The sequence below is a fragment of the Delphinapterus leucas genome, chromosome 3 (assembly GCF_059928025.1).
Source record: "Delphinapterus leucas isolate spDelLeu-1000000601 "Yukka" chromosome 3, BTC_Dleu_Yukka2, whole genome shotgun sequence".
Lineage (NCBI taxonomy): Eukaryota > Metazoa > Chordata > Mammalia > Artiodactyla > Monodontidae > Delphinapterus > Delphinapterus leucas.
In genome coordinates, this window is record NC_143131.1 from 45,650,481 (window position 1) to 45,722,569 (window position 72,089).

At 39.6% G+C, this 72,089-nt stretch overlaps 4 pseudogenes; 2 read left to right on the plus strand and 2 right to left on the minus strand.

Moving 5' to 3' along the window:
• Positions 1 to 20,815: 20,815 nt before the first annotated feature.
• Positions 20,816 to 24,409, plus strand: LOC149749555 (ferritin light chain pseudogene; annotated as a pseudogene).
• A 1,620-nt stretch (positions 24,410 to 26,029) lies between these two features.
• LOC111162706 (large ribosomal subunit protein uL30 pseudogene) lies at positions 26,030 to 28,916 on the minus strand (annotated as a pseudogene).
• Positions 28,917 to 56,809: 27,893 nt separating this feature from the next.
• LOC149749556 (mitotic-spindle organizing protein 2 pseudogene) lies at positions 56,810 to 59,942 on the minus strand (annotated as a pseudogene).
• Positions 59,943 to 70,557: 10,615 nt separating this feature from the next.
• LOC111162696 (large ribosomal subunit protein eL33 pseudogene) lies at positions 70,558 to 71,112 on the plus strand (annotated as a pseudogene).
• The last annotated feature ends 977 nt before the right edge of the window (positions 71,113 to 72,089 follow it).

Sequence of the window (72,089 nt, forward strand, 5' to 3'; positions counted from 1 at the left end):
GATCCAGAGCAGGCTGAGCTGGGTCTGTCAGTCAACTATGCTTCTCACAGCGGTTTCTCTTGAAGGAGATCTGAGCAATGCACTTTCTGGTTACCACACATACCAATAAATTTCAACCTTGGCAGGGCATGAGAACTCTGATGGAGCTCTTTAAAAACATATGCATCTACATCCTGCCTCCTGAAAATTTTGATTTAGTTAGTCTTCATTGAGGTCAGACATCTTATTGCAAGAAGCCCCCCAGCAATTCTGATTCCTAGCCAGGTGTGGGAACAGTGATCTTTATGTTGATTACTCGAGCTGTTCTGTTCAGTCCAGATCTCCATCCGTAGGTCTAGACACATACAATCAACTGCCTACTGGGTCTTTCCATTTGGATGTCCCATATTAACATCAATAAAATCTGCCCAAATCCTGTTGCTTCTCCCCTGTTTCAGGGACTGCCAATACCTTTCACCTCTCAGTGGTCCAAATCAGAAACTATGGCATCCTCATTGACTCCCCTCTCCCTCATTCCTCACAGGCACTTAGTGACCAAGTCCTGTTGATTCTGCCTTCTTGATATTTTCTGAATCTCTCTCTCTTCCCCAGTGCCACTATGTTAGTTCAAGCTCTCACTCTTACCTCCATTCTTAACCCCTCTAACTCATTCTTCACACAACAGCTAGGTTACCCTTCCGTAACACACATCTGATAATGTCATCCTGTTGTCTCCTCGTGGCTCTCAAGACAAAGTCAAGAATCCTTTATATATTACACAAGGCTCTACACATTTGGACCCCTGCGTATCTGCCCTGTTTTATCTCTTGCTGTCATCCTCCCTCCTGCTGAGCTACTTGCAGTTCTGGGAGATCTCCAGGCCTCTGTATCAGCTGCAACCTCTTCCTGGAATACCTGTCCACTTTTTTCCTTGCTAATCTCTAGTCTCTCAACTAGTCTCTCAAGGCTCCATTTGAATTCACTTACTTTGTAAGCCTTCCTTAAGATCAATGTCTCTTTCTAACTCCTCCAAGACTGGGTTAGATGTCCTTGCACTCCCCCCGCAAAGCATCCTATCATTGCATGTTTCACAATGATGAATGTGATCCTTGAAGCTACGGATGTGCCTTCTTCACTATAATATTCCCAGCAATTAGCACAGTGCTTAGCATAATGTAGGCACTCAATAAATATTCATGTATGAATGAATGAGTGAGTGATGCTGTGGCCTCTGTACGAGACACTGAAGTTCTAAGCTATGCACCGTGAGGTCTATAAGCAGAAGAAAGAGCATGGGCTTTGAAGTCCAGCATGGCCTCCTTCTGCATAAACCTGGGCAAATACTTAACCTCTTTGACCTTCTGTCTTCTCATCTGTAAACTGAAGACTTTCCCTCTGGATTGCTGTAATGACTAAATGAATTGTTAATTAACACATGGTGCCTGTCATATGGAAGGTGCACCCCAAAATTCTAGTTTCTTGATTCTCCTCACTTTCACAATATCTCAGTTTAACTCTTTATCCAGTCGAATCCAATATGCCTTCTTCATTCTTTTCCCATTAGAGCTGTTTCCTTCCTGTATATTAGACCATCTTCCCACAACTCATCTACATAGCCAACTTCCTCTTTTCTTTGATTTCTTCCAAGAGCTGATTCCTGCACCTCATTGCTGAAGCAGACACTGCTAATGGTTTTTACAGAAACTGTGGCGTCAGGCACAGCAGCAGATCCATAAGTTACTGCACATTCATGTGAGCAAAAGATAGGGCTTGAATTCCCAGGTGGGAAATGATAAATATAATTGCTGAAGTGGATACCATTAATGGTTTCTGCAGAAATTGTACTGTCAGGTCCTTCATCATATGGACACTTGAACTCCCAAGAGCAACCAGGAAAATAAATTCTGGTGTATCAGAAGTTCTTAGCCAAATCTTGGGCATTAAAACATAATCTCATGTAAGTATTTGATGGGGACAAAGCAAAAGCTATATAACAAATCCTTCTCACCCAGATGTTCTTAAAAAAACTGACTTAGGACTCCTGTCCTACATAGATTAATTAACTAACTAATTAAATTTTCCAGTAGTTACTGAATGTCTTGTGTGCACCAGGCACTGTGACTGATCTAAGAACAAGTACAGTTTGGAACTGGAAGCAGTTTAGCACAGTAGTTAACAGCTTGGCTCCAGTTCCTGTCTGCTCCAACTCAAATATAGGCTCCATCACTCACTACTTGTGTGACCTTGATCAGTTACCTGCTCTGTGCCTCAGTTTTCTTGTCTGTAAATTGGGCATAATGGTAGTACCTTCCTGATAAGATTACAAGGAACAAATGAGTTAATACATGTTAGGTGTTACTTAGAACTGTGCTTACCACAGTATACACTTAAATATATTAACCATAATTATTGTGGGAACATAGAGGAGGGCATCCACCCCAGGCCTGGAGACCAAGACAGGCTTCCTGGAGGAAATGAAGTCTAAACTGAGACTAGAAGGATGAGTATAGGTGAAGGAAAGAGTGTTTTAGACAGCAGGAACAGAATGTACAAAGCCCCACATCCCGGTGACTCTGATCCAAGGTAGAAAACTGTTAGTTGAGAGTTGCTGGTTGTAGTGTATGTATGTGTGTGTGTGTGTGTGTGTGTGTGTGTGTGTGTGTGTAAGTAGTGATAAAATAATGATAAAAGTAAGCAGGGGTGCCACATGTCTTCCATTTGTCCCTTCACATTACAATCTTCTCCACCCTGCTCGAGGCTGACTTCTATGGACCATTTCCGTGGCTCCTTTGCTTACTGGCTTCCAGTTGTATTTGGTCAGTGAGAAGGCTGAAAGGCCATCTGATGGAGGAAGGAAAGTAAGGGTGGGATATCACTCCCCTGGCTCCCTTCCTGTAGGGTCTCAGTGAGCCACAGCTCCTTTCGATCAGCCTCATCACCCAACAACCGTCCCCAGGCATGGGGAAAGAATCCCCCAGGAAAACATCAAGGAGAAGGAGATCACCAAGTCTGATATCCTTTGGATTCCTAAACATTTCTAACACCACTGGATGTTTCCCACCCTATCCCAAGTGTCAGCCCTGAGGAGAAAGGTCTCTATCTTTCTCTTTGTACACCTCTTCTATTTCTTAAAATCTCCTAGGGTCAAAAAGTGTGAATTTCAATAAACAGAATGAAAAGACAACCTACAAACTGGGAGAAAATATTTGCAAACTGTGTGACCCGCAAGGGGTTAATTTCCAAAATATACAAACAGTTCATAAAACTCAATATCAAAAAAACAAACAACCCAGGAGTTCCCTGGTTGCCTAGTGGTTAGGATTCGGTGCTTTCACTACCATGGCCCAGGTTCAATCCCTGGTCAGGGAACTGAAATCCCACAAGCCTCGCAGCGAGGCCAAAAGAAAAAAACAACCCATTCAAAAAATGGGCAGAAGATCTAAATAGACATTTCTCCAAAGAAGATCTACAGATGGCCAAAAGGCACATGAAAAGGCATTCAACGTCGCTAATTATTAGAAAAATGCAAACCAAAACTACAATGAGGTATAACCTCACACTGGTCAGAATGACTATCAAAAAGTTTACAAGTTATAAATGTTGGAGGGACTTCCCTGGTGGCTCAGTGGTTAAGAGTCCGCCTTCCAATGCAGGGGACGGGTTTGAGCCCTGGTCCAGGAAGATCCCACATGCCGCAGAGCAGCTAAGCCCGTGCGCCACAACTACTGAGCCTGCACTCCAGAGCCCGCGAGCCACAACTATTGAAGCCTGTGCGCCTAGAGCCTGTGCTCTACAACAAGAGAAGGCACCGCAATGAGAAGCCCGCACAGCACAATGAAGACCCAGCACAGCCATAAATAAATAAATAAATAGATAGATAGATAGATTTTAATAAATAAATAAATAAATGCTGGAGAGGGTGTGGGGAAAAGGGAACCCTCCTACACTGTTGGTGGGAACGTAAATTGGTGCAGCCATTATGGAAAACGGTAGGGCAGTTCCTTACAAAACTAAAAACAGAGCTACCGTATGATTCAGCGACCCTGCTCCTGGGCATATATCTGGAAAAGATGAAAACTCTAATTGAAAAAGATACATGCACCCCAATGTTCACAGCAGCACTATTTACAACAGCCAAGACATGGAAGCAACCTAAATGTCCATCAACAAACAGATGGATAAAGAAGATGTGGTATATATATTACAATGGAATATTAGTCATAAAAAAGAATGAAATATTGGTATTTGCAGCAACATGGATGGACCTAGAGAATATCATATTAAGTGAAGTAAGTCAGCCAGAGAAAGACAAATATTATATGACATCACTTATATGTAGAATCTAAAAATTACGAATGAATTTATTTACAAAACAGAAACAGACTCAGAGATATAGAAAACAAACTTATGGTTACCAAAGGGGAAAGGAAGGGGAGGGATAACTTAAGAGTATGGGATTAACAGATACGTATTACTATATATAAAATAGATAAACAACAGGATTTACTGTATAGAACAGGGAACTATATTCAATATCTTACAATTACTTATAATGGAAAAGAATATATATATATGTATATATATGAATCACTTTGCTATACACCTGAAGCTAACACAATATTGTAAATCAGCTCTACTTCAATTAAAAAGAAAGATGTGGATTTCAACTTTTTCTTTTCTTTTTTTAAAAATTGAGGTAAAATTGGTAAACACATTAATTTGAAGTGTACAACTCAATAATTCAATATTTGTATACACTACAAAGTGAGCACCACAATAAGTCTAGTTACCATCTGTCACCATACAATTGACCTCCTTAGCTCTTTTTACCCACCACCCCCCTAACCTCCTTCTTCTCTGATAACCTCCAATCTGTTCTCTGTATCTAAGAGTCTTGTTTTTGTTGTTTTGTTTGTTCATTTGTTTTGTTTTTTAGATTCCACATATAAGTGAAATCATAAGGTATTAGTCTTACTCTGACTCACTTATTTCATTTAGCATAATACCCTCAAGGTCCATCCATGTTGTCACAAATGGCAAGATTTCTTTCTTTTTTATGGTTGAGTAGTATTCTATTATGTATGTATACCACATCTTGTTTATCTATTCATCTATCAATGGACACTTGAGTTGTTTCCATGTCTTGGCTACTGTAAACAATGCTGCAATGAACACAGGGGTGCATATATCTTTTCAAATTAGTGTTTTTATTTTCCTCAGATAAATACCCAGAAATGGAATAGCTGGATCATATGGTAGTTCTATTTTTAATTATTTGAGGAACCTCCATACTGTTCTCCACAGTGGCTGCACCCATTTACATTCCCACCAACAGTGCACGAGGGTTCCCTTTTCTCCACACCCTCACCAACACTAGTTATTTCTTGTCTTTTTGATAACAGCCATTCTGACAGGTGTGAGATAATATCTCCTTGTGGTTCAATTCTTTACTTTCTCTATGTTATGTCCTCCCTGTTTGTTGGGGCAGATGGCTACATAGTCCGACCATTTGATGGAAGTGGTGTCTACTTTATGCCATGATATCAACCTCTATATACTGAATGCCTCAAGAGTGGCTCTGGAAATGAGATCCATAAGATAACTTGGCCCCAGGGATTACCTAGGGCAAAAATACATTTGTTTAACATGCTCAAGATATTTCACCTATTATGTGAAGATTTACAATAATGTATATATAGTACATTACACAATTCTTGGACATAGTAAGCATTTATTATATAGTAGCAATTATTATTTTGTAAGTTAGAGATGATGCAGTGATGTGGTTATTATTAATTCTTAGGCAGTGACTCTGAAGGGCTCTCTCTATTGCACCCAAGTGACTACAGACCCACTTGCATAGTCTTTCTTCTTTTTTTTAATAAATTTATTTATTTTATTTATTTATTTTGGCTGTGTTGGGTCTTTGTTGTTGCGTGCGGGCTTTCTCTAGTTGCGGCGAGCAGGGGCTACTCTTCGTTGCGGTGCGTGGGCTTCTCATTGTGGTAGCTTCTCTTTGTTGTGGAGCACGGGCTCTAGGCGCTCAGCCTTCAGTATTTGCAGCAAGGGGGCTCAGTAGTTGTGGCTTGCAGGCTGTAGAACGCAGGCTCAGTAGTTGTGGCACACAGGCTTAGTTGCTCTGAGGCATGTGGGATTTTCCCGGACCAGGGCTCGAACCTGTGTCCCCTGCATTGGCAGGCAGATTCTTAACCATAGCACCACCAGAGAAGTCCCAGCCTTTCTTCTTTTGGCCGATTTTTTTTTTTCATTTTATGGTTTTTAACCCTGCATCTGGGTTCTTCTGTGTGGAACTGTGATAGAAAGAGTTGTCTCAATCCTGTTATCACTTGCCATGCAAATTTGCTGGCTTTTCTGCTTCCCAACACCACTCTGCTCTGCCTTGGGAAGCACATCTCCAAGTAGGAACGGGCAGCCACCACAGCGGTCCCTGATTCTAGGCCTGCAAATCTCTCCTCTGTACTACTTTCTCAAAGCCACTGGGAACAGAAACCTTTGCCAGGTGTGAAAGCTGCTGACACTAGTCCTGGCCGCTAGGGGCACTCTGGTCTCTCTAGTCACCAGAGGTGGAAGTGGTCAGGTAGAGATCATAGGAATGGGCTCTTCTGCAAGAAAACAAGTTCTTGACCTAATGTAAATATATAAGCCCCAGACTGGTTTTGTTTGCACAGTTCCGAGGGTTTATAGGAACCTGATCTTTCTTTTTGGTGTTATCTCACTTGGCTGGTAGACCAAGATGCATGAACTTTCACCTTAGGACAGTTTGGGGATGGCACTGAGGTAAGACAGGATGGTTTTATAAATCTTTTCTAGAATCCTCCAATCTTCTTTCTCTGTTTGGGCCCCCAGCCCATCCTGTCTAGCCTTGAGGTGCACTGCACACCTCCTATGTAGCAGCCCTGTTCTCTGGAGGAGGAGTGTATTCTACTTGGTCTCTGGCTCTTCAGTTTCATCTTCTGGACATTATGTGGGCTTCTAGACACTGGAAATCCTGCCTTAACTCATGATCTATTTCTCTTAATCCTGTTAGTTTGGTCTGACCTAAATCATTAGCTGGTTGTTAGACCTGCTTCTGTCTCTAATTCAATTCAGTGTCTCTCAAATCATGGTATGGAGACCACAGACATCAAAGCCACTTGGTATGTTTGTTAAGAATGACAATGTCCCTCACCTAACACACACACACACACACACACACACACACACACATCCTTAGACATTAGGTACAAAAATTTAGCACATCAAATCCAAGTAATACACCAAGACCAAGTGGGATTTATTCAAGGTATGCAAGGTAGGTTCAAGATTCAAAAATCAATCAGTGTAATCCACCATATCAACATGCTAAAGAAAAAATTACTATCATATCAATTGAAACAGAAAAAAAAGTTTGATGAAATTCAACACTCATTCATGATAAAAAAAAACAAACAACCTCTCAGTATATTAGGAATAAAGGGCAATTTCTCAGCCTCATGGAAAGTATTTACAAAAACACCTAGGGACTTCCCTGGTGGCACAGTAGTTAAGAATCCTCCTGCCAATGCAGGGGACACAGGTTCGATCCCTGGTCCGGGAAGATCCCACATGCCGTGGAGCAACTAAGCCCGTGAGCCACGACTACTGAGCCTGTGCTCTAGTGCCCAGGAGCCACAACTATTGAGCCCATGTGCCACAACTACTGAAGCCCGTGCGCCTAGAGCCCGAGCTCCGCAACAAGAGAAGCCCCACAATGAGAAGCCCGCGCACCATAACAAAGAGTAGCCCCCGCTCACCGCAACTAGAGAAAGCCCACACGCAGCAACGAAGACCCAACACAGCCAAAAATAATTAATTAATTAATTAATTTTTAAAAAACCTATAGCTAAAATTACATTTAATAGTGAAAGGCTGCGTGCATTCACAAGAAGACTGAAAACAAGGCAAAGATGTCTGCTCCTACTTCTCTTATTCAACATAGTATTGGAAGTTTTAGCCAATGCAGCAAGGCAAAGCAAGAAAATAAAAAGCATCCAAATTGGAAAGGAATAAATAAAACTGTCTCCATTTACATGATTGTCTACACAGAAAATCCCAAGAAATTTTCTTAAAATCTCCTAGAATTAATAAGTGAGGTCATCAAGATCTCAGGATAGAAGAAAATCATACAAAGATCAATAGTATTTCTATACACTAGCAATAAACACATGGACACAAATTAAAAATATAACACCATTTATAATTTTTCAAAAACCAATGAAATACTTAGATATAAAACTAACAAAACATGTACAGAACTCGCATGCTAAAAACTACAAAATGCTGATTAAAGAATTCAAAGAAGATCTAAATTAATGAAGAGACATACAATCAATATATTCAGGGATTGGAAGACTCAACATATTATGTCAATTGTCCCCAAATTGATATACACATTTAATGCAATTCCATTCAAAAATCTCAGCAACATATTTGTAAATATAAAAAAGATTATTCTAAAATTTATATGAAAAGGCAAAGGAACTAGTATAGCTAAAACGTTTTTTAAAAAGAATAGTGGGAGGAATCAGTCCACCCAATTTCCAGACTTATTATATGGCAACAGTAATCAAAACTGTGTGGTATTAGTGGAAGAATAGATGCATAGATCAATGTGTGACCAGAACTGAGAATCCAGAAAGAGAGCCACACAAGTATGCTCAACAAATTTTTGACAAAGGTGCAAGAGCAATTCAATGAACACAGCCTTTTCAACAAATAGTGTTGGAGCAACTGACATCCACAGACAAAGAAAATCATCTCAACTTCAACCTCACACTTAATATAAAAAATTAACTCAAATTGGATCATAGACTTAAATGTGAAATATAAAACCTTGAGGAAAAAAAGGAGACAATCTTCACAATCTAGGGCTAGGCAAAGAATTCTTAGACTTGACACCAAAAGCATGATCCATCAAAGGAAAAACTGATAAACCTCATCAAAATTAAAAACTTTTGCTCTCTGAAAGATCTTGTTAAGGTGATGAAAAGATGAGCAACAGCTCAGGAGAAAACATTTGCAGACCCGATCAATGACGAGTACCTAGAATATATAAAGAACTCTAAAAACTCAACAGTAAAAAAACCCCAAACAATCCAATTAGAAATCGGGCAAAAGACATGAAGAGACATTTCACTGAGGCAGATACACAGATGGCAAACACACACATGAAACTGTGTTCAAAATCATTAGCCATTAGAAAAAAGCAAATTTAAAACACAATGAGAATACCAGTATGCACATACCAGTATGGCTAAAATCCAAAACAGTGACAACACCAAATGTTGTCAGGGATATGGAGAAATCCAATCACTCATACATTGCTGGTGGGAATGTAAAATGATACAACCACTCTGGGAAATCGTTTGGCAGTCTCTTTAAAAATTAAACATGCAACTACCATACCACCCAGGAGTTGCACACCTAGGTATTTATCCCAGAGAAATGAAAAACTATGCTCACACAAAACCTATAAACAATTGTTTATAGTAGTTTTATTCATAATAACCCCAAACTGGAAAGAATTCAGATGTCCTATAAAGGCTGAATGATTGAACAAACTGTGGTATATCCATATCATATGATACCACTCAGCAACAAAAAGAAACAAAATTATTGATACATACAACTTGGGTAAATCGCCAGCTAATTATGCTGAGTGAAAAAAGGCAATCCGAAAAAGAATTTATGATTCCATCTACATAACATTTATGGAATGTTAGAGAACTTGAAAACAGTGGTAGCCAGGAGTTAAGGACCCGGACAGGGGTGTAGAGAGTAAGTGTGGCTACAAAAGGGCAATAGGAGGGATCTCTGTAGTCATGGAAATGTTCTGTTCTGTATCTTGTCTGTATCAATGTCTATACCCTGGTTGTGATTGTGATATTATACTATAGTTTTGCAAGATGTTACCATTAGGGGTAACTCAGTAAAAGTTACTCGGTGTGATCTCCCTGCATTATTTCTTATACTTGCATGAGAATCTATCGTTATCTCAAAATTAAAAGTTTAATTTAATAAAGAAAAATGTTAATATTGACATCATTTGCCAATATTAATCATTAGTTGTTTTGGATTTACCTGTTATGCTTTTATTAAAGTCATTTTTCTAATTTAAAAAAAATGACCAAGCCCCTTACCCCCAACACACACACATACACGCATGCACACATATGTACACAAGTTTACCTAGAATTAGGTACTAGTAGTCTACTGGTCTGGTGCGATGCCTAGAAATCTACATTACTAGCAGTCAGATAATTTCGATACAAACTAAACCACTGCTTTAGGTGAAGTTTGGTATTATTCCCCAGCATTGTACATTAATGTTCCAACGTCACGACCATGTGGTGTCAGGGGTAAGAGAGAAAAGTCCTTGAGCTTTGCTACACAAATGTCTTCCAGGGAAATCTGGCTCCCGCAGTTTCATAGAAAACGCTTCCTATTGGAACAGACCAGAGCCTCTCACTTCCTGTAACACCATCTTTGCTACCTCTCCAGGCTGTGCCTGGTGACCCATTTAGTTTTACCTGGAGGAAAAACCGTAACATTCAGAGTCTTAGGATCAAAATGAAGATCTTTTGAAAAGTACAAATGAGCTGATTTAAAAATAAAATGTATATTCTTACAGTTCCTGATCCTGCAAATGGCAAAGAATGAGAAGAAAGTCCACTTTCAAAACAAAAGCTCTATACCCCATGCACTCACAAGACACATTCTTGTCTTGGTGTGAAGGTCCACAGCTAAGCTAAGGGACACCATTTCCTCCTAAAATCTATTTAAGGAAAACAGGGATTTTAAAAAGACACAATTACCTTTGATACCAAATAGAGAGAACCAAAACCTGTAGTAGACAGCTGCTTGTTTCCCAAAATGTCTTGGCAGCCTCACAGCTGCAACTTTCCTGAAACCTGAGGAATTAAATTTAAGACAAGAAGTTGGAGGCTAAAGAATCGAGACTTTAGAATACCAAAGCATTAGAAGGTTGAGAGGAATTTTGATTGACTAGGCAAGTAATCCACACCAAATAAATCTATGTCAGGGTAGGGGAGCAATGCAGTGGGGTTCAGGAAGGGGGATGGGTATGCTTGGTGTAAATCTCACTTTCACATCCTAGCATTTGAAGACGTTTTCCAGTATATTTCATGGCCAGGAATAGACTTTACTACCAAGCAGTTAGGCTTTCTCCCAGAGGACAAAGGGATCATCTGTATTTTTTCTTCTCTGTTAGAGGGGGATGGGGGGAAATGAGCAGGGACTGAACATTCCTGAAAATTCCACTTGGTTTTTGTACTGGCCAGAGGAATTGGCTGCAAACAACAGACAAAGATTTGGGGGTAACTAAGCAGAATAGGAATTTATCATCAGGGAACCTGAAGAACCTAGCTCAAAAAAGGAGTATGAACCAAGGTGGGGCAAACAGGTGGGCTCACCGCTATGATCATGCCCTCCTGGCTGGGAGCCATTGCTGCCACCACTGCTATAAACTGAACATTGCCAATGACTCTGCTAACCACTGGACCGTGGGGGTCACCACTGTTGTCACCATCACTAGGGGAGCCGCCTACTCTGGGAACAGGATCAATCAGAATGAAAAATCAGGATTTCCAGGAGATTCTAATGAATCAGGACTTCCAAAGTGTGGCCTATAAATTTGTATTTTAAAATAAACTCTCCAAGGAACCTCTCTGGCAGCCCAGTGGTTAAGACTCGGCGCTTCCACTGCAGGGGGCTCATGTTCAATCCCTGGTTGGGAAACTAGGATCCCACATGCCAGGTGGTGAAGGAAGGAAGGAAGGAAGGAAGAAAGGGAGGAAGGGAGGGAGGGAGGGAGGGAGGAAGGAAGGAAGGAAGGAAGGAAAGAAGGAAGGAAACTCCCCAAGAAAAGAACTTAAAAAAGAATAGACAGATGTATATGTATAACTGAATCACTTTGCTGTATACCTGAAACTAACACAACATTGTTAATCAACTATACTCCAATATAAAATAAAAATAAAAACAAAAACAAAAATAAATAAAAAATAAACTCCCCAAGCTGATTTTAGAGATCCACCTGATCTGGAAAGCAATGACTTAAATGTAGAATATTAATCATGCTATTGCCCTAATCAAAGCCTTCCTGTTTGTTTTCTGTTCAGAATTATTCAACGGCTTATTATTATCAATGGGAAATTAAGTTCAGATTCATTAGACTAGCATTCAATACCCTACGTTTTCTGGCCCTATCCCATTTTTCCAGATGTACATCCTCCTTTCCCCTCTGTGTACCTATCATACCAGCCCCGGTGAACTGCCCTAATCTTTCTGAGGCTGTGCCGATGCTCCTCCTGCCTCCACTCCCATCTTTATCTGCTGAAATACTCTTCATTTTTCAGGTAACCTTAACCACAAGCTCTCCTTATTTACTTCTCAGCTTTCTCTGAACTCTCTTTAGCACTTTACCTCTCTTTTGACGCATCATACTATGACTTACGCTACAGATTTTGTGCCTATATATTATTTATAGTAATAGATAAGAATCTGTGAATCACACATTGTATATAGAATAGTACCTGACACACAGTAGATATTCAATAAATGTATGAACAAAAGCCATCTTGAGAATTTCTCCAGTCAGATTTGTAAAGTACGTTAACCAATCAATGTTCCCAATTAGGGCAGAGTTGGCCACAAATTCTGGTATTCTAAATTAGAGCCCGTTCTTCAAATTTATAGACTGTGATTCTTTAAAAGGAATGGATGGTCACACTAAATCCCCTTAAATACAAATGTTATTTACCCTATCACTGAATTGAATACCGAAAAAACTGTGTCTTACGGAGTTAGATCATACCCTTTCCCTCAAACGTTAAAATTAAGAATATCTATCAACTTAGAGCAAATATTACTTACTCAAAGATAATTTATGTCAGTGTCAGCCCAGAGAGAAGCACTTCATTGTAAATATGTAGCAGTGAATTTTAGAAAGAAAATTCCAAAACCCATATACCTCAGTACTTATTTTTTTAAGAGGTTAACCACAAAGAAAAGGTTGCCCATCTGCCACCTGGGTTAAAATTTAAAGGCCTGAAGTGATTGATTGGCACAATGGTGCGTGGTTAAAAAGTAAGAAAGAAAGAAAGTTTTGGATTTCTTTTCTGTGGTTACCTTGTGTCAGAGATAACTACTATAAAACTATAAATACAATGGTGTTTGCTTTTATTTTTCTCTGTATCTTGGATGTTTTCACTACCTTGGTTTGGAAGTTACAAAATCAAGCCAAACCAAAATGAAAATAGAAAAACAAAATGAAATGGAACAAAACAAAGAGCTTAACTCCTTTGCTTTGACTAGTACAGAGTTGAAATTGGGGGTGGGAGGTGGGGCTGAGCTTATTAATGGAACTGTCGGTGGTCAGTGAGTTTGGAGGTTCCATACAAAATTCAATCTGGATTCAGGAAAGGACTGGGGAGAAAGACCCAACATAGGTTGATTTCATGACTCCCTTCATTTATTCAACAAATATTTACTCAGTGTCTGGCATTGTAGATCTTGGGTTGAGTAAGACAGACACAGTCTGCCTCCTCATGGAATTTATTGTTATGTGAAGAAGATTATTAACAAATGACTATACAAATGATTATTCTGCTGTGGTGACAACAATTACTATGACAGAGATGTACATGGTGTAGTCTGAGATGGTATTAACAGGAGTCCCAGCCGCAACTCACCGCCTGGGTTCCAGACTTTTATTATTTACCTCTACTATTTATCCCCAATTTGTTTAGCTCTTCTCTTTAGCCATTATGTCAGTCTTGTCTATTCTAGCCCACCCTCTTCTCCAGAGTCCCAGCAAGTCATTAGACGAGCGTCACTTTCATGCATCCACAATTTGGAAAAACTAATAGCCCTTTTCTGCATAGTATCCAGGGTAGCCTGGACAGAGCTAATTAGAAGAATTATGATCGTGGATGATCCCAGACAAGATTCTTTTGACTCTTGTCATTCCATAAGTGAATCTGCATCGTACACACAATGTGGTATGAGAAGCCTCTGTTAAATGACAGCAATCCCATGACCCATCCCTCCAAGAGCCCTCTCTGCGCCCTTAAGTGCAATGGGAGAGTCATCATAGCCCCTCTGAGATGATACCTCAGTGGAATGGCAACAGCCAGAGTTTATTTCTGCTATACTTTCAAGGATTGGGAGCATTTACTACTACTTAGGCATACATACTCAGGTCAGTGTCTATAATCTTGACTGGGAAGGGCAATGCCCACAAACTGGGAAAGTTCTTGATTTTCACATTAGTTTTTCTCATTTTGTTTTAGGTCATGAACAAGGAGACCTGCTATGACCAAAGATTTTACGATTATGGATATAAATCTATGGAGAAACAAAACTAGGGGTGAGAGGGATCAACAAAGTTGTGTATGACCCATTTATTCACACATTCAACATTTGTTAATCCCTTCTACATATCTTGTCTGGGTTCCATGCTAAAGAGGACTCAAGATGAGAAAGATATAGTTCCAATTTCGAGGCAATGGGTTGTATAGAGCTGATATAATAGAATCACCCTTAAGCATTAATATTGCTGGCAAAAAAAGAAAAGTCTAACCAAAAAAGTATAATAAATGCTAAGCTTGAAAGTAAGTAAAGGAAATCCGCAGGTGCCAGAGAAACAAAACAGGAGCTGGAGCCAAACCTCTCAAGAGAAGATTAATAAATCAATATAGGCCTCAGAGGCCAACAACTGGGGCACTGGTGGTTTCATGGGGATGAGAGGTGAGGATTTGGGCTCCCCACAAAAGCCATGGCTCACAAAGCTGCTCTGCCCATGACAAGGAAATGGAAAGACACTGACCACTGTCCAGGGAAGTGTCAATGAAGCTTGTTTTCTACCAAAGGAAAGTGACATCCATCAGAAATCAGAACCCCGAATCTGTGCCACAAGTGTGGGAGGCTACAAATTCATACTACCCTGTGGAAGAGGGAATACCAAACCAAAAGATTAACCTAGAAACTTTCCAGAACCAATGAAACCTTTAGGGCTCTAGAAAAGGCATTATAAAACTATCTTGAAGAGATGTCTCCCATATCAAGGGTTCCCAAGACCATGTCAAGTTTCAGTGATTTGCTAGGAGGACTCACAGAACTTCGCACATAGTTGTCCTCATGGCTAGGATTTATTAACACTGAAAGGATACAAAGCATAATCAGCAAAGAGAAAAAGCACATGGGTGAAGTTAGGAGGAAACTAGGTAAAATTTTCCAAAAGTCCTTTCCCAGTGGAGTCACACAAGACACAATTCCCCCAGCAAGGATTTGTTACAACACATGTGATATGCTGTGTACCAGGGAAGCTCATTGGAGACTCAGTGCCCTGGATGTTAATTGGGGGCTTGGTCATGTAGGTATCCTCTGCCTAGCTCATACCCAAATCCCAGACTCCCACTAGGAAAGTATATGTTCTTCATAAGCCAAGTTGTACAACTTAAGCAGAGTGAGCTACTTGGATCAGTTCTGAGAATACTGGGACCACTCTTAAAATCTAACTGTGTGGAATGGAACCACAAAAAGACCTTAAGCATTCTCACCACACACACTAAAAAGGTAACTATGCAATGTGATGGATGTGTTAAATAACTTGATTGTGGGACTCATTTCACAATGTATACATACTATCAAAACATCATGTTGTATACGTTAAACATATTACAACTTTGTTTGTCAATTATACCTCAATAAAACTAGCAGGGAAGCAAAACCAAACAAACAAACAAGCAAAACTGAAGTCTATTTCTGTTGCTTACAACCAAGAATCTTGACTTATATAAGAACAATCTGAAAGAGACTTTAAAAAAATATATATTGGGCTCCAAAATCTTGAGGCTACAGAGCCCACATATATTTTTGGGGTGGGGGAAACAAACATGTGGGGACCTTACTACATATAATGTGAAAAGTGCTGCAACAGACACACCTACAAAGCATTCTGAGAACCCAGTGAAGGGAACCTTTTTCTTCGTGGGTGGAGTGGGGTAGGAGGCCAGGTCAGGCTTTATAAGGAAGTAACATGAACCTGAGTCTTTAAGGGTCCGTAAGATTTCATCATACAAAGAGCTGAGAAAAAAGACTTGTATTTAAAGAGGAAAGCATGATCAAATGGAAGGCAGGAGGGAAGAAACCCTGAGGATAAAGAAATTTAGGATATGAACACAATTAGATATAAGGCTGAGGAGAAAATTTAGAGAGTGTCTGAAGAAGGATATGGGAAATTCAGGTGAATAAGCAGGTAGAACCAAATTCTATAAAACCTTAAAATGACATTCCAAAATGTTTCAATATTATCCTTGTCTGATTTCTGTCAGTTTTAGAGGTAAAACATATTGGACCATCAGCTACATGACCTGGCAGGAGATGAGCAGGTCACTGAGATGAAGAATGGATTGGGGCTAGAGGGCAATAATCCAGCCCCAAGCCTAGTGGCTGAAAGCAGGACAAAAACCATGAGTTCTTTTAAAGAACAAACTTATGGTTACCGGGGGGAATGGGGGAGGGCAGGGATAAATTGGGAGACTGGGATTGATACATACACACTACTATATATAAAATAGATAACAATAAGAACCTACTGTAGAGCACAGGGAATTCTACTCAATACTCTAATGACGTATATGGGAAAAGCGTCTACAAAAGAGTGGATATATGTATATGTATAACTGACTCACTTTGCTGTACAGCAGAAACAAAACATTGTAAACCAACTATACTCCAATAAAAATTTAAAAATAAATAAAAGGAGTTGGCTGGAACTCAGAAAAAATAAAATAAAATAAAACAAAGAAGGCTTATTCAGATAAAGGAGCCTTATTCAGATAAAAGAAACCTTATTCAGATAAAACAGAGAACACATGGGAAAAATAAAAAACAAATAGCAAGATGATAAATTTAAATCTAACTATATCAATAATCACAACTGTAAATGGTTTAAACACCCTGATTAAAAGACAGAGATGGCAGAGTATCAATATTGGCTCATCAGTTTTGTAATGAACTGAATTTTGTCACCCCAAAATTCATATGCTGTGGCCCTAACCCCTAGTGTGACTATATCTGGAGATCTGGGTCTTTAGGAGGTAATTAAGGTTAAATGAGGTCATAAGGGTGGGGCTCCAACTCAACAGAACTCTAGCCTGAATAGAAAGAGGATATCTCATCATCTCTCTCACTCCTGCTTTCACCCTCTCTTGCTGCCTCTTGCTCCCTCTCTAATTGCACCCAGGAAACGCCCTGTAACCACACAGCAAAAAGGCAACATTTGCAAGCCAGGAAGGGTGCCCGTCACCAGAGACTGAACAGACCAGCACCTTGATCTTGGATTTCTCAGCTTCCAGACTGTGAGAAATAAATTTTGGTTGTTTAAGCCACCCAGTCCACGGCATTTTGTTACAGCCAGCGGAACAGAGTACAACAAATTGCAATAAATGTACTACATTAATAGTAGATGTTAGTAATAGGGAAAGCGAGGGGAGGAGAGTAAAGGGGTATATAGGAACCCTCTGTACTTTTGGCTCAATTTTTCTGTAAATTCAAAACTGCTCAAAAAAGAAACTCTATTAGTTTTTCTTTTTTAAGGCAGAAATTATCCAACTGATTATAAAAGCAAGATTCACTATATAGTGCCTATGAGAAATGCATATTAACTATAAAGACACAAAAGGTTAGAGGTAAAAGGACAGAATAAGACATACCAGGCTAACACTAATCAACATAAAGCTGGAAAGCCTATATTAATATCAGACAAAGAAGGTTTCAGAGCAAAGAATCCTGCCAGGGACATATAAATTCAATTCATAAATGATAAAGGGTCAATCTACCCACAAGGACATAACAATCTTAAACGTTTATGCAACTAAGAGCAGAGTTTCAAATAAACAGGAAGCAAAAACTGATAAAACAATACAAGGAATATAGCCAATAATATTATTGTATAATAACTTTGTATGGTGTATAATCTATAAAAATATCAAATCACTATGTTGTACACTTGAAATTAATATATTGTAAGTCAACTATACTTCAATAAAAATAAATAAGATGGGGAAAAAGACTGATAGAACTACAAGGAACGGTAGATACCCCATAATCACAGTCAGAGATTTCAACAGCCCTCTCTCAATAATTAATAGGACAAATACAGAAAAAGTCAGTAAGGCTACAGAAGACCTGAACAAGGCTGTCAACCAACATGACCTAACAGATGTTTATAGAAGCCCCCCACCTGAAAACAGTAGAAAACATAGTCTTCTCAAATGCATACACAATATTTACCAAGATACATCATATTCTGGAGCATAAAGCAAGTCTTGATAAGTTTTAAATGACTCAAGTCATAAAAAGTATATTCTGTGACCACTGGAATTAAAATAAAAATCAATAACAGAAACCTCCATGTAATTGAAAACTGAATAACACACTTTTTAATAACTAATGGAACAAAAAATCAAAATGGAAATTAGAAAATATTTTTGAACTGAGTGCAAAAAACACATCATATCAAGATGTATGGGATGCCTCAGTGGTAGGGTGAAAAATGGCCCCCAAATATATATACATCCTAATCTCCAGAACCTGTCAATGTTACCTTATATCACAGAAGAGACTTTGCAGATGTGATTAAGCTAAGAATCTTGAGATGGGCAGATTATCCTGAATTATTCCAGTAGGCCAGTGTGATCACAGTAATTCTTATAAGAGGAACCAAGGAGGAGTCACAGAACAGGGTAATATAATGACAGAAGCAGAGGTGGGGGTTGTGTACTTTGAAGACGAAGGAAGGGGTCACAAGCCAAGAAATACAGGTCACTAGAAGATGAAAAAGGCAAGGAAACAGATTCTCTCCTCAGAGATTCCAGAAGGAACCAGCTCTGCCAACACCTTGACATTAGCTCAATAAATCTGAATTTGGACTTTATTTATTTATATTTATCTATCTATGGCTGCACCGGGTCTTAGTTGCTGCATGCGGACTCTCAGTTGTGGCATGCAGACTTCTCAGTTGCAGCATGTGGAATCTCAGTTGCAGCATGCATACGGGATCTAGTTCCCTGACCAGGGATCCAACCTAGGCCCCCTGCATTGGGAGCGCAGAGTCTTAACCACTGGACCACCAGGGAAGTCCCTGAATTTGGACTTTTAACCTCCAAAATTTTAAAAGAACAATCTTCTATTGTTTTAAGTCATTAAGTTTGTGGAAATTTGTTACAAAAGCAACAGAAATCTAACAGAGCCCTTAAAATAGTATTTAGGAGGAAATTTATGCTACCAAATGCCTCACCTTTTGCCTTATGAAACTAGTGGGGAAAAAATGAATGAAATCCAAAGTAGCAAAAGAGAGGAAATGATAAAAATCAAGAAGAAATCAATGAAATAGAAAACAGGAAAACAATAGAAATCAGTAAAACTAAAAGTTGGTTCTTTAAAATCAATAAACCTCTAGCCAGATCGATCAGAAAAAGAAAAAGAAAGAAGACATAAAAAAGAAAAAGAAAGAAGACCAGTATCAAGAATGAGAGAAGTGGTATCACTAGAGAGTCTAAGGTATTGAAAGAATAATAAGAAAATATAATGAATAATTTTGTGCCAATAAATTCAACAACTTAGAAAATAAAATGGAGAAGTTCAGGGCTTCCCTGGTGGCACAGTGGTTAAGAATCTGCTTGCCAATGCAGGGGACACGGGTTCGATCCCTAGTCCGGGAAGATCCCACATGCCGCAGAGCAACTAAGCCCATGTGCCATAACTACTGAGCCTGCACTCTAGAGCCCTCGAGCCACAGCTACTGAGCTTGTGTGCCACAACTACTGAAGCCTGTGTGCCCAGAGCTTGTGCGCCGCAACAAGAGAAGCCACCGCAATGAGAAGCCTGCGCACCACAACAAAGAGAAGCTTCTGCTCGCCCCAACTAGAGAAAGCCCATGTGCAGCAATGCAGCCAAAAATAAATAAAGAAAATACAGAAAAAATAAAATAAAATGGAGAAATTCTACAAACTACCAAAGCTTACTCAAGGAGAAGTAAACAACTTGTATAGCCCTATATCTATTAAAGAAATTGAGTTTATAGTTAAATATCCTCCCCAAAGAAAAGTCCAGGGCCAGATGTCTTTACCAAATTCTACCAAATATTTAAGGAATAACACTAATTCTACACAAACTTCTCCAGAAAATAAGAGGATAGAATACTTCTTAACTCATCTATGCGGCCAGCATAAACCTGATACCAAAACCAGAGAGATATTACAAGAAAAGAAAACTACAGACCCATATCACTAAAGAACATAGATGCAAAAATTTCAAATAAATTTTAAGTGTAATTTGTATCCAACTATATATAAAAATGATAATACATCATAATTACATAGAGTTTATCCCAATGTATCTCCATTACATGGCGCTTATCCCAAGAATGCAAAATTGGTCTAACATTCAAATATCAATCAACTTAACTCACCATACAGGATTTTTTTTAAGCTAAAAACTAAAATAACAACAACCCTGTATGGTCATTTCAATAGATGCAGAAAAAGTATTTGACAAAATCCATCATCAATTCTTTAAAAAACAAAAGAAAAAACTCTCAGCAAACTGGAAAGAGAAGAGAACTTCAATCTGATAAAGTGCCTTTACAAAAAACCTACGGCTAACACTATATTTAATAGTGAATATTGAATATGTACCCCCATATGTTCAGGAATAAGACAAAGATATGCACTTTTGACATGTTTATTCAATGTTATATTGGAGGGTCTAACCAGTACAATACGGTCAAAATAAAGAAACAGCTGCCAGATTAGAAAAAAGTAAAACTGTCTTTATTTATAGAAGACGTGATTGTCTATGTAGAAAATCAGACGGAGTTTATTTAAAAGGTACTGGAACTAACAAATGAGTTTAGCACCAGCAATTCCACTCTTGGGTATATATCTGAAAAAAACAAAAACACTAACTCGAAGAGATACATGCACCCCAATGTTCATAGCAGCATTATTTACAATTGCCAAGATATGGAGGCAACCTAAGCAATACACACACACACACACACACACACACACACACATACACACACAATGGAATACTACTCAGCCATAAAAAAGAACAAAATTTTGCCATTTGCAGCAACATGGATGGGCTTGGAGGGCATTATGCTAAGTGAAGTAAGTCAGACAGAGAAAGACAAATACTGTATAATATCACGTATATGTGGAATCTAAAAAATACAACTAACTAGTGAATATAACAAAAAAGAAGCAGACTCACAGATATAGAGAACAAACTAGTGGTTACCAGTGGGGCAGGGGGGCAATATAGGGGTGGGGGAGTGGGAGGTACAAACCACTGGGTGTAAGATAGGCTCAAGGATGTATTGCACAACACAGGGAATATAGCCAATATTTTGTAATAACTATAACTGGAAAGTAAACTTTAAAAATTGTATTAATTAATTAACTAAATGAGTTTTAGCAAGTTGCAGGACTCAAGATCAATATATAAAAAACAATTGTATTTCTATACACTAGCAATTAACAATTAGAAATGAATTAAAATTTACATTTAAAATAGCATAAAAATATGAAATACTTAGGGATAAATCTGACCAAAAATATGCAAGCTATGTACAATGAAAACTATAAAACATTGCTGAGAAAAATTAAGGAAGACTTTAATAAATGGAAGAGGTACGGTGTTCATGGAAAACTCAGTATTGTTAAGATGTCAATTATCCTCAAATTGATCTATAGTTTCAACACCATCCCAATCAAAACCCAGCAAGCTTTTTTGTAGAAACAGACAAGCTGATTCTAAAATTCATATGGTAATGCAAAGAATCTCGAATAGCCAAAGTGTCTTTGAAAAAGGAAAACAAAATTGGAGGACTAATGCTACCTCATTTCAAGACATCATAAAGCTACAGTAATCGAGATAGTGTGGCATCAAGAAAGACAAACAGATCAGTAAAATAGACTGAGTCCACAAAGAGACCTACACATATATGAATAACTGCTTTTTACAAAGATACAAAAGCAATGCAGTGAAGAAAAGATAGCCTTTTCAACAAATGATGCTGGAGCTACTGGATATTCCTATACGCAAAAATGAATTCTGATCCACACCTTGTATCATTTAAAAGATTAACTCAAAATGGATCATAGTACCAATTGTAACCTAAAACCTAAAACTATAAAATGTGTCTTAAAACACGTCTATCAGAAGTTCCGCAGTTCACAAGGCCAGAGGGTCCTGTGGATCCGTCTCTTGCTTCAGTAGCGTTTGGACAGAACAGGCCCAGGGACGCCCTTTCCTCCAGCCTCGTAGCACCCTCCAACCTTTTCTCCAGTCGCAACCGTCAGAATCAACCCCTTAGCTACCCTCCGCCTCTAGGACCAGCCAACACCACGAGCTCCCAGATTCGTCAGAATTATTCTACCCAGGTGGAGACCACCGTCTACCCCCTGGTCAACATGCATCTGCGGGCACTTAGCTCTCTTTGGGCTTCTATTTCCACCGGGAGGATGTGGCTCTGGAGGGCACGGACCCCATCTTCCGCGAATTGGCGGAGCAGAAGCGCAAGGGCGCCCAGCGTCTCTTCAAAATGCAAAAACAGCAGAGCAGCCACGCCCTCTTCCGGAACCTGCAGACGCCATCTCAAGATAAGCGGCGTAAACCCCAGGACGTTATGGAAGCCGCCGTTCTCAGGTAGATGAACTTGAACCAGGCCCTTTTGGATCTGCGTGCCCCTGCCCCGGCAGACCCCACCTCTGTGACTTCCTGGAGAGCCACGTCCTAGAAGAGCAGGTGAAACTCATCAAGAAGATGGGCGACCACCTGACTAACCTCACAGGCTGGCCTGGCCCCCAGGTTGGGCTGGGTGAGTTTCTTTTCAAGGCTCACCCTCAAGCGCGACTCAGAGCCTCTGGAGCCCAGCGGCCTTTGAGGAGCCCCTCTGTTGTCAGGGCTTCTACCTGAAGCCTTTCTCTGCAGCCACTAGGCATCATTTTAACCACCCTGGAGCCTTTTCCCGAGCTTTGAACCAAGTGGGAACAATAAAGCTTTCTGCAGGGAAAAAATAAAAAAAACTAGAAGTTCCCAAGTCGTTGTGATCTCAAGTTAGGCAAAAATTTCTTAGATCTAAAGACAACAATTATAAACTGGACTAAATCAAAACTTAAAACTTCTCTTTGAAATACATTAAAAAAATTAAAAGGCACAGACTAGGAAAAAATGTTTGTGAATCGTATTTCTGATAAAGGTCTTGTATTCATAATATATAAAGAATTCTCAGAACTCAGTAATTAAAAGAAGGGACTGAAAAAGATATTTCTACATTTGTGTTCATATATAGCCCGTTATTCACAGTAAGCCAAAAAGTGAAAGCAGGGACTTCCCTGGTGGCGCAGTGGTTAAGAATCTGCCTGCCAGTGCAGGGCACACGGGTTCGAGCCCTGGTTGGGGAAGATCCCACATGCCGTGGAGCAACTAAGCCCGTGCGTGCCACAACTACTGAAGCCCGCACGCCCAGAGCCTGTGCTCCGAAACAGAGAAGCCACCACAATGAGAAGCCCACGCACCGCAACAGAAGAGTAGCCCCTGCTCGCAGCAACTAGAGAAAGCCTGGGCGCAGCAACATGCTAAGTGAAAGAAGCCAGTCACAAAAAGACAAACACCATATGATTCCACTCATACGAGATACTGAAGAGTAGTCAGACTCGTAGAGATAGGAAGAAAAATGGTGGTTTCCAGAGCTGGGGTTGGGGAGAACTGGGCAGTTATTATTTAATAAGTAGAGTTACAGTTTTTCAAGATGAAAGAGTTCTGGAGATGGATGATGGTGATAGTAGCACAACGATGTGAAAGTACTTAATGCCATTGATCTGTACACGTAAAAATGGTTACGATGGTAAATTTTATGTTACGTGTATTTTACTGCAACTTACAGAAAACTCAGTAAATAGAAAACAACTCAATTTTTTAAATTGGGCAAAGCATTTGAACAGACATTCCCCAAAGAAGATAAACAGATGGAAAATAAGCACATGAAAAGATGCTCAACATTGTCAGGCATTGGGAAAATACAAATTAAAGGATCATTACATACCTATTAGAATGGCAAAAATTAAAACTACTGACCATTACTAAGTTTTGGCAAGGATATGGAAGAACTGGAATTTTCATGTAGCGTGGATAGAAATGTAAAATGGTATAGCCACTTTGGAAAATAGTTGGGTGGTTTCTAAAAAGTGAAACATACACTTTCCATATGTGATCCAGCCTTTCGACTCCTAAGTGTTTACCCAAGAGAAATCAAAACATATGTCCATACAAAGACTTTTTAAAAAAATATTTATAGCAGTCATATATAATGGCTGAAAACCTGGAAACAGCCCAAATATCCATCAACAGGTGAATGGATAAACAAATTGTGGTATAGCCATATGATAGACTACTACCTGGCTCCTTTTTTTTTTCTCCTGTTTATTAACAAAAGGAATATGGATGAATCTCAAAATAATTATGTTGAGTGAAAGGAGTCAGACAAAACAACAGTACAGACTGATGATTCCATTTACATAACATTCTAGAAAATATGCACCAGTCTCTAATGAAGGACAGCAGATCGGTTGCCTGGGTATATGGGGAGGAAGCAGGAGGATGAGATTACAAGGGGCAGGAGCAAACCTTTGTGGGTGTTGGATATGTTCATTACCTTGATGGTGGTGATGGTTTCATGGCTGTATGCGCATGTCAAAACTTATCAAATTGTATTCTTTAAATATGTACAGCTTATTGTATGTCAATTTTACTTCAATAAAGCTGTTAACAAAATAAACAAAGGAGCTTTGCAAGCTCAGACTTGATCTGCCTCAGTAAATTCCATCTGTTGGTAGAAACAGAGATTGAGAATAATAACAATTTGGAATTTTCATTTTGGGAAATAACCAAGGAAGACAACCTGGGATGAGAAAAAAAAACTGCTGAGCCACATGGAGAGTTTTAAAGAGGTCAAAAACTGTTCATTTTCTCTGCATTTAATCAACATAGAAAGCCTCAGAGTCACATGATATTGGAGCCAGGAGGAATCTTTGAGAGATGAAATAGTCCAATTTTTTTATTTTACAGATGAGGAAATGAATCCAAGTGAAATAAAGGGACTTGCCTTAGGTCACACAGCTTGCAGAGCTAAGAATAAAATGTGTGTCCTCTGAAGCTTACTCTAATGCTATTTATTTTTCTTCATCTAGCTAACCTAAACCCTTGGGTAATTGTTAATCTAGGCTAGTCTATGAAAATATGGAATAACACAATACCTATGAGATGCTGAGTTCCTTCATGGCCATGTGGATGGCCATGAAGATAGAAGGGAACACCACTACCTTTACCTTCATATTTTCCAGTCCCCAAACCCTCTTAAACAATACTCCTTGTAGGGCAGTAATGCTCTCCTGGCTACCCTCAGAATCTAGGCAACTTAAAACCATTACTTCTGATGTGAACTCCTCACAGGTACAGTCAGGTCTGCTATAATGCTTGTCTTGAAAACACAAATTTGTTCCAATGTGATTGATATATTAGGAAACAACATATGAGTATAATGGAAATTTGCCTTGGCCTATGTGAGATCTTATGAGCAAGAAACACGAGGTGAAAGCAGAAAATCATCCAGCCAGCTGAACTGAGGCGCCTGGGAATACACAAAATGCACACACACACTCTCCTCAGATATCTACCAGCTACCTCAGTTTACTGTGTATGTTGAGTTGTGCCCATCCACATCTGGTGTTAAAATTTTTCCTCTGATTTTAGATAACTTACCTTCCTACCGCTGTACAATGAATTACAAGCTGCAACCCTTCCAATGCCTACTCCCTCAAACAAATTTCAAATCTTTTTTTTTAAGGTAAAGTGACGTATTTATTGTATTATTTATGAATTTCCTTTTCTTTTTCAACTTGAAAGCAGTCATTGTTTATTAACTGACCAGATTATAAAAATAATCATGGGAGGCACCATAGTTCATCCTTCTAAGAAGCCTGTTGATCCCGTCTCCTGTTGCCAGCAGCTCTGCCTTCTACACAATGCAATGCCTTTCTCTCCATTCCACCTTATGAAGAAGATAATTTGAAAGACCACAGGAAGACGTTTGCATTTTCCAACAGTATGGGTCTCATGAATCAGATCCTCCATGCAGATGACTTCCTATTTACCAAGAGATCGAGCCGTCGAAGTGTTACCTGTTGGGACAATCACCTTCTTGTTGATCTTGCTATAACTGCACTTGTAGATCAATTCTTTTACTGATTTGTTTCAGGTATCCCATACAGTATATGGCTCCACAGTCCTCAGCATGTTAACTGAGCCTTACTGAGCTTAACAAAGGTGCCATTGAGGAGCTGAAAAAGGTAAAGAAGATGGAACACCTTTCAGATCTTTGGGCTCACACCGTTGATACCCTGATCCTGAAGACAAATGCTCATTTGGGCTCTAGAGTTACACAGAAGTTACCCACTTTTCTTGCCATCTTTGCCAGTCAAATCTCACTTCTGCACATCTGCCTATTTTCCTTATTATGGTGCTTAGCTTTTTCATAGATAAGCTTCCTCCTTGCCTTTTGAAGCATCTTTTGGGCAAACTTCTTTCTCAGGTGCATGATCTTCAGCTCTGCAAAATTCCTTTGCTTTTTCTTGATGGTATCTGGCATAGCAGAAACCTTTTTTCCCTTCTCTTCTATACCCTCCATGATTCCAGCCAGAAAAGAGGTTACTTATAAATTTCTTAACCATTTAACATGTGTAAAACTGTGCTACCATTGTTATTAGGTTCTTATATCTTTTTTTTTTAATGTGTCACTGGTGAGGTTTTGGAGTGTTGTCTCCCTGAGCGCATCTTTTCCCATAAGCCCTGTGGGTTTTATTGCACTATTATTGTGCACAGCATGGTGATTTTTATGAAGTCTTGTGTCATATTATAGCAGAACTGTATTAAGAGTGTGGGTTAAACCCTTAAAAGACTAATCTTGGGTCTAACAGCTGTGGGTGTGTGCGCACACACACACACACACAGAGACACACACAGCCTTGTTTAAATACAGTTGACCCTTGAACAGTGTAAGGGTTAGGGGCGCTGACCTTCTGCACAGTAAAAAAAACCTGAGTATAATTTATAGTTGGCTCTCCTTATTGGCAGTTCCTCTATATCCACTGTTCCATATCCATGGATTCAACCAATCAATATTAGTACTGTAGTCTTTACTACTGAAAAAAAATCCGTGTATAAGTGGACCCGTGCAGTTCAAATCTGTGTTGTTCAAGGGTCAACTGTTCTAGTAGGCAGGTATCCTGTCATATGAGTTTGTTTCTGGGCTGACAGGAGAATAAAGTACCCATTTCAGAGTCAGCCCACACAGTGGTTCTCAGTTGCAGGATATGGATCCCTTGTTCCCTCTGACTAACCTTGGATGGGATGGAGACCATTATCACTGGCCACCAGCAAAGACAAGCATTAAATCAGTTCACACATAAATGGATCAGGCTTACCAATGACCCACCCTCTTGGCATCTTAAGTGCTAGAAACAGTATAGGTCAAAGCATGTTCCATCGTGGGCTGCATCAGAATCACCCAGAAGACTGAACAGAAAGAAGATTCCTCGACCTCACTCCAGATCTTCCAAATCAGAACCTCTAGGACTTAAGGACTAAGGAATCAGGAATCAGCATTCTGACACTCAGTGATCCTCATACACCCTGAACTTTGGGAACTACTGGACTAGGATGTCTGGCTAAACAAGGCATACAAATGTAGAGCCAGGTTCCCAGGCACTTGATATACAGCCAAACTACTTTTTACCTAAAACAGCTGGCTTTTACTCTATTTTATATCATTATTGTCCAACTACAATGGCTTTTGTCCAGTCTTAGACCATTATTGTTGAGGATTTGTCATGGGTGCCACCTGTTAACCTGTTATGAGGAATTGGGGGTTGATAGAAAGAAAGGATAGTGCCAGAGAGGGGGTTGACATATTAGAGAGTGTTGTTCTGTAGCTTGTTCATTAAGTTCATATCCCATCTGCCTATCAAATTTTTTTTAGAACTTTGAATTAAATTTCTCTGGTGTGTTCTGAAGCAAAGACAGGACATCTGTAGCTTCCTAATGAATCATTTCTCTCTTCTATAATCTAGCCACTGATAAACTGGCACTAAGTTCTGTATTTGTGTACAAGATGGGTTGGGAACAAAACAGCAGTTAAAAATTGCAGAGCTATTATGAGTGCATTAAAGGAATATAATTATTTTTCTGGAGTACACAGCCATTATTATAATGTTCCATACAGTAATGCCTTGTAATCTTCCTCAAGCGTTAATGTGATGTTTAACATGTTTTACCTTGGAAAGTATTTTATTATGATTCAAGTCACAGGTAAAATAATGAAAGATCTTAACTCTCTCCTTAACAGCCCCAAATAAATATTGTAAAATAACTCTAGTACTTAGTATGCTGAGAGGAAAAAAGCAAGTTCTATCTTCTAGTGTGTGCAAGAGGACACTGTAATAAAGAGGTGTTTCTGAAGAAATGATGCAAATGGACATGAAAGTACAGAACTAAAATGGATTTGCTTTGTCTCTTTTGAAATTGTTGAAACAAGAACGACCAAGATGAAATTTATTATGCATGCTTTGTAAAATGGCACCAGGTATCACAGAATTAGCATGAGAATTACCTAAGTGCTAGAAACCTCCATTCCCAGAAGTTCTGTTGATGATTCATCTTGCCCACCCTTTTCTAAATAAGACTTGACTTGTTCAAGAATTGTCACTTTCTCATGGCATGACAAGTGTCAAGCTTGTATTTAAGAGTGAAATGCCATGATATCTACACTTACTTTCAATTAATGTCCAGAGAAAGAAAAAGAAAATATGGCAAAATATTAACTATTGTTGAATCTAAGAGGGTGGTATATGGTTGTTCACTAAACTATTCCAACAACTTTTCTGAATGGGGGAAATTTCTCAGAGTACAAATTTGGAGGGAAAAAAAAAAGGAATGCACAATGTAGCCACTTAAGGTCAATGAAAATATTTATAGTCACTCCAGAAACCCTTGAAATCATACCCAAGCCTGTGAGTACGATTCAGTGTGTAATTCAGATTTTATGACTTGGCATGGCACTCCTGTAAAATTATGACTGAAGAAGAAGGAAGTGAAACTTGATAACTGCCCTACCCACTGTAATTCTTTTTTTTTTTTTTGCAGTACGTGGGCCTCTCACTGCTGTGGCCTCTCCCGTTGCGGAGCACAGGCTCCGGACGTGCAAGCTCAGCGGCCATGGCTCACGGGCCCAGCCGCTCCGCGGCACATGGGTCCTTCCCGGACCGGGGCACGAACCCGTGTCCCCTGCATCGGCAGGCGGACTCTCATCCACTGCGCCACCAGGGAAGCCCTGTAATTCTTTTGATACTGAGTATATTCCCCTCCGGAATATGACTTGTGTAGTAAATGTTACAGTGGTTTTCTACTTCAGGCCCACGCTTATAAGATTATTTCTCTTTCTGTGGTTGACTAAAAACTGAGTTGTCATAATGTGGAGATCAAAATTAGTTTCTGTAAATAACAGGTTTTACGTAAGTCTTCAAACCAGTTAGATTCTAAACTAGGAAATGTTTATAAATAGACGGATCCATGAGTAAAAGTTCATTTATCAAAATAAATGACAAGGTGGATTTATTTATGGAGTAAAATCATGGAATCAAGATTTTCTCCTAGAAGAGTCATAGGTGTTTTTATGTTGTGTATGTTTATATTTGTTTCTACATGTTGTGTATGTTTCCATTTCAGGAACTTGAAGCAACTAGTTAATCTCAAATTCTCTTCTCCTCTCTCCCTGGCACCATCTGTCTTCTCCAAGCCCTAGTACTTCTATCTCAGACTCTCATACTTGAAATGTGGCTCTGGGCAAAAGACCATATCTCATCTGCAGAATGAGGCGGAGGGCTAATGTACCTCACAATCCTCCTGGATCCCATAACAGTTCAGCCTCATTTTCATTTGCCAATTAATTGTGTTGTTTACTCTCCTCACTCCCTGGGAACCCACCAGGCTCATGATCTCTCCAACCAATAATTTAAATCCCCCCTTCTCTGAAACAGGAAGGTTCTCTCTCTCTCTCTCACTCTCTCTCTCTCCCCTCTCTTCTCCTCTCTCCCCTACCAGTTTCCATTTCCATAGGTCCAACAAATGACCACTTCCTGAGTTTCTAAACTTAGCTCTTAGGCTACCTGACCTATTAACCCTTTCACAGCTGGCTCCCCTCTGCACCTGCTGGACCCATTATAGTTCTACATTCCATGTAAACCAAAAGATTCTTAAAACATGCTTGGTAAATGCTGGTTTCCCGTCTCCTAGGAATGCAAGTTCACAACAGGTGATGTGCCTAATGGGGTCAGCTGGACCTAGTTATATTCTCTACTGAATTCCTAAGGTATAGCCCCGAGACTTCCCGGTTACCAAATGTTTCCATCTACCTCACCATGAGCAGCTGGTTCCAGATGCACCGTTAAAGTTATGACCAGACATAGAAACACCTGTGCATAGTTTCCTAAAGCACCTTCAGGATGACAGGTATTGTGTAGGCTTGTCTGCTACTGCTATTATTAGAAGTACTTCATATTGACTAAGCTGTTGTTGAGGATGAAGTGGATTAAGATTTATGGAGTCTCAGTGGTAAACACGTGACATACGGCTCTGCGGGCAGGCTGGGTGGTGTGCAGTTTTATTCAGCACCACACCTCAAGTGCTCATCAGGGCAGCCTGCGTTAAGGGCATTTTCTAAGCAGCAGAAAGGCAATTCAGATGTTTGAATGACTCATCCGATTGACCTTCCACCACAGCCCAACTATCCTCAGGGGATGGGCAGGCTGACAGCAAAATGCCACAGGGAAACACACTGGAGGGGAAGCAAGGGAACCACAGATGCCCACAACTGGGTAGATGAATCACTGGGTCCCTCTGTGCCTTTGTTAACCTGTGAAGTTCACGGACAACAGCACCTGCCTCCTACTTGCCTTGGGAGGTTGTTTTGAGGACTGCAGGCAATGTTGGCCAAGTGCTTAGAACTCTGGAAGATACTAGAATTCAGACGAATGGAATGCCAAGTCACAGTAGACACATTGAACCCTAGGTCCTTCCCTACATCAACAGAGGCATGTCATTTATGTCATTTGTTAATGCAAATGTCTTTACATTTTGATCGAATTAATAACTAAAGAGCCACTAGATAACCAAGCGCTCAACTACGCTGTGATGTGACTGACCCTCTGGTGGAGTCCTAGAGGTGGGGGAAGAGAGAAAGCAAGGGCCCTTGAGATGTGCATGCTGGAGAGTGTAATCTTACGAACTACCTCTGTTCAGAGTGGGAGAGCACCAATGAATAGATACAGCAGATTCCATCCTATTTCGGCAGAGACATTTGATGAAAGCCTGTTGAACTGGGCCAGGAGCAGTGTGCATCCACCAGCCATTCTCTGTAGATTTGACTTGTGGATCTTACCAGCACTCAAGTGGAGGGATAGCAGCACTGAGGGCAAAAAGCACACTCAAGTGTGATCTCTGATAGATCTCACTTCTCCAGAGGATATGTAGAATAAACCACAAATCATAAAACCCAGCCTATGGGAAGATACCAAGAACAAGAGAAGGGGCATCATCCTTAGACTCAGACAACTCACAGCCCCTGAAAAGATTTCCTGCAGGAATCAGGAAAAAATTTGGGAAGTTTATCTCCTCAGAAGAATGCAAAGTAACTGACCTCTTTAAAAGAGATTCAGGGCTTCCCTGGTGGTGCACTGGTTAAGAATCCGCCTGCCAATGCAGGGGACACGGGTTTGAGCCCTGATCCGGGAAGATCCCACATGCTGCAGAGCAGCTAAGCCCGCGAGCCACAACTACTGAGCCCGTGTGCCACAACTACTGAAGCCTGCATGCCTAGTGCCCGTGCTCTGCAACAAGAGAAGCCACCACAATGAGAAGCCCACACACCCCAAGAAGAGTAGCCCCCGCTTGCCACAACTAGAGAAAGCCTGCGTGCAGCAACAAAGACCCAACACAGCCAAAAATAAAACAAATAAAATAAATTAATTTTAAAAAATAAAATAAAACAGATTCAGAAAAGCACAGGATGGATTGAGATGAAAAGACAATAGAATGAAAGAGAACTGGAGGTGGGTGAATGAAGTCTGAGATAGTGGAACTAAAATCCATAATGGAGACAATAAAGAACATAATTGGCAATGCAGCATCACCTTTCTCAAGGGTAGTTCATCAACATGTATTAATATTCTTAAATATGTACATGGTCTTTTACTTAACAAGTGTATTTCTAAAACATTTAATCCAAGGAAATAATAGTACAAATTTACAAAGATGGAAGTATAAGATGTTAATGAGGGCTTTTTTGTTTGTTTGTTTTTGCGGCACGCAGGCCTCTCACTGTTGTGGCCTCTCCCGTTGCGGAGCACAGGCTCCGGACGCGCAGGCTCAGTGGCCATGGCTCACGGGCCCAGCCGCTCCGCGGCATGTGGGATCTTCCCAGACCGGGGCACGAACCCGTGTCCCCTGCATCAGCAGGCGGACTCTCAACCACTGCGCCACTAGGGAAGCCTTAATGAGGGCTTTTATCATAGAAAAATGTGTCCACCAATGGAGAATTACTTAACTACATTATGGTATTGATATATCACAATATTAAAGTGAACACAGCATTAATAGTTTTAAAATTCTTTTTCATATTCTTTTCCATTATGGTTTATTACAGGATATTGAATATAGTTCCCTGTGCTATACAGTAAAACCTTGCTTTTTATCTATTTTATATATAGTAGTTTGTCTCTGTTAATCCCAAACGCCTAATTTATCCCTGCCCCACTCCCTCTTCCCTTTGGTAACTATAAATTTGTTTCCTATGTCTGTCAGTCTGTTTCTGCTTTGTAAATAAGTTCATCTGTATCATATTTTAGATTCCACACATAAGTGATATCATATATTTGTCTTCTCTGACTTACTTCACTTAGTATGGTGATCTCTAGGTCCAGGGTACACTTGAACAATACTACTCTTAGATCCAGACAAGAAGTACCTCTGCCCTGGGCTTCATGCTTTAGCTTTGCTCTGCACACCACAAACCCTGCAGATCATAAGCACAGACACACACACACAAATATCAGAGAGCATGCCTGCCACTTAGAATCTGACCGTTAGCACTGGCCCAGCACAACCTCTAACCCTAAACATCGGGTCCTGTTCAGACCCCGGGGAATACTTCCCCTGGCTTACCCTATAACCTCAAAACAAAAGGCAACTGCATCAAAATGCCATGAAGATTTGCAGGTTGCTCCACTGCCAACATTGAAGGCCAGTGTCTTCTTAGAATTCAGGGCAGATCTGAGCAGCAAAAGTTCATAGGTTAGAAAAAAGACAAATTTGTTAGCTTGTCAAATCCGTCTCAGAGAGCTTGAAGGCAATAACTTCTTCTATAGTGAAGTATGTCCCCACAGTGCCAAGCCTTCTTTTTTTCCTTTGTTTTCCAATTCACAGTTCTGGAGGAACTGACAACTTAATATTGTATTCACAACAGTCACATACAGTAGCAGAGCAACACTTTGTAACACTAAACAAGTAGTTTTACCCTTTAATTTATATTGACTCTCAGACCCCAAACCACCTCCTATATTTTGTTGTGTGAAGCCATTACTGGGACTCTGCAAACTACCTTCCTACTTTCTGCCAAAAGGGAAGACGGCAGGAAGGCTGCAAGGCCAGAGGAGGCAGGGACTTGCTCCTCTCTCTGTGTGTTGGGTGTTCCTGGCTGCATCACCTCCACGACAGCCCTTCAATGTGGCAGCGACAGCTGGTTCATGTCCTGCTTTTTGTGGCAGTCCCAGAAACAGCACCACAGCATCCACTAGCCAAGACAACTCTCCCCGTTCAAAGTCTCCACCCCAGTTGTGCAGTGCCCTCCTCCCAGCTTCTAGTTTCTTCTTTGTTCTCCCAGCCCTGGGCTGGTGGCTTCTACAGCTACGAACTTCATGTTACTTTCATGACTCCTTTTCAGTATTTTAGTCTGAGGATACCTGTTTGCCAATTACTTAAGTTTTTGCTTCCTAACTGGACCTTACTGATACAATAGGTCTGAATGGAGTAAGCATGAAGCATAACAATAATTCTTCACAGTGCAATTAGATGGGCGTTGAGCGCTGGAATTGTGAATGGCTTTATTTTTATAAACTTATTTAATAAGATTTAATTAAATTTTGAACAAATTAAAGTACTATTTTATTTAAATACTTTGAGATTAAATTTTTTTGTATTTATGAATTATGATTTGTACTGGGCTTTTTACTTTTAATAATAATCTTGAATATTTTAGAAGAAAAAACACCTTACTTTAAAAACATGATATATGAGTCAGGATTCGAGTGAGAGATTTATTTCAAGGAACGGATTCTTGTGATCGTAGGGACTGGCAAGTCTGAAATCTATAGGGCAGGCCACCAAGTCTGGAACTCTTGGGCAGAATTGATGCTGCAGTCTTGAGGCAGAATTTCTTCTTATCTGTGAAACCTCAGGTTTTGCTCTTAAGGCCTTTCAATTAGTTGAATGAGACCCACTCACATTACTGAGGATAATCTTTACTTAAAGCCAACTGATTGTAGGTGTTAGCCACATCTACAAAATACCTCCACAGCAACACCTAGATTAGTGTGGTTGAATAACTGTCTAGTACAGCTGAGCCAAGCTGATAATAAAAATAACCATCATTTTTATACATTAAATATATATAATAAATTTTTATAAAATAATATCTATAAAATACATAAATATATGTTTTATTTTATAATTTCACATTAATTTACATTTTTGTAAATATATTTAATGTTTAGATACCTTGAATACTGTTTGATTTAGAAATGAAAAAGACAAAAGTAGAGCCCAGAAAAAAAATTTGAAGTTGCAGAAACTTCATCTCTCTGTTCAAGTTCTGTACTTGAAGATAATAATTTTCTTGACCCTTTATTGTTTTTGATAAGTAACTAAATCTTTGTCAAACACAGAATTTGGAATATAATGTTCTGTTTGCTAACTTAGGATGATCATAGCCAGCTGAAGGCTGCTCATTCGCATTGTTTTCAAGTTTGGCACATTTAAGCAAACCACCTCTTTCCAAAATGGAAAATCTCGAATACCTTTGTTAAACATGCTCGGATTTGGCAATGTCCTTGAAATATGTTGCAACCAGGGTAGAAAAATGTTTATGGTCGTTGACATTTTATGACAAATTGCTGCATAAGAACTTCATGATAACTTACTAATGTAAATATTTTCATTGATTATTATTATTCTTTGGCTAATTTGGTAGGCCAAATTGACGGTAGGCCAAAAATGATATATTGTTTTTATTTTAATTATTGGTGAAGCGATATCATTTCTCAAGTTTGTACTTAAATTAACACTATATATTATAAAGCATGAAATTATTTATAGTTTCTGACCAAACAATTCTACTTGTTAATTTATTCTGAAGAAACAGACCATACTAGGTATGAAAATATTTTTTTCTGGAGTTATTATAGCATTGGAAAACTAGAACCATCTGGAGTTATTATAGCATTGGAAAACTAGAACCAATGTTCAATGAGTGGAGACTTATTGTTTAATTATAACAAATTTATTTATCGACTTTATGCAGCCCCCCAAAATGGCTGCTATATTAAGTTTACATGCCATCATGGGTAACAGGGCAGGAGGAAGGGGTGAGGAGACTCATAAGTGTAAAAAATTTAAAAAACATTCAAGATACTAATTACTCATACACTTTGAGTATATTAAGATTTTTTTAATGCATTAAAAAGACCAGAAGAAAACTCATCAAAATGTTGATGTTGGTTATACTAAGGTCACAAGATCACAAGTATGAGTTTTCTTCATGGATGTGTGGATATGTATAACTGACTGACTTTGCTGTACAGCAGAAACGAACACAACATTTTAAATCAACTATACTCCAATTAAAAAAAAAGAATGAACTGACTCACTTTGTTATACAGCAGAAACTAACACAACATTGTAAAGCAATTATACTGCAATAAAGATGTTAAAAAAAAAGAATGTATATATATGTATAACTGAATCACTTTGCTGTATGGCAATAATTAACACAACATTGTAAATCAACTACAATTTAAAAACCTGCAAAAAAATTTTTTTCTATAAAAGGGTTATATAACTATTTCCCTGCAAAGACAAGTGAAAAATGAAAAGAATTCCACACATTCCACTAAAACTTTTGAGCTCATTAAAAATCTTTATTATTCAGAGCTAAATGAAATATTCAACTTTTCACTTTCTTTAAATCACCTCACTTTATGAGTTACTGTGAAGGTGGAAACCATCTGAAGACTCCATCAAGTTTTTCAAGTTTTCCTTTGTCACCTCCAAATGTCTTTTTGTAGTGGATTGTTCTTTCCTATTGTCTTAAAGAAATACCCTGCCTATTTTCCAAAAGTAAGCCTTCCAATTGTGTCCTTGGTTTGAATTCTTTCCTGCCCTCAAAGCTTTGCCCCATCCATCATGGCCTCTCTCCTGTGTATTTGCCTCTTCTTTCATTGGATCATTCCCTGGGCCTAGTGCAAAATCAAAGTGTGGAGTTCCTTATTCAATATTACTAAGAGCAGCAGCAGCAGTAGATCCTTAAGCCAATCATGGGGCCCTTCTGAGCACAGGGCCCTGTGTGACTGCACAGTTCATGTGCCCATGAAGCCAGCCCTTCCTGACAGACTCTCTCCTACTTTGTTTTCTATCTCAGTGAATGGCACCATCATTTACCTAATTTCCCTGGTTATCATTCTGACTCTTCCTCTCCCTCATCCCTCACACCTAATAAATCACCAAGTCCTGAAATCTCCCGCTTACGTATCTCTCAAATTTGTCCACACCTCTTTATCCCCAATGCCAATCTCCCTAATTCAGGCTCTCATCACCCCTCACCTAGAAGACTGCTTTAGCCTTTACCACTCCCACTGCCTCCTAACTCACTCATCCACCAAGATGGCCAGGAGAATCATCTCATCATGATGCAAATCTCATCATGATTCTCCCCCCACCTCCCTTGATGACAACACCTCAATGACACCCCTTGTTTGGCGGATAAAGTTCAAACACCTTAACATGGCTCATGAGGCCCTTTCTGATGTGGTCACTGCTTACTTTTCAAGTCTCAACTCTCTTTCCCTCCTGGAGGCCATTCTTTCTCCTCCATCCTTACGTGTTATAAGACCCTCAGGCATCCAGCTAGGCTTCATAACAAACTCAGGACAGGTCACACAGGCAGGCCTCATGAGGAAAAACTGGGAATAGCTGTAGAGCTGGGCCTGAATCCTGCCACATGCACAGGCGGCCTCTGCAGCAGAACCCCCCATCTCCCCCATCCTGGTGGGGCCGTATGGTGGGGCAGTACAGTGCAGTGGCTAAAAGCAGGACCCCGGGAACCAGACTGCCAAGGAACTTCATGCTGTTCTGCCTCCGTTTCTCGTCTGTCAAAATGACAGTAATAAAAGTATCTACCTTAAATCAAGGATTAAGTGAGTTGATATACATAAAACACTTAGGACGTTCTCTGGCAAGCAGTAAGGACTATATGAGCATCATCGTTTTTTTTTTAATTTTTGAATTTTATTTTACCTATTTTTTATACAGCAGGTTCTTATTAGTTATCTATTTTATACATATTAGTGTATATATGTCAATCCCAATCATCATCGACACAGCTAAATCTGTTTCTGCTTCTTCTCTCTCCTGTCAACCAATACCTACTATCCTTTCTCGTCCTCATGGCTTCTGCTCATGGATGGCTTTGGTTTACTCATGTTTTCCACCCCCTCGTGGAATCTACATATTGTTTCCTCTCTGTGTGAGTTTAGCTTCTACTGCAATTTGCCAGCTGCTCAGCTAGCTCTTGCGACGTTCCAATCTCCCCGAGAGAGGATCTGATTGGTCCAGAAAATCACTGCAATCCCTCTGGGATAACCTGCTGCGGTGCTGAGGCAGGGGCACCCCCGCCCCCCCGGGGCTGCTCCCCTCTGTAGGGGTTCAGGGAAGGAACCTCTCAGAGGGGCCTGTGGGCGAAGCTAGCATTCTGAGCCATGGTCTTGTTCAGTTTGCACATGTTCACTTAAGCCTGAAGCTCCGCTTTCTCTGACTGGTGTCAGTGCCTTGTCTCCTACAGCCAGTTTCTTTATCTTCTTAAAAAATGGTGTCTTCATATATTTTGTATTGGAAAGCCATGTGTTACCTTCATTTTTAAAAATTTAAAATAACTGTACATTTAATTCTGCGAATATACTGCCTGTGTTTTTAAGTTAAAAAAAATTCTAGAAATAGTTTCAGCAACATAAGAAATTTCCAACTTAAATAGCAAAGAAATACATCTCACTTACTGCTGACTACAGATGTTTCTGTATTTCCCATTTTTTAAAATAACTATCATATTTGGTAATATGAACTCAAAGAATAATTATGAAAAAGTCAGACAATTCCATATACCTCTAAAAATCTCATTTGAAAATATTATGTTTGTATGGGATCGACCATAGGTGCAACGCAGTAACAGAATGTACATATGCTTCTTTTTCTTTTTGCACCACATGATAAAGTAAAATTCATGATTTATTGAAATATGTATACTCAATTAAAAAATACCCAGATATGCTATATAAAACATAAAATGTGATGTGTGTCCTTGCCAGTTCATAAATTCACTCCAGATATAAATACCCAGGAATAATTTAAAAGCATAAGCATCCTATTGTGTTTGTTTTTTCCTGTAGTTTTCTGCCCCAAATCTTATTATACAACATTTCAAAAATACAGAAAAGTTGAAAGGATTGTCCAGTGAATAAGCACATGGTTTATTTATCCATTCTTCTGTTGATGGACATTTGGGCCATTTCCAAATTTGGGGGCTATTATGAGTCTAACTGCTATAAATATTCTAGTACAATTCTCTTTGTAGACATACAGTGTTATTTCACTGTCTTAATGGTGCTTTTGATGAACAGAAGTTTTTAATTTTGATGAAGTCTGATTTGTCAACGTTTCTTTTTTTATGGTTAGCTCATTTGTGTCCCAGTTATGAATTTTTTGCCTACCCCAATTCCATGAATATATTATCTTATGTGTTTTTCTAGAAATATTATTGTTTTGCCTTTCACATTTAGATCTATGATTTAATATCAAGTTGATTTTTGAGCACGTTAAAATGAAGAGCCTGGAGTTCCCTGGTGGCCTAGTGGTTAGGATCCCAGGCTTTCACTACCATGGCCTGGTTTCCAGATCAGGGAACTAAGATCCCGCGAGCTACGTGGTGCAGCAAAAAAAACAAAAAAAAAATGAAGAGACTGTTACTAGGGTCTTTTTATTCCATGTAAATATTAAATTGTTCCAGTGCCATTCACTGAAAAAAAAGTCACCCTTTCCCCACTGAATTGCATTGGTGACTTTGTTGTACATCAAGTAACCATATATGCATGGGTCTATTTCCAGAGTCTCTATTTCATTGATCTGTTTGTCTGTCCTTATGCCAATACACACAGACTCACTCTTTTAAATAGGTTTTAGATTCTTTTTTTTTTTTTAGGTTTCAGATTGATTCTTGTTGTCTGGTAGGTTAGTCCTTCAAATCCATTCTTCTTCAAGATTGACTATTATAGATATTTTGCTTTCTTCATATAAATTTTTAAATCACTTGTGAATTTCTATAAAAAAACCTGTTGAGATTTTTATGGAATTGCATTAAATCTATATATCAATTTGGGGAGAATTGCCATCTTAGCAATACTGAGCCTTCCAATCCTTGAAATGGTGTATCTCTCTATTAATTAGGTCTTCTTCAATTTTTCTTGACAATGTTTTGTAGTTTTCATTGTAGAAGTCTTGCATATCTTCGATTGATTTCATTCCTGGGGTATCTATTATTTTGTACTATTGTAAATGATAGTTTTAACATTTTTATTTCCTAGTTGATTGTTGCTAATGTGTAAAAATATATTTTTCCTATTGAATTTGTACCCAGATATGTTTGCTAATTCAGCTTATTATTCTAGAAATTTATCTGTAGACTCAATGGGATTTTGTAAGTATACAATCAAATCCTCTGTGAATAGAGAGAATTTTACTTCTTCCTTTCCAATTGCATGTCTTTTTTTTTTTTATTGTTTTATTGCACTGGTGTTATCTCCAGTAAGTCTCCAGTACTGGATCTTCAGTACGATGTGAATAGAAGTGGTAAAAATAGATATCATTGTCTTGTCCCCAACTTAGGGGAGAAATGTTGAATAGTTCACCATTAAAGTAACACTGGCTGCTGTTGTTGTTTTGGTGTGTGCCTTAGCAAATTGACAAAGTTCCCTTCCTAGTTTGCTGAGAATCACATAAGCTTTTCTTCATTTCTTTGATTTCTTATTTATATCTCTTCTCTCACACTGAAAATACTGGTTCCTAATAATGTGAACATAATTTTTTTTGTTTTATCTTATGATGTACATGAGCTAGTTTCAAAACTGTAATATCAATAGCAATATCAAAGTTGCTACCAAGTAAAGTGCAAGATTTCTTTGCCCCTTTTTTCAATATTATGATATATCTCACTAAGGATATATAGTCAGAGTCCTATGTGCTAAAGAGAGTTGAAATAATTCTTTCCTCTTTATGGTTGTAGCACCAACTTGATATACAGTTACATTGATTTGTTTCACTTTGCTTTCAGTTTTAGAGTTTTATTTATTTTTTCAGGTAAACTATCATATAATCTGGAAAAAAACACAGTTTTGCTTCTTCCTTTTCAATTCCTTTTCAATTTTTAACCTTCTAATTATTTTCCACTTTGAGTGCTTATATAGGCTGAAGTCTGATGGAGTTAATTTGTTGTGGAGATGATGCTCAGTCTTACCTGGTTCCTAACTCAAGCAGGAATGTGTACAGTTTTTCCCCAGTAAGTAAGATCCTGCTTTAGAGGTCATTATGTATATTTCTTAAAAGTGCTCCCTCCTCTATATTCCTATAAGTACAACCTTAAGTCTGACCTTCATTACCTCTTTCTCGGCCTCAATCTTTCTCTTTCCACTCTATCTACCCTTTACGGTTGATTAGTTGTTCAATTCACTTCCTTGATTACACCTCTTCTGTGCATATTCTGTAAAATGCAAACATCTTCTGCATGAGGTGTAATTGTTACAAGTATTAATAACACATGAATGGATTAGGGTTGGTTTTGGAGAGAGTGCAGATAGAAGGCATCAAATCCCCAATGGCATAAGCTGGAGAATAATAATCCAGAGTTAGACTGGGATGGTCAGAGAACAGAGGCAAAGCTGGGAGATTCAACCCTTGTTTGAGGGGAAAGGACCTCTTTGAAGACCTGTGACCCCTTCCCACTGATACTAATAAGGCACAATTATGTGACTCCAATTTACCTTTCAAATCTTCTTTTACACTATTGCCCTTGACAAACAGCCCAACTTGCCTATTCTCTGTACCATTTCTGCACTCGGGATTTCCAAACAGTTTCCTTTTGCTTCTGACACTTCAAGTTGGTCCTCTGAAGCCATGTGCCAAGTATCTGCTGGCCACCCCCCTATGAGATTCACACATAACACAAGAGATTTGACCATGTTCTCTCCTCCAGCTATGTATGCCTTCTGCGCAATGAGCGTTTCTTGATCCTTACTCCTAGAAATAATCTCTGGCTTCTCTGAATTCACCTATACCTATACCTCTCTTATGATACCTCGATTCCTGTCTTCTGCTGTGGTTATTAAAGTACAGACTTACCTCTGAATAAACTGGAAGCTTCCTGAAGTAACTCTGATCCATTTTCAGATTCCCATAACTTCTAGAATGACAACCAGCACCATAGTAATAAATAAGCATGAATGACTGTGTTCTGATCATTACAGAAAACACTGGCCTCCATTCCTCTTTTGCTATACTTTTATTAACACAACCTAAGATTTCACTTTGCTTTTTCTTAGTGGTAAACTATTAGGTAGCATAAGGTTAAAATCAACAAAACCCTTGGCTTTTTTTTTTAAGAAGTTTTTTTTCTGTTCTAAGTCTCCCTCAACTTCTGTTTGTGAGGCTGATCTTTAAAGTTTAAGTGTAGACATTAATCCATGCCAAATTTTAACTTGTGAGAGTCTATCACGTAGTCTGTGGAGATCTTGATTCTATCACCCAACCTGTAATTCGTGCCTCCAGCTTTTAGTCATCTGCCCATTTGGGAAGTATCTCTCCTAGGTCTTCATTGAGATAGCTTATAAAAATATAAATATTCATGATCCTGCATAAAACTACACACACCAGAAAAAAACAAACAAACCTCTAAGCCAACATGGATTGATTAATTAGAGATGTTTGGCCACTATTATTAAATTAGCTAAGAATCTAATCCACATAATCCATTGTATTATTTTCCACATTACATTTCCTGGATTCATCTATAAGGATGTCATGATTGTCTTTGTCAGCTATCTCACTAAATCAAAGAATAAATAGAAAAAGCTCTCCTTTCTTCTACCAATCTCTTGTAAGGAAGTAAATGAGGTTACTTTGGCATGCCTTGCTCCTGAGAACCCAGGCTGGCGCCTCCTGCCAGATAAAAGGATTCTGATTTGTTTAACAAAGCCCAGCATTCACGCTCACCTGGCTCTCCCCACGTGGAAGGGAAGGCGTTACTTCTCCAGAAATAAAACAATCTGATGACTCACTCAGAGGAGAGAGGTTACTCCCCTTGACAGCTAATCACAACCTGGAAGCACGCAGGTAAAGTAAATCAAGCTACATTACTCATCCTCCTAGACCTCCAGTTGATGAGAGAAGCGGGAAAGGGGGGTAGAGCCTCACCCCTGTTGTTTCCCAGCACTCGCACGCAGTCCACAGAGCTCCCCAGCACAAGAGCAGCCTTTAAACCCACCGATGGGCTTCCCTGGTGGCGCAGTGGTTGAGAGTCCCCCTGCCGATACAGGGGACATGGGTTTGTGCCCCGGTCCGGGAAGATCCCACGTGCCGTGGAGCAGCTGGGCCCGTGAGCCATGGCCGCTGAGCCTGCGCGTCCGGAGCCTGTGCTCCGCAACGGGAGAGGCCACAACAGTGAGAGGCCCGCGTACCGCAAAACAAAAAACAAAAACAATAAATAACCCACTGATACCCTCCTCACTACCTTTTCTGTCCACGTTCTTATCCAGAAAATATCCACTACCAATTGTATAACATTCATTCCTAAGGATGGTCCTAAAATACAGGTCTTTCTGGCACAGAAAGATCTTCTGATAAAACTTTTTCTCTGCAAGAAATTATTTTGGTAGATGGTATACAATACATACTCAAATTGGGGCTTTGTTTCTTGTTAAATCCATTAGCTTGGAGGGGATTTTAAACTTTCAATTTGGATATCGGTTTTATCTATTGAGGTTAAAAGGTAATTTTTGAAAACATACTTTAATATATCTGAGTATTTCCTGGCCCTCAGCTCTCCTTCAAGGCAGAGTTCATAATTCTGTTAATTTGTGCATATTGAAGGAATCTTTTTAGTCAGGACACTATGGTACATTCCAAGAAATTCCTAGAAACTCTAAGTTGAATTGGATCCTGTCCTTGCTATCTGTATTTTCTGTAAGGAAATATAATGCACAATAATTCTGTTAACAACTTCATGGGGGTGGGGCATGAAAAGGGATAGAACAGAAATAAACTTTGTAAGCAAAATTGAGTTTCTCTTAGGATGATTTCCAATATAAAAAGGTTATCCTGACATAACCTTTTTCAACTTCCAATCAAAATACTTAAGAAGAAGAAAGAAGATATATACCCAAATCAAAATAAAAACTGACAATTAACCTATGGGCAGAAGCAAAGGGAAAACTCCACTAAGGATAAGTCAGATGCAATCACCTAGAAAAGTTTAGTCAGTTGCTCTCCCCTTCTATGCCACTGGGGAAAATAGGGAAAATGGAAGAGCCCATCCTTTTGCCCCTGAAGGAAGAAATAAAAGACTGCAGAAATGAGAAACCTTAGACAGCCAACCTTCCCTCATATGGGAGCTGTGTTTGAGGGAGCTAGAGGGTTCTCTCCCTGTCCTCCCTTCCTTCTCTCTCAAAACATTTAAATTCCATGATAAAAACTAGGAAGGAGCTGGGATAATACTGGAGGTATTGTAGTCCCCTAAGTGAACACTGTAGAGACATCAGGAAAGAGCTGTGAAATAGAGGGATCTGGCAATGGTGAGGTTTCATGGAGCCCAGCAGTCAGAAGTTGATAGAGGCACTGGGGCAGGAGAAGACAGCAGATATCTTAAGCCAGCGGAGCCTTACTACGTGAAAACCTGCGAGAGGCTGGGAACCAGGCTAGGAGCTGCATATCAGCCTGCCGTCTAGCTACTGATCTGACAGGGAAACACCCAAGCGGAAACCCAATGGCAGTCGTGTGCTGGTAAACCAGACCCCCCAAAGTCCTATTTTGAAGTATTTGCCAATTTCCATGTTGTAAGTACTCCCACTGTGGTGGATCTCAGCTATCAATATCACCGAACCACAAGTTGGGAAGAGAAGCAAACTCTGCAGTTGGTATAAGCTGAATCCATCACATTCCCTGACAAACAGGTGGATGAATTTCTCATTTCTGGAATGAGGAAAGAAGAGTGCATGAGAAAAATGCTTCAGGAAAAAGGATGGCGAAGGACGATTTTACCTAGCAGGGGTTGAGCACTTACTCTTCTAAATAGTTTATAGTTTACAAGGAACATCTCATTTAATCCTCATAGCAACTCTATGAAGTAGGTGGTATTATCATAATTTTAAGACAACAATCTGAAGTTTCCGGAGGTAAAGTAATTTGCTTTGCTCACACAGCTCTTAAGCAGTAGATCTGGTCTTTGGACTGCTGAACTCCAAAGCCCTAACACTTAAACTCTAAGCTAAGCACAAAGTGAACCTGAAATAAACACTGTGATTTCTTGACTCATAACAATATGATAAACCATTCTTCTTCCTCATAAACGGTTGCCATCTTCACTTTTTTCTCTCCTGATTTAATGAGAGATTTATATTTAGGACCTTTCCATTGCTCTTTGCTAAGTTAGAATGAGAGAGGGCTCCGGGCTGTGTGTGTTTGTGTGTGTGTATGAGGGGGAGGTGGCTGGAGATGTCGGGGGGAATATTCAGAGAAGAGTGGACCAGCGTCCTTGAATTCCTTTCCAAGATGCCAGAATGCAATGCATAGAGATCAGAGGCTGGGACTGACAGTCCCAAGTAAAAGCAGCCTGTCATCTATTAATCTTCTGGTATTCTCCTAAATTCATACCAGAGAGCCCTTTCTCTTTGCTCCTTGCCCTCAGTGTGAACACCCACATGGATAAGTCATCCAATACTCTAGCGTCACGGTGCCTTGATATATTTAACGACCTTTATTCCATAACAACTACCTCCTCCCCGGGGCACACCTGAGGACCTTTGTACATCTATGTGCTCCACCTCTGATAGATTGAACTCCGGTGAATTGCTCACTGACCACAACCCTCCAGCTCTTCCACATCTTACTCCTCCCCTTGGCCTTTGATCTAGTCAAGCCCCTCACACCCCCACCGTGTATTGCCTCCTGTGTTTCCCCCTAACTTTCATACCCTCCTGTCTTCTTTCTTTTCTTTACTCAGCCCAGACCCCATGTTGTATCAGCTCAATCACTGTCTCATCAGTGAGCTCACCATCTTTGTCCTCTTGCCTCCCATCATACCCCAATCTTCATTCATCCATCCTCTCAGCCCCGAACTCACGTTGCTTTAGGGCTGCTGAGAAAATCATGTAATCAGGTTCTCCAACCTCGGATTATTCTTCCTCACAGCCCAAAATTTCTTCGGCGAATACTTTATCAGTTGTTTTTCCCATTCCTCATAGCAGCTATTTCAAAGTTCTACCACTTTCCTGACTCCCCTACTCCACAGACTTAGGACACTGACTGCACTTCACAAGTGCGTTCAGTTGGAGGTGCTGCACATACTTGGGGGATCATGGCACTGCAGAGCCCATAGTCCATAAGCACTGTTAGCAGGAACTTTAGTATCTCCGTCTTGAAGTTTCCACAATTCTTCTGAATTGTCTTAAAGCCCTAAGGGTTTCCCTGCCAAAAGAGGGTCAGTCTGCCTTCCACACCCAAGTAGAGATGGCTCTGGAGTCTGATTAGGACCCACTTCCTTACTTCTTGCTGGCCCACGTATTATATTGATACTTAACCATACTAGCTAGCTCTCTTGACGATCCTGCCAGAGTTGTCTGGAGTCTTCAAAAAAGGGCAATCTCTTTCACATAATATTAATCTCTTCCAAGCCTCCTGCATTCTTTTTTGTTTTTTAAATTGAGTCAAAACCACGCACAAATTTCACAAACTTCCTTGCTCAGTGTTTCAGTTTAGCTCTACACATAGATTCCAAGAAAATATACCTTTAAACTTCTATGCTCTATTTTTTTCCCTAACATTTTATTTTTAACATCTTTATTGGAGTATAATTGCTTTACAATGATATGTTAGTTTCTGCTGTATAACAAAGTGAATCAGCTATACATACACATATCCCCATATCCCCTCCCTCTTGCGCCTCCCTCCCACCCTCCCTATCCCACCCCTCTAGGTGGTCACAAAGCACTGAGCTGATCCCCCTGTCTATGCGGCTGCTTCCCACTAGCTATCTGTTTTACATTTGGTAGTGTATATATGTCCATGCCACTCTCTCACTTCATCCCAGCTTACCCTTGCCCCTCCCCGTGTCCTCAAATCTATTTTCTACGTCTGTGTCTTTATTCCTGTCCTGCCCCTAGGTTCTTCAGAACCATTTTTTTTTTAGATCCCATATATATGTGTTAGCATATGGTATTTGTTATTCTCTTTCTGACGTACTTCACTCTGTATGACAGACTCTAGGTCCATCCACCTCACTACAAATAACTGAATTTCGTTTCTTTTTATGGCTGAGTAATACTCCATCATACATATATATGCCACATCTTCTTTATCCATTCATCTGTTCACGGGCATTTAGGTTGCTTCCAGGTCCTGGGTATTGTAAATAGTGCTGCAATGAACATTATGGTACATAACTCTTTTTTTTTTTTGAATTTTATTTTATATATATTTTTTATACAGCAGGTTCTTATTAGTCATCAATTTTATACACATCAGTGTATACATGTCAATCCCAATCGCCCAATTCAGCACACCACCACCACCACCACCCTGCCACTTTCCCTCCTTGGTGTCCATACATTTGTTCTCTGCATGTCTCAACTTCTGCCCTGCAAACCAGTTCACCTGTACCATTTTTCTAGGTTCCACATATATGCAGTAATATACGATATTTGTTTTTCTCTTTCTGACTTACTTCACTCTGTATGACAGTCTCTAGATCCATCCACATCTCAACAAATGACCCAATTTTGTTCCCTTTTATGGCTGAGTAATATTCCATTGTATATATATATCACATCTTCTTTATCCATTCGTCTGTCCATTTAATGGGCATTTAGGTTGCTTCCATGACCTGGCTATTGTAAATAGTGCTAAAATGAACATTGGGGTGCGTGTGTCTTTTTGAATTATGGTTTTCCCTGGGTATATGCCCACTAGTGGGATTGCTGGATCATATGGCAATTTTATTTTTAGTTTTTTAAGGAACCTCCATACTGTTCTCCATAGTGGCTGTATCAATTTACATTCTCACCAACAGTGCAAGAGGGTTCCCTTTCCTCCACACCCTCTCCAGCATTTGTTGTTTGTAGATTTTCTGATGATGCCCATTCTAACTGATGTGGGGTGATACCTCATTGTAGTTTTGATTTGCATTTCTCTAATAATTAGTGATGTTGAGCAGCTTTTCATGTGCTGCTTGGCCATCTGTATGTCTTCTTTGGAGAAATGTCTATTTAGGTCTTCTGCCCATTTTTGGATTGGGTTGTTTGTTTTTTTAATATTGAGCTGCATGAGCTGTTTATATATTTTGGAGATTAATCCTTTGTCCGTTGATTCGTTTGCAAATATTTTTTCCCATTCTGAGGGTTGTCTTTTCATCTTGTTTATGATTTCCTTTGCTGGGCAAAAGCTTTCAAGTTTCATTAGGTCCCATTTGTTTGTGTTTTTATATCCATTACTCTAGGAGGTGGATCAAAAAAGATCTTGTGATTTATGTCAAAGAGTGTTCTTCCTATGTTTTCCTCTAAGAGTTTCATAGTGTCTGCTCTTACATTTAGGACTCGAATCCATTTTGAGCTTACTTTTGTGTATGGTGTTAGGGAGTGTTCTAATTTCATTCTTTTACATGTAGCTGTCCAGTTTTCCCAGCACCACTTAATGAAGGGACTGTCTTTTCTCCATTGTATATCCTTGGCTCCTTTGTCATAGATTAGTTGACCATAGGTGCGTGGGTTTATCTATGGGCTATCTTGTTCCATTGATCTATGTTTCTGTTTTTGTGCCACTACCATATTGTCTTGATTACTGTAGCTTTGTAGTATAGTCTGAAGTCAGGGAGTCTGATTCCTCCAGCTCCTTTTTTTTCCCTCAAGACTGCTTTGGCTATTCGGGGTCTTTTGTGTCTCCATACAAATTTTAAGATTTTTTGTACTAGTTCCCTAAAAAATGCCATTGGTAATTTGATAGGGATTGCATTGAATCTGTAGATTGCTTTGGGTAGTATAGTCATTTTCACAATATTGATTCTTCCAATGCAAGAATATGGTATATCTCTCCATCTGTTTGTATCATCTTTAATTTCTTTCATCAGTGTCTTATAGTTTTCTGCATACAGGTCTTTTGTCTCCCTAGGTAGGTTTATTCCTAGATATTTTATTCTTTTTGTTGCAATGGTAAATGGAAGTGTTTCCTTAATTTCTCTTTCAGATTTTTCATCATTAGTGTATAGGAATGCAAGAGATTTCTGCGCATTAATTTTGTATCCTGCAACTTTACCAAATTCATTGATTAGCTCTAGTAGTTTTCTGGTGGCATCTTTAGGATTCTCTACTTATAGTATCATCTCATCTGCAAACAGTGACAGTTTTACTTCTTCTTTCCAATTCGTATTCCTTTTATTTCTTTTTCTTCTCTGATTGCCGTGACTAGGACTTCCAAAACTATGTTGAAATAGTGGTGATAGTGGACATCCTTGTCTTGTTCCTGATTTTAGAGGAAATGCTTTCAGTTTTTCACCATTGAGAATGATGTGTGCTGTGGGTTTGTCGTATATGGTCTTTATTATATTGAGGTAGGTTCCCTCTATGCCCACTTTCTGGAGAGTTTTTTTATCATAAAAGGGTGTTGACTTTTGTCAAAAGTTTTTTCTGCATCTATTGAGATGATCGTATGGTTTTTATTCTTCAATTTGTTAATACGGTGTATCACATTGATTGATTTGCATATATTGAAGAATCCTGGCATCCCTGGGATAAATCTCACTTGATCATGGTGTATGATCCTTTAAATGTGTTGTTGGATTCTGTTTGCTAGTATTTTGTTGAAGATTTTTGCATCTATTTTCATCAATGATATTGGTCTGTAATTTTCTGTTTTTTAGTATCTTTGTCTGGTTTTGGTATCAGGGTGATGGTGGCCTCATAGAATGAGTTTGGCAGTGTTTCTTCCTCCACAATTTTCTGGAAGAGTTTGAGAAGGATGGGTGTTAGCTCTTCTCTAAATGTTTGGTTGAATTCAGCTGTGAAGCCATCTGGTTCTGGACTTCTGTTTGTTGGAAGATTTTTAATCACAGTTTCAATTTCATTACTTGTGATTGGTCTGTTCATATTTTCTATTTCTTCCTGGTTCAGTCTTGGAAGTTTATACCTTTCTAAGAATTTGTCCATTTCTTCCAGGTTGTCCATTTTATTGGCATAGAGTTGCTTGTAGTTGTCTCTTAGGATGCTTTGTATTTCTGCAGTGTCTGTTGTAACTTCTCCTTTTTCATTTCTAATTCTGCTGGTTTGAGTCTTCTCCCTCTTTTTCTTGATGAGTCTGGCTAATGGTTTACCAATTTTGTTTATCTTCTCAAAGAACAAGCTTTTAGTTTTATTGATCTTTGTTATTGTTTTCTTTGTTTCTATTTCTTTATTTCTACGCTGATCTTTAAGATTTCTTTCCTTCTGCTAACTTTACATTTTGTTTGTTCTTCTTTCTCTAGTTCCTTTAGGTGTAAGGTTAGATTGTTTATTTGAGATTTTTCTTGTTTCTTGAGGTAGGCTTGTATAGCTATCAACTTCCCTCTTAGAACTGCCTTTGCTGCATCCCATAGGTTTTGGATCGTTGTGTTTTCATTGTCATTTGTCTCTAGGTATTTTTTGATTTCCTCTTTGATTTCTTCAGTGATCTCTTGGTTATTTTGTAACTTATTGTTTAGACTCCATGTGTTTGTGTTTTTTACGGGTTTTTTTCCTGTAATTCATTTCTAATCTCATAGCGTTGTGATCAGAAAAGATGCTTGATATGATTTCAATTTTCTTAAATTTACTGAGGCTTGATTTGTGACCCAAGATGTGACCCTGGAGAATGTTCTGTGTGCACTTGAGAAGAAAATGTAATCTGCTGGTTTTGGATGGAATGTCCTATAAATATCAATTAAATCTGGTCTACTGTGTCATTTAAAGCTTCTGTTTCCTTATTTATTTTCATTTTGGATGATCTGTCCATTGGTGTAAGTGAGGTGTTAAAGTCCCCCACTCTTATTGTGTTACTGTCGATTTGCTGTTTTGTAGCTGTTAGCAATTGCCTTATGTATTGAGGTGCTCCTATGTTGGGTGCATATATATTTATAATTGTTATATCTTCTTCTTGGATTGATCCCTTGATCATTATGTAGTGTCCTTCCTTGTCTCTTGTAACATTCTTTATTTTAAAGTCTATTTTATCTGATATGAGTATTGCTACTCCAGCTTTTTTTTGATTTCCATTTACATGAAATATCTTTCTCTGTCCCCTCACTTTCAGTTTGTATGTGTCCCTAGGTCTGAAGTGGGTCTCTTGTAGACAGCATATATATGGATCTTGGTTTTGTATCCTTTGAGCAAGCCTGTGTCTTTTGGTTGGAGCATTTAATCTATTCACGTTTAAGGTAATTTTCGATATGTATGTTCCTATGACCATTTTCTTAATTGTTTTGGGTTTGTTTTTGTAGGTCCTTCTCTTCTCTTGTGTTTCCCACTTAGAGAAGTTCCTTTAGCATCTGTTGTAGAGCTGGTTTGGTGGTGCTGAATTCTCTTAGGTTTTGCTTGTCTGTAAAGCTTTTGATTTCTCCGTGGAATCTGAATGAGATATCTTGCCAGGTAGAGTAATCTTGGTTGTAGGTTCTTCCCTTTCATCACTTTAAGTATATCATGCCACTCCCTTCTGGCTTATAGAGTTTCTTCTGAGAAATCAGCTGTTAAGCTTATGGGAGTTCCCTTGTATGTTATTTGTCATTTTTCCCTTGCTGCTTTTAATAATTTTTCTTTGTCTTTAATTTTTGCCAATTTGATTACTGTGTATCTTGGCATGTTTCTCCTTGGGTTTATCCTGTATGGGACTCTCTGCCCTTCCTGGACTTGGGTGGCTATCTCCTTTCCCATGTTAGGGAAGTTTTCGACTATAATCTCTTCAAATATTTTCTCTGGTCCTTTCTCTCTCTCTTCTCCTTCTCGGATCCCTATAATGCGAATGTTGTTGCACTTAATATTGTCCCAGAGGTCTCTTAGGCTGTCTTCATTTCTTTTGATTATTTTTTCTTTATTCTGTTCCGCAGCAGTGAATTCCACCATTCTGTCTTCCAGGTCACTTATCCTTTCTTCTGCCTCAGTTATTCTGCTATTGATTCCTTCTAGTGTAGTTTTCATTTCAGTTATTGTACTGTTCATCTCTGTTTGTTCTTTAATTCTTCTAGGTCTTTGTCAAACATTTCTTGCATCTTCTCGATCTTTGCCTCCATTCTTTTTCTACGGTCCTGGATCATCTTCACTATCATTATTCTGAATTCTTTTTCTGGAAGGTTGCCTATAGCCACTTCTTTTAGTTGTTTTTCTGGGGTTTTATCTTGTTCCTTCATCTGGTACACAGCCCTCTGCCTTTTCATCTTGTCTTTCCATGAATGTGGTTTTTATTCCACAGGCTGCAGGATTGTAGCTCTTCTTGCTTCTGCTGTCTGCCCTCTGGTGGATGTGGCTATCTAAGAGGGTTGGGCAAGTTTCCTGATGGGAGGGAGTGGTGGTGGGTAGAGCTGACTCTTGCTGTGGTGGGCAGAGCTCAGTAAAACTTTAAGCCGCTTGACTGCTCATGGGTGGGGCTGGGTTCCCTCTCTGTTAGTTGTTTGGCCCGAGGTAACCCAACACTGGAGCCTACCTGGTCTCTTTGCTGGGGTAATGGCAGTTTCTGGGAGGGCTCACGCCAAGGAGTACTTCCCAGAACTTCTGCTGCCAGTGTCCTTGTCCCCACGGTGAGCCACAGCCACCGCCCGTCTCTGCAGGAGACCCTCCAACACTAGCAGGTAGGTCTGGTTCAGTCTCTCCTGGGATCACTGCTCCTTCCCCTGGGTCCCGATGCACACACTACTTTGTGTGTGCCCTCCAAGAGTGGAGTCTCTGTTTCCCCTAGTCCAGTCAAAGTCCTGCAATCAATCAAATCCCACTAAGCTTCAAAGTCTGATTCTCTAGGAATTCCTCCTCCTGTTGCTGGACGCACAGGTTGGGAAGCCTCATGTGGGGCTCAGAACCTTCACTCCAGTGGGTGGACTTCTGTGGTATAAGTGTTCTCCAGTCTGTGAGTCACCCACCCAGCAGTTACGGGATTTGATTTTACTGTGATTGTGCCCCTCCTACCGTCTCATTGTGGCTTCTCCTTTGTCTTTGGATGTGGGGTATCTTTTTTGGTGAGTTCCAGTGTCTTCCTGTCGATGACTGTCCAGCAGCTAGTTGTGATTCTGGTGTTCTCGCAAGAGGGGATGAGAGCACATCGTTCTGCTCCACCATCTTGATTCCAATCCTAGCCTCCTGCATTCTTAAGGTTTTCAAATTTACAGACCTAGAGCAGAGGAAATAAATAAATAAAAATATCCAGATATTGTTGATTCTGCTTTGATTAAATTTAATTCCAGATTATAGCAGAGGTGCCCATATGTCAATAACAGGAACTTTGGGCAGATGAGATGTTGACACAGACATTTTAAGATTATAATACATTAAGCTGATCAGGCAGCTTATTAGAGAGATTAAGATCAAAGACAGACTCTATTAACCAATCAGATGTTTTGAGGACAGCCATAAATGTAAACATTAGCCAGGTTGGGGCAAAGGTCCCTTCTTGACAGATTTATGTTTCTTATCATGATGAAATTTCTGCCTAGTGTGCATTTAAGAAGTTCACCAGTTACATCATTTTTTTTTAAAGACTTTTTTTTGATATGGACCATTTTTAAAGTCTCTATTGAATTTGTTACAATATTGCTTCTGGTTTTTTTTGTTTTTTCTTTTGTCTTGGTTTTTTGGCCACAAGGCATGTGGGATCTTAGCTCCCCGACCAGGGATTGAACCCACACCCCCTGCATTGGAAGGTGAAGTCTTAATCACTGGACTGCCAGAGAAGTCCCCAACAGTTATATCTTGATTTTTAACTACAATAGTTTATTGTTATATTATCCTTAATTTTGAGACAATGCTGCTTGTTTTACTTGTTTAAGAAATTGTATTTCCTCATTGTTACAGGAAGTTCAGTTTGAATTAACTCATCAAAGTAACTGATCTTATTGTAATTAATTCAACAAGTATAAAGGACTCTCCATATTCTCTTGGAGTTAGGAAAAATACATCTATTTTCTTCCTTTCATGGGCTATGATTGTAAAATAAATCATGATTTTTATCAGAATCTTCCTTTCCTGGTATTTATCTTGAAAAAAATATCAACCTACACAAAAGTAGAATGAACAATACAATGAACCTCCATGTACCCATTATCCAGATTCAATAATCATCAAGAAGTTGCCACAGTTTAGCACACTTTAAAATCTAAGCATAAATTTAGTTTTATGTTTAACAGTTCAAATCAGTCTCTTGAAGCAGCTGCCTCTCAGGTCCAAGGGCATTGACACCTCAGGCGTCTACCTCCATGCAGAGACAGAGCTATTCTCTCTCCAGGGCACACCTCAGGGTATTTCTACTTCTAATTTTAATTTTTCTTTATTTTTATGCTTTATTGGTTATGTGGGTTTTTAAAAATCATTATTACACATATAGTATGTACACACTGTAATCCATCATACACTACATGGAGTTATTATTTATTCTTTGTTTTAAGTTCCCAGTCTCTTCTTACCTCTGAGGTTACTGCTGTTCATATGAACAGGTTGATTTCTATCATTCAATGCTTTTCTGCATATCCACACCAATATGTGCAAATATATGGTATCAGTTATTAAGCCCTTGTCTCTCAGCTCCAACCTCCCTCTGTGTTTTGTGATGCTGGGATTGTGACTCTGCAAACCACATTTCTCCTTTACTCCCTATCTTCCTGTCAGGATCCTTGTTTCTTTCCAGTTTGCTAATGGACCCCATGAGAATCACTTGACCAATACTCTTCAGTCCTGCAGACACAGCCATGGCCCCAGACAGTAGCTGAATACAACTTATAGTTTTTCCAACAACTGCAGAACCAGAGTCATCACACCTCCTAACCTAGAGTTCTCCAAGTTCTCTTTCAGTTATCTGGTTAGCAAACTGGTGTCGAGTTCACCATTATTTTATATTTAATCATATATAAAATCATATAATCATATATAAAACTATATTATTTCTCTCTTCTGACAACTAGACCCTGACTGACACAGAAATATACACATGTTAGAATTTTTTTCTTCTCCTTATTTCTGTATGGTTTACAATAAATGGGATAATCCATGCCCATTACTTTGCAGCTTGCATTTTTCACTTAATGTTTCATGGACATCTTTCTAGATCAACATGTGTGTAACTCTAAGTAAGTCTTCTCAATAGCTGCATAACATTCCATTATATAGACAGAATGTAATCTATTCAACCATTCACCTGTTGATGGATGTACAAGTCCTGATTTCTGCTATTACCAAAAATTGCTACAATAAACATCCTTGTTCATATATCCCTTTACACTAATACATTTGTTTCTATTAAAAAATTACTGAACGTGGGATTGCAGTGTCAATGAATAACAGTGACATCCCATGTACCGAACCAAATTGGCCATACTCTTCAGTATATCACACGCTATCATTACCAGTTCATTCAATGCCCTTCTTTTGTTTTATATTTTCCTCTGTTACTGCTATTCCCATTTCCTTTTCTTTTCTATAAGCCCCCATTCTAGCGTCCTTTCCATGGCCACCTTATACCTAACAAAAATTTCCTGATTGTTTTAAAAATATCCTTTTACAATTGGTTTATTTGAATCAGAATCCAAACAAGGCCTACAGCATTGTATTTTGTTTGTCCTGTCTCTTGATTCTCTCAGTTTATAAAAGTGCCCTCTCACCTTTTCAACTACCCCTTCCTGCCCTGCCATGCCATTTATTTGTTGAAATAAATGATTGTTTGTCCTACAGAATATTCCAGATTCTGGACTTGGTTGATTGTTAAGTATTGCTTAACAAGTTAAGTATTGCTTAACTTGCTCTTCTTATTTTTTGTAGACTGAAAGTTAAAGGCTTGATTATATTTAAGCTCAATTTTTTTGTGTGGAGGATTCTTTATAGGTGGTGAGGTGTACTTCATATTACATGATTGTCCTTAATGTCAAGTTGTTCCACTCACAATGACACTGAGATTGGTGCATGAATTCAAGTATTGTCAGCCTGATCCATTCATTATAAAGTTCCCCATCAGCCTTTCACCTAATAGTTTTAGCAGCCATTAATGAACATTCCTTAGAGCCACTGTCTCATTAGGGTTTACAAAAATGGTGACTTTCTTATTCTATCATTCCTTCTGCATTTATTAACTAAAATTCCTCAATTAAGAATCTTCCCTTATCAACTATTTAGTTACCCTAAAACACAGTTCAGATAGAAAAGAGAGGCTGGTACGTTTTCTTAAGCAGTAGATTTAAGTTGTCCAATACTTCCTATGATATTGGTATTTGGAGTTTTTTTAACTTTTAGTTATTTATATATTGCTAGAAAAAATTCCTTCCCTCTAGATTTTCAGTTTATTACCATGGAGTGCACAAAATATTCTTGTATAACTCTTCTGACTTCTACCATATCTCCTTTTTCAAACTTTAAAGTGGTATGTGTATACATATGTATGTGTATATATGGGTGTGTGTGTGTGCATCTGTGTTTGTATTTTAATTTATCTTTACAAAGAGCCAGTTTAGGTTTATATATATTTTTGGCGACCCCAGAAGTTACTTTCCCTTCTACAGGTCACTTCCTAAGTGATTCCAAGTACTCACATTTGTTTCACGTTTGGAGCTAGTCTGGAGGGTGGGTAGGGAATTTCTTAGGTAATTTATAGTTCCAAATTACCTTTCTGGTTCGTTTCCTCTGCACAGATTCAACTTCTAGTACCTAATTTTACTATCCAGAGCCAATTTAGAAATCATCAGGAAAACATTCCGCTGCTTTTTACCTCTCGTCAACAAATTTATCTGCAGTCTTGCCTTTTTTTTTCTTTTTTTCAGGCTTTCAAAGAGGTTTATTACCAACGGGAGGAGCAGCCTGCCTGCGAGGCTGGAGGCCCGCGGTGGTCCCATGCGAGGCCTCCCGCTCAGGTGCTGCTCCGCGTGGGTCTCTTCCCCGGCCCGCCCCGCTTGGGCAGCCTGGTGGCGCTGGGTTGGCGGGGCATCCTCTGGCTGGATCCTTCCCGGACGCCGCGTTCTGTAAGCGCCGGGCCTCCGCCGCCGAGGGCACCGCTGCCTTTGTTTCTCCCTCGGGTCTCAGGCACGCCGGGCGTGAGCAGGGGCACGGCCGCGGGGTCCTGGGACTCGCTCGCCAGCCTCTGCCCGGCGCACACGCACTGAGCATCTGGAAGACGGCTAGGGGCACCACGTTCAGCTTCAGCACGTCCACCAGGATCTTGCACACGTCGGGGTCCATGGCGCCGCCCGCCGCCTGCGCCAGCTTGAACAGCTCCATCTCCTCGGCGCCCAGCACCTTCTTCCGCCGCAGCGCCAGCTTCTGCAGGCCCGCCTCCAGCCCCGGGGGCGCCCCCGGCCCGGGCCCCGCGCCCGCGCCCGCGCCGCCATCTGCGGACGGCGGAGGATGCGTGTCCGCATTCTTGCCTTTTTTTAAAAGGCCTATTCCCATTCCCTCTCACCACAGTGAATGTTGGTAATTATTCAACTAGGCATTGCATCTATTCCTCCCACATTCCTACAGATCTTGGGTCATTAATGAATGATTCTCAATTATCATTAAATTCTATCAACTGACTTCCTTGTCTGTCAACAGGCTTAAGTCTCTCCCATCTTAGTCGAACAGACACCTCCCTTTATCCTATGTTCCCTTCTAGTTACCTCTGTATGTCTTTTCTTCTCATTACAGCCAGCCCACTGAAAACATAATCTATTGTTTCCACTCATAATCTTTCCTCCACCCCCATTACTTCCCCAAATCTCCTCTTGCCAAAATCAGCAGCGGTTTCTTCCTTACTGAAAAACAGTGCACTCACCACTGCATCTGATGCTCGTGACCTCCTTGAAATGCTTTCCTTTCTCCACTTATTGGACCCTAACCCTCACACTTTTCCTGATTATTCTACTTTTCTGGCCATTCCTTCTTAGCCTCCTCTGCAGATTCCTCTTCCTTTCTGGAATAGAGAAGTCCTTCAGATGTCAGACTTCCCACTGTCCTTAGCCTTCTTTTCCCACTTACCCTGGAAGAAAATGGCACCAATTAATCTTTACTGGGAGATGGCTTCCAGCGTTGAACTCTGGTCCAAAACATTCTGATAAGGTCTTCTGTGTCCACACTGGACTTGCCTAGATATCCTAGAGGCACCACAAAGGCAAAATGTCCAAATCTGAACTCATAATTTTTCCTCAAAACTTGTTTTTCCTCCCATCCTTCCCTCTTGATAAACGGTACTGCCATCTATCCAGTTATCCATGCCAGAGATCTGATGTGATGGCATGAGATAGTATGATTACAAAACAGAAAAGCCACTTGATATTGCAAGTAAAAAGAAGATTTATCATATGCTTAAGGATAATTTCATGGAAGGCATTTATAAGAATTATAATCTGGTCTCAAAGGAATCTCCTCAAAATCTCTATCTCCCAAGTTCACTTGAATTTTTTTTTAAGTTTTTATTTTTTTGGCTTTCATCTGTGAACCAGATTTTTCTGCTAATATATGGCTCACTAAGACTAACACCAATCCAGCATGACCTTTCATGGAAAGCTCACAACAGCATTTCCCTGTTCATACCACGAGAGAGTCAGATTGCCCCAACCTACCCAACTCAAGTGGTGCAAACATGTCTGCCTATGTCCTCTGCCTTAGCTGGATCTGTAGATGAGAACAGATGCTTTTTCGAATGCGTTGTGGGAAAGCTAGGCTGTACGTTGAGAGTTAGTCCTTGACTTTTGACTCTTCACACACCCTCACATCTAAGAAATAATGATGAAGTTCTGTCAAGTCTACTTTTCTAATATTTTCCAAATCTAGCCACTTCTCTTCATTCCCCTCTCTCACTTCTCTAGTTAAGGCTGCCCTTTCCTAGGTCCTTCCAATGTGTCCCTATATTCAGTCTCTCTTTCTTCACATCCATCCTCTACACTGCAGCCAGAGTGACCTTTTTAAAGTACCAATATGATAACATCACTTCTTTACTTAAATCTTTTCATAGAGCATGTCAAGGCTGACACCTGACATGTCAAGGTGTCTGTATGTCAATTCAAACTCCTTATTATGACTATATTCGTTTCCCAGGGCTGATGTAACAGATTACCACAAACTTCATGACTTAAAACCATGGAAGTTTATTCTTTTACAGTTCTGGAGGCTAGAAGTCCAAAATCAAGATGTTGGCACGGCCATGCTTCCTCTGAAATCTCTTGGGAAGAATACTTCCTCACCTTTTTCTAGATTCCGATGACTCCTGGCAATCTTTCGCATTCCTTGGCTTGAGCTGCATCATTCCAAACTCTACCTTCATCTTCACATGGCCTTCTTTTCTGTGTGTCTGAGTCCTCTCCTCTTCTTATAAGGACACCAGTCACTGGTTTCAGGACCCACCCTAAATCCAGAATGACTTCATCTGAGATCCTTAACTAATTACATCAGCAAAGACCCTATTTCTAAATAACCTCACATTCTGAGGTTCCAGGTAAATATGAATTTTGGGGGGAATACTCCTCAACCCACTACAATGGCCTACAGGTGTCTTTTATGATGATATGATACGGTATCTACTCATCTCTCCAGCCTTATCTCTTATCATTCTCCAGCTCTCATATAATCTCTAGTCATAGTAAGCCCCTTGCAATTCTGGAACCACAAGATGCTCTTTCTTACTTCTGGATTTTTGCATTTCCTGCCCACTTCTGCTTGGAATCCTTGCAGTCTACCTTTGCCTGGGTCTTACTATTTTTCAGATTCAGCTGCTCTAGGAAGTCTTCCCAAATCTCACCCATCATTGCCATATGCTCTCCTTACCCCCAAATTCCCATTTTACCTTCCATTTACCTCAATCATAGCGTGTATCCCACTATTTAGTAATTTTAATTGTCTCACTTCTCCTGTAGGTCTCTTTTCTCAATTCTTTGCCACCAAAACAATCAGTAAGGGACCAATCATTTCTTGTTTTCTTTTCATTTGCTTTTGTATTCTCACTGCCTAACACAGTGTCGAATAGGCACTCTACAAGTGATTATAGAATGAATGAATGAATGTCTTTGAAAAGTGGTTCACATATGGTAAGAATTTCTAGGTGTTAAAGCTGATATGCAACAGCATCTGTGGCGGTTTCTTTATTCAGATTTGTCCTTTAGAGAGAATAATAACTTCGTCTGAGAAAATTGAGGGAAGCGCTCCATGAATATTGAATATTACATTAGGCAGTATTAAATTACCCCATTGAGTTTTGGTGTTGCATGTGTTGAAAACCCACTTTGATCTGACCATAGCTCTATTCATTTTGATTATCCTTAGATCAAATAATGTAAGATTCTCAATTACAGTCATAAATTTGAATGATAGAATTATCATATGAATGGGTTTGAATTCCATATTAATATTAACCTTAAAAAATTATGTGAGTTTTTTCTAAAGAGAAGAAAAGCCTCTATTGAAATTGAAAACGTGTATACCTACAAGTGAAAGAACTTGAAGTAGATCCTTAAAGAAAAGAGAAAAGTTAAAGTAGATAGTATTGATTACTTTCAGGTAACTCACCACTCTCATCACCAATAGAATTTAAATTATACAAGCACTTTGAATAAAATGAGGACAAATGTTATTAAGAAGATCACGTTCCTTTTAGTTAGTCATTTTAGGAATAAAAGGCTCCCCAGATTCTTGAATGTTTTCCTTTTTGGTTGATATAGCATCAAGGATTATATAAGTGTGTAGCAGGCATATATACTTATATATGAGTTGTCTGAACTAAAAGAGCCTACAAGCTAATTGTGGTGAAGGACATCAACAAGTAGGACATCAAGAGTGGGGACAGTTTCTGGAGGCCCTTGGCCTCCTTACGCACCCTGAGACCCAGTCATGGGTAAGTTCTTGTAGCTGTGTTTAAGGGAGTTGTAATGACCTGCCAAAGGGCAGCTGGGGAGACCAATGGGATGTGGTGAGGTACTCCAGACTAACACAAACGCAAGCTACCAAGAAGCATCAAGAACAAAATAACTCAAAGGTGGAGAAACTGAGCTGCGATGAGACCAAGAAAGGGGAGTTCATGATGGTCACCTGGTTTTCAGACTGTGCTCTGGGAACCTACTCAGCAAAATGGAAGAGCATGACTTGTAGAGAAAAAGAACTACCCTTTTCCTTCACTTTTCCGTCCTTCCTCTCATCTTTCTCTGTATCTCCGTCTCTATCCTCTTTCTTTCTCTTCTCTCTAACTCACACTACTCTCTTTGTTCCTCTCTGGATTACTGGAAAATTGAAATAAAAGCAAAGACAAATCCCTGCTCTTCACATAACCTTTCCCTGTTGCCTATCTCCCTGTGAACAAAGGCCATAGCTGGAAAGAACTAGATATTCTCTTATAACCTTCATTTCTGAAAATCTATTCATTCAGTGTGTTTTTTGTCATTCATTCATTTGTTCGTCATTCAACATTCGACATTTATTGAGCCTCTAATGTTTTAGGTATATAATTTGTCTTCCAAATCAATTATTTTCAATCCGTTTCCTTTTAAGTCATGCAAACTTTTTTTCCAGTAAAAGACTGCTGATGTTCAATATGGAAAACATGACAACTGCACTGAATGAACTGGGGGTGGGGAGGGACACAGAACTTGGCCAACTCCTACCCTGCCCTATTCTGCAGCCCCTGAAGGATGCTATGTGGAGCATAGCACACACACCACTGTTCTATAATGAGCACACTCTCATACATTGCATTGGAAATGTGAATTAGTACAACGACTTTGAAAACAGTCTGACACATAAAGTGAAAGATACGCCCACCCAGTTCTACCCCAGGGTATACACCTAAGACTGAAACTCACACATATGAGAACCACGGGATATGTCAAGAGTAAGCACAGTTCATAAGAGCCTCAAAATGGACCCAGTTTTAATTTCCATCAACAGTAGAATGGGACCTCCCTGGTGGTGCAGTAGTTAAGAATCTGCCTGCCAATGCAGGGGACATGGGTTTCAGCCCTGGTCTAGGAAGATCCCACATGCCACGGAGCAACAAAGCCCGTGTGCCACAGCTACTGAGCCTGCGCTCTAGAGCCCGCGAGCCACAACTACTGAGCCCACACTCCTAGAGCCTGTGCTCCACAACAAGAGAAGCTACTGCAATGAGAAGCGCGGGCACCGCAATGAAGAGTAGCCTCCGCTCGATGCAACTAGAGAAAGCCCACACAGAGCAACGAAGACCCAATGCAGCCAAAAATAAATAATTAATTTACAAAAAAAAAAAAAAAAACAGTAGAACGGATAAGTAAAATTGTGGTAAAGAACAATTACAGTGGATAAACTACATGGAGCAACGTGGATGAATGTAACAATGTTTAATGACAGAAACAAGAAAAAAAATAATATGGACAATATGGTTGCATTTACATAAAGTTCAAAAGTAAGCAAAACTAAACTACATTATTGAGGAGATGCACATGGAGAAGGTTTGAAAGACTAGAAAGAAGAACAAAGAAGTAATTACTATAAAATCAGGTGAAGTTACTTCCAGGGGAGATGAAAAGGGATGTTACTGGCAAAGGTCACGGGGAGTAGTAGGTGCTTTGGGGGTGCTAGCATTGTCTTATCCCTTACTCTGGGAAGTGATCACACTACTGTTTGTATTATTTCTTGACTCAGTGGGGTGCTTATACCTGCATTTGTTTTCTAATTATTCATTAAACATACTTTATGTTTTACACCTTTTCCATAAAATTTCTCGCTTGTTTAAATGGCTAAGCAAACAAAATACCATTGCTCGATTCCAGGGGGGTCAGGCAGTATGGAAAGGGACCAACTTTGACGATTTTGGAGTCTCTAGCTCCTGGCACAATGTCTACCCCAGGCGAAAGGTCTATAAATGCAGGCTCAACTAAACTGGCTTAGGCAATGTGACATGATTTGAAAGAATAAATATCTTGCAGAGCCCACAGGCTACATCTAAAATTCTCATCTTTACTCCATGTCAAAGACAAAATGCTGCTGTGGTTTTGTGATTCCGTTTATCTTACTATGCATTATTTAATTTATACTGAGTAAAAAATATTTATTTTCTTTGGGGACATCAGTGTTTTTAATTGAGTTTTGTTTGTTTAACTCAGTACTGACCTTTAATTTCAAACTTCATAAAAATTTTTCTAAATCTAGACAAAACAATTGACCTCAGTCTCTAGCAGAGCCAAACACATACTAAAAGTTGGCGGATATAGACACATAGTGTACGTGTGTTCTTGATTTTCCCTGTTTCTCCTTAAAAGATTGACCAAAGGAAACTCTGGTTATTTGTGGGTTAATTTTGTTCTAATTGAGAATTCACTGTATTCTGTGCTATACAACTAAATTAAAATACTTCATTTACTTTAGATAATAGCTACATCTTTCTATTGGTCAATTATTAACGACCAATCAGATTCTTTACCTGGTTTAATCTTATCTATGATAATAACCAATCCTCTGAAAATTATTAGCCTCAGATGCAATTACAAAAATGTTGAGATACTTTAATAGTTTTCAATGTTTTTAAACATAGAATTAATTGAAAAAATAATTTATATATACATCATGTATAATGTTGTGGTTTTTTTCAATAGTTTAATTTTATTTGTCATACATGATAGCTGTAACAGCCTTAACATAAATTGAAATAAAATGAAGAAAATTTCACTCATAAGCCCAATGCCACAACAAATCAAACTGTTTGCAGTATTAATTATACAATTCAGTTCCCTATTTTTTTAATTAATGAGATCATTTTAAAAGATATGTTAGTCTTTGCTCTTCTATAAACTAGAAAGAAAAATATTTCATATTTTTCGTTTCCTACTTAGTTCAAAATTATATGTAGGATTGACAACAAATGTTAAGAATTCTATGTATGCTCTTATATTCCAGTGTATAAATTGTCCTATGAACATTCACCCATAAGACAAAGATCTGAAATAAAATACATCAAACATAAACCAAAATGAATAAGTGGTTATGTTTATCTCATATAAATTCTAGAAACAATGTAGGTGTCCTAAGTGATATCATGTTCTCATAACTTACCCTTGCATCTTCTATCCAATTATTAAATATAAATGACATTTATTTAAAGTTATAGAAGACAAACTTAAAAGCTTTTGCACAGCAAAGGAAACAATAAACAAGACGAAAAGACAACCCTCAGAATGGGAGAAAATATTTGCAAATGAAGCAACTGACAAAGGATTAATCTCCAAAATTTACAAGCAACTCATGCAGCTCAATAACAAAAAATCAAACAACCCAATCCAAAAATGGGCAGAAGACCTAAACAGACATTTCTCCAAAGAAGATATACAGATTGCCAACAAACACATGAAAGAATGCTCAACATCATGAATCATTAGAGAAATGCAAATCAAAACTACAATGAGATACCATCTCACACCAGTCAGAATGGCCATCATCAAAAAATCTAGAAACAATAAATGCTGGAGAGGGTGTGGAGAAAAGGGAACACTCTTGCACTGCTGGTGGGAATGTAAATTGATACAGCCACTATGGTGAACAGTATGGAGGTTCCTTAAAAAACTACAAATAGAACTACCATACGACCCAGCAATCCCACTACTGGGCATATACCCTGAGAAAACCATAATTCAAAAACAGTCGTGTACCAAAATGTTCATTGCAGCTCTATTTACAATAGCCAGGACATGGAAGCAACCTTAGTGTCCATCAACAGATGAATGGATAAAGAAGATGTGGCACATATATACAATGGAATATTGCTCAGCCATAAAAAGAAATGAAATTGAGTTATTTGTAGTAAGGTGGATGGACCTAGAGTCTGTCATACAAAGTGAAGTAAGTCAGAAAGAGAAAAACAAACACCGTATGCTAACACATATATATGGAATCTAAGAAAAAAAAAGGTCATGAAGTACCTAGGGGTAAGACGGGAATAAAGACACAGACCTACTAGAGCATGGACTTGAGGATATGGGGAGGGGGAAGGGTAAGCTGTGACAAAGTGAGAGAGTGGCCTGGACATATATACACTACAAAACGTAAAATAGATAACTAGTAGGAAGCAGCCATATAGCATAGGAAGATCAGCTCAGTGGTTTGTGACCACCTAGAGGGGTGGGACAGGGAGGGTGGGAGGGAGACGCAAGAGGGAGGAGATATGGGGATATATGTATATGTATAGCTGATTCACTTTGTTATACAGCAGAAACTAACACACCATTGTAAAGCAATTATACTCCAATAAAGATGTTAAAAAATAAAATAAAATGAAGCCACAAAGAACTTTGCAGCCTACCTCACAGCAGCGTTGAGGAACAACGCATTGAAATAGTTTTGTAAACTGTGAAGTATTTAACCATTGGGGAGATTTATCGTGGGGATGGAACGTTTTAATTCACTAACTAAAGATAAATGCAATAAACCAGAAAAATCAGATGAGATGAAGACAAAGCCCAGTAAAGGTGGTCTTTGATGTAGAACACCAAGATTGAAAGTGTGATGGTGTTCCCCGGTGGGAAACTTCAATCTAGAATTAAGATTCAAGTGTTCCTATAAAGAGTCAACAAAGGAAAAAACAAAAACAGAAACAAAAAACCCTCAGTCTATTATCAAAAACAAAACAGGAACTTGCAAGCTAAGGAAAGGAGGGCTGAATGAGACTTATCTTGGGTTTAGAAGCAGAGCCCTCTGAGGCTCTAAGTGCCATTTTATTGTCCTCTGTGGAAGTGTGGGTGGAGGATTCATGTGAAAGCTGCTACTGCCAGTGTGCTCAATTACTGACAGAAAATCGCCCTGGTGTTGGGAGAAAAAACCTTTCATTTGGGGTATAGAAACTGAAAACAAGTTAAAATTAATGGTTACAGCATTTTAAAAAATCCTCCTTTCGTACCTCTATAAGGAATAAAAAATAATATATTGTTCACTATTAATGTTATCTAAACATTGCTGACTTATGCATTTGGACCATAATACAGAAAATGAACTTAAATATTTTTATCATGATGTCTAAAAACACACAAAAATGTTTCATAATTAAAGCCTTAAATGACCCTATCTTTTCTTTTCTTCTCGCACCAGATCCTGGGACACAGGCTGCTTTCTTCATCCTTCATCCCTGTCCCCCTGGCCATAATCATGTTTGTTTTAAGGAATTTTCCTGCTGATCATTCTGGAAAACCTGTTTTATCTCCATTCTCTCCTCGGCTCTCAGGTAAGCTCCTTATGTGTTCCCTGCATTCACTGTCTCCATTTTCGTTTTCCTCTTCAGTTTCCAGTCTGACCTAGACCTTCACCATCCACTGAAATAACCTTCTTATGGCCAAAGCAGTGAACTTGAAAGAGGTAAGACTGCAGGCAGATGTAGGTGAATAATGAAGGAGGCTATTACCCCAAACCTAGGTGAAAGAAAATGGCATCTGGAAACAAAGTGATGTCAGTGAGGGCCGACAAGCCTGGATTCCAGTTCTGAGTGAGAGAGAAATCACAGGTGACTGAGTGGGGCGATGCTGCCACTTCCTGATATCAGGAACAGCAAGTCTGTGTTGGTGGGGGCAGGGGGAGGAGAAGGGTTTATTAAACCGGCTCTGCACAGGCAAGATCACACTAAACACGAGTGAGGACTCTCCCATACCAGATGTCTGATGGAGGGATTCCCCCTCTACAATGGGCAGGATGGCTTGGCCCCTTAAAGATTTCTAGAAAGTAAAACCAGAAGCCAAACCTTCTTTTCTAGAAACAAAGAAGGTTATTAATTCAAACAAAAGAATGCAATCCAATATCAAAGCAATACTGATGAGTGACAACGACTAAGGCTGGAATATTCTGTCCAGAGATGTTGAAGTGTTTCTGTTTCAGAAGACTACATTGCCACGTGAAAGATAATAAGAACAGATATCATTTACTGAACATTTTATATACCAGAACTTAAAACATCATGCTAAGAATTTTTCATACAGTGTTTGGCTTATTCTTCATAGCAGTTATACAATGTAGAGAATTAATATAATCACCATTTCAGAGGATGCTAAAACACACAAAACTGAGTTAAATACTTGGCTGAGGTCACTCAGCTGGCAAGTGATGGGGCTAGAAGTTGATCCCAGGCAATCTGATGCCAGAACCTACCCTCCTAATTGCTCAGGTGCCTGAGTGTCATTCACCTATTTCTGGGACTTGTGTTCTTGGAGGTGATCTATGAGGATCACACGCTCCTCTGATGAGATAGCTCAGCAGATAAGGAGGAAGGATCTGAAATTTGGGGAGTCTAACTGTGGGTCAAACCTAAGAAAGTGAGGTGACCGAGGTTATTAAGAAGCTCCCCATTGCATCCTGGACAGTGAGATCCTTTCTGGTTATAAGAGGGCCTAAACTGGTTTTCCTGCTTAGTGAGAAGAACAAAAGAGAGATCTAATCAGAAAGTCTTGTGAAGGGGCAATATATCAGTGTATCAGAGCAAGGGTGAAGGGGCAGTTCTCGAATGCAAGGTCTTTTTTTTTTCTTCCACAAAAAAGTTTATATTTAAAATGAAAAAAAAAATCAGTCACAGAGGCATTCAAGTAGTAATAATGTTATACAGATTTTGCTTTTCCTTTATATCAAGACAGATTTGCAAGGACTTCCGTGGTGGAGCAGTGGTTAAGAATCCGCCTGCCAATGCAGGGGACACGGGTTCGAGCCCTGGTCTGGGAAGATCCCACATGCCGCGGAGCAACTAAACCTGTGTGCCACAACTACTGAGCCTGTGCTCTACAGCCCGCGAGCCACAACTACTGAGGCCATGTGCACAACTACTGAAGCCCGCGTGCCTAGAGCCCGTGCTCTGTAACAAGTGAAGCCACCACAATGAGAAGCCCACTCACCGTAACGAAGAGCAGCCCCCGCTCGTGGCAACTAGAGAAAGCCCGTGCGCAGCAACGAAGACCCAACACAGCCAAAAATAAATAAATAAATAAATTTATTTTTTAAAAAGACAGATTTGTACAAGTATTTGCCATAGTTTGTATACAACCCACAGTCCTTTATATATATACATATGTATATAAAATAAATTTTTTTTTTTAGATTTGATTTTAAGATGGAAGTAGTCACGCTAATTGGTATGCGTACAGACCCAAGTGATCCATCGGCAACACATTTATGAATACAAATTTTACAGGCAAGAACATTTTCATACATCTATCTGTATCTGCCTATAGACAGATATAGTAAGAAAATAAACTTAAAAATTAACACAAGGAAGTCTACTTTGTCAAGCTAACCCCTTATGTACTGGTTGTCATTTTGCTTTTATTGCAGAGGTGCAAAACGGAGCAACAAACTTGAATAAAATTTCATAACCCTTGTGAAAATAATCCAAACCCCAGGGATTACTCTACTTTGCTTCTAGTTGTTTCTCTTATTTTCAGTGGCTCAGGTTTCTATCAGAAAAGACAGATTTTATTGTAACGCATGCTTAGTTTATTTTTCTGTATAGGGGAGAAAGTGTTCGACTCTGTGATTAGATGGTCACTAACATGAACAAGAAGAATCAGGTACAATTTTTGTTTAAAACAAAGAAAAATCCCCCAAATTCTGGGGATCTGGCATTCGCCAAACATCCTTTGGAAGATTCCAAAGTTAAATCCCTTAAAAAGGAAAGGGAAAAAGAAATGAAATGCCAGTGTCTTTGCAAGGTCTTATTGATCAAGGAAGATAAAATCAGCCCCTCCACAATAAGAGAGAGTAAATGGTTGTAGTGACAGAAAGAGAGTTGAAGTCTCCACAAAATTAGGAGTCCTTAATATTTTACAGGACTAACAATGTGATCCCATTCAAATGCATGTTTCAGTCCCTTTTTAAAGTAGCATTTTTTACCTATTTAAACGTACAATTATAAATAAGGCCCACTTTCTTCTTCCCTGATAAGTATCACAAAATTTTATCTCTGCTTCCTAAGTGTCAGGAAACCCTCTTCTCCTTACCTAAAAGTCCTGAGGCTACAACTTCCCTACTGACCAGAGGATCTCAGATTGTCCTCTTAAGAATAAAAGGAATCATACAACCTTGGTGTGATAGGGAACTAGGGTGTGATGGTCCTTTGGCTACTGGCTGGTGAGCATTTCCCTCCTCCCTTATTGCCATGCAATTGTTGGAAATAACAAAGATTTATTTTTAAATTTTGAGTCTGTGGTCTTTTTTTTCATATCGATTGGATATCAGCTTGGCAGAATCTGGAGCCATGTAGACCCTGAGGGTGGCCTAGGTAGACTATGGAATCACCCCTTACATTGTCTCCACTACCCAGGGATGCCATAGTTAATTTCTGCCTCAAGCTGTTTTCAGATCAGAAAGACTAGATTTTTCTGGCAGGAATCATAAACCATAGGTGTCTGTCCAGAATCTACGCCAGTTCTCTCCACTTCTTATCACTTTCCTACATAACCCTTAAAAATTGGGTAACTTTTTGTCTGTAGGGTAAAGTGACTTTCTATATGAACTCTTCAGTCCAAGAGTCAGGAAGGGAGGTCTACTCTGAGCTCATTTTGTTTTAGACACATGGAGCAAGGAGAACCCTAGTGGCCAGATTGTGTTTTCTACAGATCATTCCTCATTAAAAGGAACTCGAGCTCCTTGGAGAAGTGCCTGATTCCAGAGACTACCAGGTTCATATCAAAAGAACTCAGGAGGGACTTCCCTGGTGGTTCAGTGGTTAAGAATCCGCCAGCCATGGGCTTCCCTGGTGGCGCAGTGGTTGAGAGTCCGCCTGCCAATGCAGGGGACATGGGTTCGTGTCCTGGTCCAGGAAGATCCCACATGCCGCGGAGCGGCTGGGCCCGTGAGCCATGGCTGCTGAGCCTGCGCGTCCGGAGCCTGTGCTCCACAATGGGAGAGGCCACAACAGCGAGAGGCCCGCGTACCGCAAAAAAAAAAAAAAAGAATCCGCCTGCCAATGCAGGGGACACGGGTTCGATCCCTGTTCCGGGAAGATCCCATATGCCGCAGAGCAACTAAGCCTATGAGCCACAACTACTTAGCCTGTGCTCTAGAGCCTGCGAGCCACAACTACTGAGCCTGTGTGCCACAACTACTGAAGCCTGTATGCCTAGAGCCCGTGCTCTGCAACAAACGAAGCCACTGCAATGAGAAGCCCGTGCACCACAACCAAGAGTAGCCCCCCGTTCGCTGCAGCTAGAGAAAGCCCGCGCACAGCAGTGAATACCCAACACAGCCAAAAATATGTAATTAATTAATTAAAAAGAAAAACGTCAGGAGTCTTCTAGAATAAACTCTCACTGGCCAAGAATGGTTAATTTGAACATCACTAAGGTTAATAACTGCAACAGATTAAAACACATCAAATGTATTTAAGCCTTGTGTTTAAAATAATACTTTCAAAAACTCCAACTAATTTGTCACTTTTGGAGGGTGCTAGCGAACTGATTCATTAAACTTGAAAACTGGTAACTAGAGCAAAGAAATAATCATTACTCCTGTATTTCCTATACATACTACTTCAGAGTAACCAATACTTGACAAGCAAATTTTCTCTTTATAGAATTACACGTGGAAAGAAGGAACAATAGAATTAGAATATCAGCATCTTGCAATCTCTAATGAATTCATCTAGTCAATGATCATCAGTGGCTGCTAACATCACAAAGAACACAATTGGACTTTCTGTACCACCTGATAGAAGTACACACAGCACAACTCACAAAATTGTCCTGGAGCTCAGTCATCTTGGAACCGGTGGAGGCCTGCTGGAAACAGGACTTCTAAAGCAACAAATATGTCTGGAAGGCTGTGGTCCAAGGCCATTTTTGCTGGCTATAAGTGGGGTCTATGGAACCAGAGGGAACACACAACTCTCTTGAAAACTGAAGATGTATATGCTCCAGATGAAACTGAATTCTATCTAGGCAAGAGATGTGCTAATGTATACAAAGCAAAGAACAACACAGTAACTCCTAGTGGAAAGACTAACAAAACCAGAGTAATCTGAGGAAAGATAACTCATGTTCATGGAAACACTGGCATGGTTTGTGCCAAATTCCGAAGCAATCTTCCTGCTAAGGCCATTGGACACAGAATCCATGTGATGCTGTACCCTTCAAGGACTTAAACTTATTGAAAGTAAATAAATAAAAGTGTGGATCTGTTCTCTTGTAAAAAACTAAAAAACAATTGTTGGAAATTAAAAAGCCAATGTCAATCAGGTTATTCATTAGATCCAATTTACAGGAAACTTAAAGGACAGAGGAACATGTTAAATGACAAGACCAGGATGCAAACTCCAGTGGACAATGGAAACTATGGGAAATACAACCCAATTTCTTCAACAACAACAAGAAGATTTATGGACGTATTAATCAAGGTTCTCCAGAGAAACAGAACCAATAGTATAGATAGATAGGTAGATAGATAGATCAATCTAGAGAAGAGTGAATTATTATAAGAAATTGGCTCACATGATTATGGTGACTGACAAGTCCTAAGCAAGTCAGCAGTCAGCAAGCTGGAGACCCAGGAGAGCTGATGGTGTACTTCTGTTCCAAAGGCCAGCAGTTTCTAGACCCAAGAGAAGCTGAACCCAGTTCGAACCCAAACGCAAGGGGAAATAATGATAATCCAGCTTAAAGGCAGTCAGTAAGTGGAATTCTCCCTTATTCAGGAGAGGGTCAGCCTTTTGTGCTAGTCAGAGCATCAACTGATTGTGTGAAGCCCACCCCCATTAGGGAGAGCAAGCTGCTTTACAGTCTACTTATTTAAATGTTAAATTCGGGACTTCCGGGAAGATTGCGGAAGAGTACGACGCGGAGATCACCTTCCTCCCCACAGATACACCAGAAATACATCTACACGAGGAACAACTCCTACAGAACACCTACTGAACGCTGGCAGAAGACCTCAGTCCTCCCAAAAGGCAAGAAACTCCCCACGTACCTGGGTAGGGCAAAAGAAAATAGAATAAACAGAGACAAAAGGATAGGGACGGGACCTGCACCAGTGGGAGGGAGCCGTGAAGGAGGAAAGTTTTCCACACAATAGGAAGCCCCTTCGCGGGCGGAGACTGCGGGTGGCGGAGGGGGAAGCTTCGGAGCCGCGGAAGAGAGCACAGCAACAGGGGTGCGG